We start from the raw sequence: 72,089 nt of genomic DNA, 5'->3' as shown, positions 1-72,089 counted from the left end.
ATTAAAAATATGAGATATTTTGGGAATAATGATTTTATTATGACACATATGTAAGGAAGGGGAGTCCCTTAAATGCTCACATAAGATGAAGAGTTGAAAATGTACAAGGCTTATTAGTAAAAAACTATGAGCAATATTAAAATGATTCCATTATGATACATATGTAAGGAAGGGGAATTCTTTAAAGGAGGTGCATATTTCACATGCTTGAATGAGTTTTAAACTCATTAAAAATTAAGATATTTCATCTCTCCTCTCTCCTCATTCAAGTCTAGCTCCAAAAAGTTAGCTTAATTGACCTAAAAATGGTCAAAAAGTGACCAAACTGACTTAGAAAATTCTAGAATCAGTTTGTTTGGTTAGGAGCTCAAATTTTCCTATTAATAGAAGCCTCCCCTTGTTGAAAAAGATATAGAGTCTTATGCTTTGTTACTCTACTCCACCTAAACTAGTTTTTGACACTTCTCTCTTTCTTCAATCCCCATTGGTGGCTCCATCAACATACTAAACCAATTGATTGGTTGGGGGCCTCTACCGTGAATAAAGAATCAAGCAAATTATAAGGTAAGTATATTGAATTTTGATCTTTTCTATAATTACTCAATGATTCTCTCTTCTCAACCCCTCTCAAGCTTGAGAAGTTTAATTGGTATGGTTTTTTAAATGCTATTGAAGTTAATTGGTGAATAGTAGTGAAGAGTTACATAATTTAATAAATGCTATAGAAGTTAATTTTCATTTATATTTAAATTCTAATGATTTTTATGTAATTTCTCTCTCTCACTCAAGAAATGGTCATACTCATGACCCATTCTCAATCCAAATGAAGCTTTTCATAAAGCTTTTCCTTAATCCAAGATTAAGCTATACTTGAGGCCAAATTAATGGCTTTTTGCTATGCTTTTAGTTTATGCACATTGATGATTCAATCCATTATGGATTGATGACCCAATTAGAGACCATTCTAATTATTTCCTTAATGATAAGCTTTATCCCTTAGAAAAAAAATTGAGATTTATCAGTCATAGTAGCGGAGCTATGGCAAAATTTTTATAGAAATTACGCATAAAATAAATTCATTCAAAGCATAAAAAGAGGACTTCCTACCATATTCTAGGAACTATCATCCTAGATTAATTAAAAGAATATTATTATGCATGGAGATATGGATGTTTGCATGTAGATGTAGAGGTATGGATGTGAGTGTGAATGTGGAGGTGGATGTATGCATGTAGGTGTAGATGTATAGATGTAGATGTGGATGTGGAGGTGGGTGGATGCATGTAGATGTAGATGTATAGGTGTAGGTGAGAATGGAGATGTGGATGTATACATGTAGATGTAGATGTATAGATGTAGATGTGAATAGAGATGTGGATGTATACATGTAGATGTAGATGTATAGATGTAGATGTGGATGTGGAGGTGGGTGGATGCATGAAGATGTAGATGTATAGATGTAGATGAGAATGGAGATGTGGATGTATATATGTAGATGTAGATGTATAGATGTAGATGTGAATAGAGATGTGGATGTATACATGTAGATGTAGATGTATAGATGTAGATGGGAATGGAGATGTGGATGTATACATGTAGATGTAGATGTATAGATGTAGATGTGAATGGAGATGTGGATGTATAGATGTAGATGTATAGATGTAGATGTGAATGGAGATGTGGATGTATGCATGTAGATGTAGGTGTATAGACGTAGATGTGGATGTAGAGGTGGATGTATGCATGTAGATGTAGAAGTATAGATGTGGATGTGAATGTGAATGTGGATGTATGCATGTAGATGTAGAAGTATAGATGTGGATGTGAATGTGGATGTATGCATGTAGATGTAGATGTATGGAGGTGAATGTGAATGTGGATGTGGATGTATGCATAGGGATGTAGATGTATGCATGTAGATGTGAATGTACGCATATAGTTGTGGATGTATGGATGTAGATGTATGCATGTAGATGTGAATGTACGCATATAGTTGTGGATGTATGGATGTGAATATACGATTGTGATGTGAGGGAATCTGAAGTGATGAGATGGAAATGATGTGATGGGATGAGTACACATATAAATGGAATATGGAATAAGTAATGTAGATTGAGGAGGGATAATGTGGAAAAATGAAAGTTAAAATAGAAATTGTATTGTAAACTGTTTGTAAATGCTGTTTGTAAATGATTGTTTTATGTCAAGAATGCTGGGGGGAGCATTTTGACCGTCTTGTGATTAAGGTCGTGATGAGAAAGTTGCAACTGCTGCTGACGGAGAGTCAATGAAGGACGTCTCGCGTAGCAAGGTCGGCCGAGGTCTTGACCAGCCTCGGTACGATTAAAATGGTGAGCTTCCGGTACGGTGGATGAGGGGCCAAGGAAGCGGCCTATGTGTGAAGCACTAGGTTACCTGCGAAGGATCCTAGAGGGTGCTGACCATACGGTGCTCGGGCTCTGGGTCGCCTAGGATACCCACGCGTGCGTCGAGGAAGATATTGGAACAGAGTTGGAGTTGTTTTCTGAAATCGAGCATGGATCTGGTTGATTGACCTTGCTGGTTCTTCAATGGATGAGTCCATGGCTCCTTATATGGATCTGTTGGTTGATCTTGCTGATCTTCAACGAGAGTCCATCTTGTTAAGTGATTATATTGCCAAGTATTATGGGCTAGGAACTATCGAAACGGCTCCTGAGCGTTCTAGTTGCCAATGATGCCATAGATACTCTGATGAAGGAATGATGGGAAATTAAGAATCAATTGGATAAATTGGAAGATGGTGATCAATGATACTATGGTTTTATTAAAGGATTGTTTTAATCTGATTGAATCTGGTTGAAAAAGGCAATTTCATATTGGGTGTGTGAGTGGTGTGACTAGTTTTATTTTGCATGAACATCCGGCTAGGGGGCCTTGGAACTCTTTTCCTTGGTACCCGGGACAAAACCTAACCAAATTTTTAATTGGATCCCATCACTACAGTGGTTGGGCGGTTGGCTAACCCATGGGATTGGATGGGGTTAGGCTGGACTGATGGATCCGTAAATCGAGACTCAAACTTTTGTTTTTACGATAGAAAAAAATAAATCCCGGACAGTAACTGTTCTATGGATAGGAATCAACGGCTGTGCCTCTTGAATGGGGAAAAAAGCGTTGATCCCAATGATCCAAGTGCAAGTTTCTTTCTTGAACTGACTAAGTATCTTATAGATGTAATTGGATCATCTCGATCAGAAATGATCTTGACTACGTTAGAGTAAAAAGTTATCCTGGTGGAATCGCCCGTGCTTTCCGGTAAAGGAAGTTTTTCCGGGTTCGGTTTTGGAACAACCGACGGATTAGTCGCTTATCCGGATATCCGTGGGCGAGGCCCCGAGTGTGGGACCCGTGTCCCGCGCGAGAAGCGCTACTTCCGCTGCCAGTACCCCGAATCCGTTGCTCGGTGGGAACAGGGATCTTACAGATGGCAAGAAAGTGGCAAACTCCCTTGACACTGAAAATAGCGAAGACTCTGACCAATGCGACTCTGAGTCTGAATCTCAAGAAGAAACTGACTCTGAGCCTGATAGGGGGTATGAATTGAATAATCACCCAAGTGTGGAAGCCACGTGCTCAAGGCCTAGGACAGTAACCTCTTGTAGTTCATCCGAGAGTGAGGGGGGCACAAGTGAAGATCCATCAACTGAGTCTGAATCTGATATAAACAAAAATCAGAAACTAGGTAAGAAGAAGACGAGACATAAGTGACAACGCTATCGAGCTAATGTACGAGCTAGAATAAACAAAGAGAGATCCATTACAGAATGGCTTAGTTATGTATGACGCTCATCAGAAGTTAGTGGATAATTGGGGAGAATACCTCCAAAGTGTCATGTGGTGTAGTCCACAACCTCATGACATCGCAAAAGACCCTGGCAAGTGCTCCAATCTTGCAAATGCCTAACTGGGATTTAATCTTCCATATGCATATTGATGCATCAAACTTTGCCATTGGGTGTGTACTAACTCAACCTGGAGAACATAAACTAGACTACCCCATTAGCTTTGCCAATCGTTCCGCCAGTTGAACGATGCTGAAATGAACTACACCACTACGGAGCGAGAAGGATTTGGCAATGATATATGCAATAAAGAAATTTCGTTATTACCTTCTTGCCACCAAGTTTATTTTCTATGTGGATCATTAAGCATTGTTGTATATGGTGAACAAACCATGCTCCACAAGAAGAATCCCACGATGGTTGTTGATTCTTCTTGAGTTTGATTTCAATGTTGTTGTGAGACCTAGCAAAAAACATGTCATGGCTGATCATTTGTCTCGCATACCTAATGGTGAAGCTCCTACGAGAGTTGATAATGACTTACCTGACACTTCCTTGTTCATGGTGGAGACAATGCCTGAATGGAGTGAGAAGATTGTTAACTTCTTGGTTAATGGTTTTCCACCCAAAGAGCTTCGTAAAGATCTAGCTCGAAAGATGATCAAGGAATGCAAACCCTATTGCCTAATGGCTGGGACTCTTTATAAAAGAGGAAAGGATGACGTTCTTAGGTGTTGTGCCCGAGAGGATAAGTATCTATATATTTTGCAAGAGGCACATATGGGTGCAGCCGGTGGTCACTTTTCAGGAGACTTAACTGCGCGAAAGATATTGCAATCAGGGTATTGGTGGCCCACTATGTTCCAAGATGCATCACTTTTTGTGAAGGGTTGTGATGAATGCCAACGCTACAAGAAACCCCAGCAGAAAGATCAAATGCCCCTACATCCAATTAAAGTAAACCAACCGTTTGAAAAGTGGGGTTTAGACTTTGTAGGTCCAATTAGCCCAGCGGCTCGTAACACACAATCTCACTATATTATTGTGGCCACTGACTATGTGACCAAAATGGGCTGAAGCGAAAGCGACATGTAAGGCAGATGCGAGGACAACAGCCAAGTTCCTCTTTGAAGATATAATCACACGCTTCGGTTATCCTTTTGAACTTGTGAGCGACAATGGTACACATTTTATAAATGAAGTGATTAAGGAGCTCACAACAAATTTCATGATATCCCATTATAAATCTACTCCTTATTATCCGCAAGCGAATGGCCAAGCCGAGAGTACCAACAAGACCTTAATCTCTATTCTGACAAAGATAGTTGAGGCTCATCGCACAGATTGGGATTTAAAGCTTACGTCAACTTTATGGGCCTATCGTACGTACTGCGTACAAAGTGGCTATTAATTGCACACCATTCAAGATGGTATATGGCCAAGAAGCAGTCATGCCGTGGGAATTTGTCATTCCTAGTCTTCGTGTTGCTACTCAAGAGGGCTGGGATGGTAATCCCTTAGTAGAGCGTTTGTATATCCTTGAGCAGTTAGACGAAGAAAGATAATTGGCGGTGTAGAATGCCCTTGTAGAGAAGGATAGAAGGAAGAAATGGTTTGATCACCACCTGAAAAACAAGGACATCAAAGTTGGGGATAAAGTCCTGATGTATGAAGTGCGTAAATAAATGAAGAAGCTAAAATATGCTGGGGGTAAGGGACCGTACAGAGTATGTGAAATTACCCCGCAAGGTACCATCTGAGTGGAGACTCTCGATGGAGTTGAAACCGTTGGATTCCTCAATGGGAGTAAATTCAAAAGATACTATGACCCCCTAAACCAAGAGGAATTACATGCAATCCATCAGAAGAAGGCAGCTAAAGAACAGGCTGAGCTTAAGAAGATACAAGGGAGAGTTGAAGCTAAAGAACGTCAGCAGCGTGTTAGGCGCCAAGAGAGGCCAACTTGGGGATTACGCAAGCATTTTTCGAGCTTAAGAAGATACAAGGGAGAGTTGAAGCTAAAGAACGTCAGCAGCGTGTTAGGCGCCAAGAGAGGCCAACTTGGGGATTACGCAAGCATTTTTCGAGGAGGCAGAGGAGGATTCACTAGAATCTGACCCGCCTCTACGATACCCAATTGAGCTACAGAGTCCTTACGGGAAGGTGCTATGTAACGCCTCCGCTACGCCTGCGTCTTCCTCAAGCCGCCATAGCCTAGGCGTGGAGAAGAAGAGAGGGTGGAAGTCGGTTCACCTCCCAACCATATAATGACGAGTTAGGGTTTCTCGTTGGGTTTTATACCAAAACCCTGGCCTGTGTCCACACCTCCTAGCCCGGTGGCCCATCTTACTTAAGAGCCATGCTAACTTAGATGTGTACACACATCGACCAAACCCTAATGCCCATTAACCCCTGAACCCCGCTAGCACTAATAATACTCTCGAGACTCCGAAAGCTATTAACTTATGCTAGGGTTTGACTTCCGTAGGACCATAGTCCTGACATTACTCCCCCCTTCGAAAAGAGTTTTCGTCCTCGAAAACAAAAGTGGGGAAACGTTTCCTCATCACACTAATGTTTTCCCAAGTGGAGCCTTCCTCGGGACGGTCCTTCCACTTGATAAGAGCTTGTTTCCGAACTTGGTGGCGAGTACGTAACATGTGGTAATCCAATACTCTTTCTGGTTCATGAGGCAGTATTGGAGGTTCCACATATTCTACCAAGAAAGAATCATCCACCGGGCTTTCATGACCCATAAGGCGTTTCCTCAAACGGCTTACGTGAAAGATGGGATGAACCTTGGAATGTGCTGGTAACTCAAGTTTATAGGCTACTGGGCCCACCTTCTTGAGTATCTTAAACGGTCCACAAAATCGGGGCGACAATTTTGGTACGGGACCCGTTTTTAAACTGGTGGAATTTTCTGGTACCTTCAGAAACACCCAATCACCTTCTTGAAAGTGAAGTGGCCTACGTTTCTGGTCCACAAACTTCTTGTAACGATCTTGCGCTTGACGAACATTTAATCGTGCAAGGAATCGTGCAAGGCGCAACATATCCATATGGTCTTGGATAAAATCCTTAACCTGACTGATTTTCTCATTCGCCAGTCCCACCGACACTGGTGAACGTGGCTGAAAACCATACATCAACATGAAAGGGCTAAAGCCTGTCGAGACATGCTTTGCACTATTGTAAGCAAACTCAAGAATAGGCAAATAAGACTCCCAATCAGATTGTTTTTTGCTGACATATGCCCTAAGCATATCTTCCAGCACTTGATTAACCCGTTCAGTCTGACCATCTGTCTGCGGATGATCAGCTGTACTAAGGTTCAACATAGTACCCAGCTTACTGAATACTGCTCGCCAAAAATGGCTATTAAACTTGCGATCGCGATCACACTGACAATATTGGACGGTAAGCCATAAAGTCGGTAAACATTCTCCACGAAAAGGCATCCCAATTCTGGAGTTGTAACTGTTTTCTTAGTAGGCACAAACCAACAAAGCTTGGTTAATCGATCCACGATTACCCAAATCGCATCATGTCCACGATTCGTTGTGGGCAAGCCCGTTATAAAATCCATAGAGATACTTTCCCACTTTCCGTCGGGAATCTCTAATGGATGCAGTAACCCGCCAGCTTGTTCTGCTTTGTTCACTTGACACTTCTGACACTGCAGAACATAGTCAGTAACATCCTTGTGAAGTCCAGGCCAATAGAAATGCTTTCTTACGAGAGCATACGTTTTGCGAATGCCCGCATGACCTGCACTTGGACTATCATGACACTCAAAAAGAATTTGGCGCCTAGTGTCTAAGTCCAATGGAACACAAACTCTCCCCTTGTGGAGTAAGTATCCATCATCGATGGAAAAGTTTTTCCATCGCTGTAGTTCATCTTGTGATAAAGAAGAACCATGTGTGGAAGAACTGGGAACACTACCGTTTGAGTGAGAGGGACCCCTCATTTGAACATGATTCCACACCTTTGAGTATGTTGAATCCTGCTTGCATTTGCCTCGTAAAGATTCTAACAATTCGCTTTTCAACTCTGTGAATAACAGCGAATTAATCTGTGGCATACGACTCAAGGCATCAGCTACAATATTGTAACGTCCTTTGCGATAGCGTAGCTTGCAATCATACTCCTGAAGGATCTCAGCCCATCTGGCCTTTCGACCCTGCAAATCTGTTTGGTTCATAAACCACTTTATGCTTTCGTGATCAAAACAATCTCGAATTGCGCACCATATAAGTAATGTCGCCATTTTCGTAAGGCATATATGATGGCAAAGAGCTCACGCTCATAAGCTGAGTAGTTTTGTTGAGCACGATTGAGCTTCTTGCTCTCATAGGCAACAGGATGACCATCTTGAATGAGAACCGCACCCACTGCCTTAGCACTGGCATGCGTTTCAATCACAAATGGTCTTTGAGGATCCACAATTGCCAAGATGGGAGCCGTAGCCAAAGCAACTTTAAGCTTATCAAAGCTACGTTGTTGCTCCTCACACCATTGAAAGGTAATTGCCACACCTTTCAATTGATCAGTCATGGGAGCGGCAAACTTTGCATAACCGTTCACATATTTGCGATAAAATCCTGCCATTCCCAAGAAGATTTGAAGTTCTTCCTTACTTCGAGGTGTTGGCCATCGCATAATAGCATCAACCTTACTAGCATCCATAGCAATTCCGTCTGCAGAAATTACATGACCTAGGTATTGTATGCTATCCTTGAGAAATTCGCACTTACTTTCTTTTGCGTAAAGTGCATTCTCGCGTAGTAACTGAAAAACTTTTCGTAAGTGTTCCAAATGCTCTTCTAAAGTCGAACTATAGACCAAAATGTCATCAAGAAAGACAATGACAAATTTGCCTAAGTACGGCCTTAGTACGCTATCCATAAGCGTCATAAACATTGCCGGGGCATTAGTAAGCCCAAACGGCATAACCAAAAACTCATAGTGTCCAAAGCGAGTCCGGAACGTAGTCTTGGTTATATCATCAGCGTTAATACGCACTTGATGATATCCTGAACGTAAATCAATTTTAGAAAAATACTTCGCACCTTTGAGTTGATCAAACAACTCATCTATCTTAGGTAGCGGGTATTTGTTCTTAATGGTTACCGCATTCAAGGAGCGATAATCCACACACATGCGCATGGATCCATCCTTTTTCTTCACCAAAAGAATGGGCGATGCCCATGGTGAAGCACTATGGCGAATGAAGCCCTTACTAAGGTAATCAGCAAGCTGACGTTCCACCTCAGCTGCTTCAGTCGCACTAAGCCTATACGACGGCTTACTAATTGGTTTGGTGCCCGGAACGACATCAATGCGATGAGGCAAAGCTCGTTCGGGTGGCAAACCCTCTGGTAAATCATTAGGAAAAATATCTTTAAATTCTTGTAACAGTTGTTGCAAAGACAAAGCATTAACTGGTTGCTGAAGATTATTTAAAGAGATTTTAGAAGAAGGTAAAGAGAAAGAAGGCATCGCTGAGGAAGATTCATTTGAAGAAGAAACATCATGCACATCAAACCCACTAGTTTGAGACACACAATAACAAAAATAGACTTCTTCTATTTGATTACTATGCTCCAAAAAAGAGAGTTCGGCATTACATATGAGTGGTGTTGGGGGTACATCACGTTCCCCAATAAGTAAAACATGCTTACCATTGGCCCCAAACGTAAACGTATTATGTTCATAACTCCTTTTGAGTGATGACCCTAACCCATACAACCACTCCCGTCCTAAGATGACATCCGCACGAGACATATTCATCACTTGGAAGTCAAGAACCATAGTGTGTTCTTGAACAAACACAGGCACTTGCCGTACTAGAGTATCCCACACATCGTGATCATCCCCCTGAATGGTGGACACCACATAACGATGAGAACTCTTTGTCTCCGACAACTTTAATTTCTTAACTAATGCATAGTTCAAGAAATTGTGCGTGGCACCATCATCAATGAGAATACGTACTCGATGACCATAAATGGAGCCATGCATACGGACCAAATCGTGTGGTCCAACTGTCTCTTGCCACATAGATGCAGTGAGATTACACTCATGCAACTCGGCAGTGTGCGAAACCTCTACCGCAGAATACTTAGGATCAGCATCCAAGGGAAGCGTTTGCACCATGTGTACAGCCTTCTCCTTGACCTTATCCTTATTCTTGCGAGGCAACTATGGACAATTTTTCTTCTCATGATCACTACCTAAGCAATGATAACATAGTTTCTCCTTCTTGGCCCGTTCATAGTCTTGTGGAGACAACGGACCACTTGACCCTTTAGACTTCTTTATGTTTTCAGTAGAATTGCTGGCAAGTTTACGCTTATTAGCATTAAATTGCGAGCCATTGAATTTGGCCGGTCTATCCATGCCCTTCTTATCCATGGTGTCATCAAAGATAAGGGCACTTTGGATAGCCGCTTCCAAAGTTTTAGGATACTGGGTTTTAACCTTTGCCTGATATTCTTTATCAAGGCCTCTAACAAACCCACGAACCTTTTGAAATTCGTCCACTATCGGAATAGGCCCTCCACTTGCCGCCGATCCACTTGCAAAACGTGCAATAAATTCAGTAAAAAGCGTGCTCATGTTTGTGAGATTGGTATTGACATTTGTTATAGTGCGCTCAAGTGCAACTACCCTTGAAGTGAGACGCCCAAACTCTACCGTGTCTACCAAACCATAATCATCTATTGGACTCGCACCCCCTTCGGCATCGGTCATGTTGTCATCCCGATCAGGCGCAACGGCCTGTTCGCGAATCACCCACACCACCACCCAAAGGGTGTGCCTCACTAACATCATGCATATCATTCTCAAAATCAAAGTGAACATGAGACGGTTCCGCTGAGGCCATGGTATGCACGTGCTTATAAATAGAGAACGGATTACCTTCAAAAGCGAACTCCAATTGAAGCGTCGTAGAAGAATTCCTCTTACATGTACGAAAATCGAGAAGAAATCACCACTTGAGTCGTCAATCAACACATGCATGCAAAAAAGTGTGTTGCATGTAGCATGTCGTTGAAGATCCGTCCACCAAAAACTTCCAAACTTGGAGCATAGAAAACTCCTCTCACAAATTGAAAGAAGGAAAGTTGAAGGTGAAAAGGTCACTTTCCTTGTAGTTTGTGTCCTCCCTTTTGAAAGAATAAGTAGAGCTCTTTTGAAGAGAAGAACAACACAAGTGAAAAGGTGAAGTGGCTAGCACACTTGCCTTGGAGCTTGAGGTTGTGGGTTCAAAACCCCACTCCTTGGATGGTGAAGCCTCCCCCTTGTGCCACTCAAGTAAGGGAGAATTCTCGCGCGCTCGCCAACGGCATGCCAACGATCGCTCACCGATCGCCTTCTAGGACTGCCGGTCTGCCTTGGTCGCCGCCTTGGGCATCCGCTGTGGGGGCCGTACGGACGACGGGTAGGCGGCGGGGGGGCGTTGTGGGCTGGTCACGCAGGCGCGCGTAGGCTGCGGCGGCTGCACTCGTGGAGGTCACCGTACGGGCGGCTGCGCTCGTTTCTTTTGCTGCGGCGTCGAGCTCTTTCTCGTGCAGGTCACGCTGCCGGCCGCACTGGCTCTGATACCAGTGTAACGCCTCCGCTACGCCTGCGTCTTCCTCAAGCTGCCATAGCCTAGGCGTGGAGAAGAAGAGAGGGTGGAAGTCGGTTCACCTCCCAACCATATAATGACGAGTTAGGGTTTCTCGTTGGGTTTTATACCAAAACCCTGGCCTGTGTCCACACCTCCTAGCCCGGCCGCCCATCTTACTTAAGAGCCGTGCTAGCTTAGATGTGTACACACATCGACCAAACCCTAACGCCCATTAACCCTTGAACCTCGCTAGCACTAATAATACTCTCGAGACTTCGAAAGCTATTAACTTATGCTAGGGTTCGACTTCCGTAGGACCATAGTCCTGACATGCTATATAATGCATTATTGGATACGGGAGCTCAACACAATTTGCTTTCGTATGGAGTGTGGTGTCAACTTGGAAAACCACCCTTATCCAAGAGTACCATCCAAGTTAAGGGTATCAATAAGAAGAAAACCACTGTCTCGGGAATTCTGCACACTCCTGTTGCCTACGACAAGGGGATTGTGGTTCAAAGATTTTTGGTTATTCCCCTGCTGGTACCATGGAGGGAACTGTAAACTTAGGGCGCAAACGGATGTTGGCCACCAAGTGCAATATTGATTAGGCAACCAGGCGAGTTACACCGCAAGAACCAGCTCTCAGCCTGACCACTTGGGGTCCCGCACCTAAGCCATCAACTCTGGACAAAACGCTAGATAAGGAAAAATCACAAAGTCAAGTGACCACACCATCTTTGATTGTTTGCCACCCCTCTAATGCTTCAACGCCAAGAGTGGAGACATGCAGTGTGGTCCCCAATGCTCCGCTTACTTTACCAAACAGTACATATAAATGGGTCCCAAAAGCTTCATTAACGCCTACCTCTACTGCTCAATCTCGTTCAGACAAGAAGCCTCGTAGTAGGAGAGAAGTACCCGCCCTAGAAAAGGCAAGGTAACATCACGTTGGATTCCTAAAATATTATTAGCAGCCCAAGAGTACTACGAAGGGAATGACCAGATTTGGGTCCCTAAACATAAGCTGAATTCCTCTGCATCCGCCTGTAAAATATTGTAAGCCAAATGTTGCCACCCCAAAAATGAAAATTCAAGACCGTGGTAAGGAAAAGGTAACAGAGTACTCCACACCACTTCTTCCACAGCTAGTTTGGATTCCCAAACGATATCGATCGATACCACCTAGCTCAAGAAGGGGGGAGTCACAAGAAGCTTCTAGCTCCTCATGCCATTCACACGTTGATATAGAAGTTTCTGCATGCCCTACACCTATCCTTGTCAATACTCACCAAGAAACCAATGAGTCTATGTCTCCCCTTGTAAATGTATCGTCGGAAGCCATATCCTCCGTTCGTTCATGGGAGCGCTACCATCTCTACAACTTGATGTGGCCACAAGGGTCATAAAAAGCTATCTGTCCACATCACCACCTATAACCCACTAGACAAATTGGTTCCAAGGGGCTACAACATCATTGCAAAAAAAATGATCTACCCAAGAAAGGGGGGAGCATGTACTCACGTTCGACATTCTATTGCTTCCTCCCTAACCTTCTCCCCTGACCATGTAACTTCCAAATTCGAGGGAATGTATATATATAGCTTCATACACAAAAAAGAAAAGAAAAGAAAAAGTAAAAAGAGTAAGAGCACATTAAGAGGAGAGTTATCCGCACACAATTAGAAACGAGATTGACCTGCCTTCATGAACCTACTGATGCTATATCTGTGTTTGCAAATATGGCAAATGCCCGAGCATCACACACTTCATCCACTCCCACCTTTGGTGAGAGGTATCATCTGTACCTTTCTCAGATATTTCACATGTGCTATCCTGTAATTAAAACCGAATTGGGTCATATAAATGTACTAGCCAGCGAGGGAAATGGTGAGGAATTAGAATGGCTCATTCGCCTATTTACCACAACTAACCCCTACTCCGTATAGGACGTATCCCCGATAGCCCAAGTCTTTACTTTTCCACAGAGGGACTATCCTCGCATAGTTACATTCTTGAGTGACGAGTCTATGTGGATGGGAGGACGAAGAAGATATATCTGACGATGAATGGACGGATGAGACTCATGGCACTACCAAGGCTGATTTTAGTTATTTTGATGATGCGGATAGAGTCTTAGCCTTAGGGCTACAGCCAGGACTCTACAACATCCTCTTACCTTGATCCTCAGTAGTGTGGTGACTGGTAGGTAGGTTAGTGTTTTCAAGTTGTTTCTAGTTTTGTGTCCTTAAACGAGTCCTTATTTTTTCCCATTGATGTGCCTCTCGAGGTATAGTGCTTGTTAGTTAATTGTACAGGTTTAAAAGTTTGAGGTGGGTTCGCTTTCATAGTCCTGGGACTGCCACAATGTTCATACATGGATATCTACATCAAATTGCGGGCATTTCTCATCGAATCAAGGAGATCTCCAAAATACAGCTATAATTCTTCCATGCCCACTCTCTTTCATTTTTATTGTTCAATTAATTGCATGAACTATAGTTTGAGGTGGGTTCGCTTTCATAGTCCTGGGACTGCCGCAATGTTCATACATGGATATCTATAATCAAATTGCGGGCATTTCTCATCGAATCAAGGAGATCTCCAAAATACAAGTGTAATTCTTCCATGCCCACTCTCTTTCATTTTTACTGTTCAATTAATTGCATGAACTATAATGCATGACCACATGGAATTTGTCAAGCACTACTTAGTTTTTGAAGTTGCCTAAGTGTTAGTGTAAATCATTAATTGAGTTTAACCTTATTTTAGAAATTCTTGGGAATGCATGATGTCTTTAGTTAACCTTGGAATATGGTTGTCTTAGGTCTAGGGTTAAAACCATCTTAATGCTTGAACAACATGGCCGTGGGTGTTGACCTCTAAGACATAGCTTCTACCCCTTTGTCGAAAGGATGTAAGAACGCATGATAATTTGGGAGCAAAAATCCAAAGAGATAAATAAAAAATAAAAAGAAAGGCCTATAAAAATGGCAATGTATGTCTATTATGTGCTTTCATGTCGGCCTATCGCCCTATTGACACTTGGTAGGAGAGGAGTATTCCACTCGAGAGACCGATGCCCTGGGTTGGTAGGGGGTAGCCTTGCCTAAGGTGAGCTAGTAGATTCCTAGAGAAGACCTTGTGGGGTAAACATGGCACTAGGGTCGCTGCTAGTTTTGCTTTAGGGAGGTCGCCATTGTTTGTAAAATTTATCACAGCATAAAAGAAATAAAGGCAAAAGACTCCTATGACTCTGATATTTCTTGTGTTCTTAGGCTCTTGGGATTAGCTTGTTCTTAGAATAGACACATTGTGGTCATCTGTTTATTTATTAAGCTTGGTAATTTTCCTTGACTTAGGCCAATTGTAGACCTTGATTAACCTTCGACACCTTGCTAACTCTTGAATTACTTTCAATAATTTTAAACTCCTATTAATTTGCTACGCTAGCTCCTTAATGTGACTTCTTAAACTAGGTTCTCATGGCATACTTCCATTGTGGTCTAACATGCTTGATTTTATTTTTGATACACTGTAATATCTTTTGAATACCAAGCATGCTTTCACTCTACTTCCCTGTTTTTTTGCAGATACAGTGTACCACAACAAACCCTGTCGAGCTTACCATACCATAGCGTCCGAGCACGGAATCTACATCAGGAAGGGGGGCATGCTATCCTATGGCAGACATTGAGACGTATTACTTTTTACGTCATATAATTATTTTACGTATTCTGAGTCATGGCTCGAGCTTGTCGGCACCACATGTAAAGGGTAAGGGGATTGGGTGACCGTCGATGAGAGGCACACCTCGAATTTCATCAATCAGGATAAGGGTTAGGATCGCCCGGCCATGTGTGGGCGCCCATGTGTGAATGGCCAGGTCACATATAAAAGTCAAATGTAACCTAAAACCTCTCATTCTGTAAGTGTTGAATACAAGGAGTGCTCTTGCTTCATCTTCTCCATCTCCTTCTCCAGCGTGTGTGTGTGTGTGTGAGAGAGAGAGAGAGTGTGTGTGTGTGTGTAGCGATCGAGCATTGCATGGCGGCACAGCTGTGGCGAGGTGGCAGAGCGCGACAGCGACGGCTCCTTCTTCATCGCGGCACGAGAATCCTTCACGACGGCAGTCTAAGCAGTGAGTGACACACCATTGCTCCCTGTTTTGAGCTTGCTGGTTTCCTGGTTGTGTGCTTGCAGCCATTCGTGGCTCGCACACGGTGCTTGGCAAGTCCCTAGCTCCGACACGTGCGACAAGAGCGCACATAAATCAAGCTACCCACTATCTTCCTGTATGTAGTGGAGTTCTCTAGAATCTCACCCACAACTGCACTCAACTTGCCATTTGAATCTAATGGCATAGAAATTGGCTTACAACCAGCCATACCATATTTGGATAGCATGTGCAATGCATACAGTATGCCTCTATGACACAACCATATTCCCTTGGCCATCCTGATAACCTCAATGCCAAGAAAGTATCTCAACTCACCTAAATCCTTAATGTCAAATCTCTGCTTAAGGAGACATTTCACACTCTCAACTTCCTCTCCACTTTCACCCCCAACAATCAAGCCATCCACATAGATTGTGAGACCACAAGGCCCCTATTACTCTTGCGCACATAGAGTGAATGATTGAGCATCTACCACATGAAAGCCAATGGTGATAAAATATTGTGCTATCTTATCATGCCATGCTCTCGGTGCCTATTTCAAGCCATATAAGGCTTTACACAACTTGCATAATACAAATCAAGGTGACCCACATCTTCATAACATGGTGGCTAATCCATATACACTTCTTCTTGCAAATCACCATGCAAGGACGCATTCTTAACATTCATTTGCTGTAAATCCCATCCTTTTGATGCAACCACTGCAATAATAACTCTCATGGTTGTCATCCTTGAAGGGACTAAACGTCTCCTCATGATCAATGCCATAAGTTTGAGTATAACCTTTGGCAACCAATCTCACTTTATACATTCTAATACTTCCGTTTGAGTTGTGCTTTATTTGTTGGTACACCCACTTGCATCCAATAGCCTTCTTTTCCTTAGGCAATGGCACCAAGTCCCAAGTCTCATTTGCATCCAATTCAACCATTCCTTTATCCATGGCTTTCTCCCAATCTACATTCCCAACATCTTCTTCAATACATGTGGGTTCAACATCTTACACAACTTTAGCCATATATGCATAATGGTGAGCCACATAACCATCATATGTCAACCACAGGTTTTCTAAATCTCCATGACCTGCATTGTCCATGATTAATACCTGGCATTTTTGTAGCTCCTCTTGACTTTCTTACACCAGGTGTTCTAATAGCTGGAATCCCAAGCTCATCATTAAGTCTTTGCTCTGAGCCACTAGACTCTCCATCAACATAAGAATGCCTTGCAAAAATGTCGGGCATACCAAGAGGCTCACCAATCTTCTCTTTGCCTTTTCATGATGTACCAACTGCATTTTTAGGACTGGTATTTTGAAGCAACTTGCCACTCCATGGTCTATCAACAGACCCAACACAAGAGGACTCTCCAGGCCCACTCAATGACTGTGATTGCTGACTTGCATTTTGTGCAATCACATTTCTAGGTATATCAACCCCAACGGCATCTTTTCCAGCAACATACCAACTACTCATTTCATCAAACACAACATATCTGCTTACCCTCAACTCACGTGTACTAGGTTTATAGCTTCTATATCCCTTTTGCTCAAGGGAATATCCAATTGATACATATTTTTCCACCTTTGGATCTAGCTTCGTATGCAACTCATCTCGCACATGCACATAAGCTATGCATCAGAAAACTCTCAAGTGAGACAAATCAAGTTTCTTGCCCACTGAATTTCTCCCTTGGTGTTACATCATGTATGGTTGCACTAGGAGTCCTGTTCATGATATAAACTGTTGTAGAAACAACTTTAGCCTAATAGCTATGTGCGGCATATTCTTCTCTATCACATAAATGCTCGTGTTATCTCTACAATGTGCTTGTTTTTTCACTCAGCAACTCCATTTTTTTGCGGAGTGTATCTACATGTAAACTGTCTTTGAATGCCATTCTTCCGTAAATAATCAGAGAACTCATTGGAGAAGTACTCTCTCCCTCCATCTAACCTTAGGCACTTCACATGCTTCCGTGTTCTACTTTTTAGCCACATCACTCTGAAATTATAAAAATGAGTGAAAATGTCACTCTTCTCCATGAAATACACCCACACTTTCCTCATGTGGTCATTAATGAATGCTACATAATACTTGCAGCCACCCATAGATGTGGTTTTTGAAGGGACCCATACATCTGAATGCGTAACATCTAGTACATTCCTACTCACATTTCTATCATGTAGAAATACATGCTTTGTTTGCTTTCCAAATTGGCATGCTTCACATAATTTCTACATACCATCAACCTTAAACTTAGGCAGCCCTGTCACAATTTCTTTAGTCTACATAGACTTGATTCTTTCAACGTTTAAATGTCTGTATCTACAACAATTCATGGTCCCTATGCAATCATTGTAGCTTCACTTCAGGCATATTTACATCTAGTGTAAACATTCTACCCACTCTACTGCATGTTGTAACCAACCTGAACTTATCTTTAAAGTCTTAAACATAATAACCACCATCAAGGTTTAAGCGCACTTGCAAACCCTGCTCAATCATCTAGCCAACAGAAACCAAATTCTTTGTAAGATTTGGAACGTGAAGTATATCTACAAGGTACTTCACCTTACCGTCTTGCATAAACAATGGCACATTTCCAACATGGACGATTGGATGAGTAGTATCATCCCCCCCTGTTTCAACAAAACCTGGCTTTTCAAGATTTTTCATATCCTTGAACTACTCGCCCACGACTGGTCATGTGGTTCGAATCACTTGAATCCACATACCATACATCATCACTGCATGTGGATACATCATTTTTCGACACGGTATTAAGCACATGCCACATCATCACTTGAATCCACATACCATACATCATCACTACATGTGGATACATCATTTTTCGACACAGTATTAAGCACATGCCACATAACAAACAACCTTTCATTGTCCTCATTATTTCAACTAGAGGACACACAATTATTTTACTGCACTTTTTCACTTCTCATGTCATTTTGCTTCTTATAGCAATCCGCCTGCACATACCCAGGTTTGCCACAATAAAAATAGCCTCGTGTATTATTTTGTTGCCTTTGCCAATTTCCATGACCTCTTTGACTCCCCTACCTCTGAATTGGCCTCTTTCACCTATGTGTTGTTGTTATGATCCATGGGACTGTTGTTGTTGTTACTGACCATAATTTTGATTACCTATTTGGCCACCACGGCCTCGTCCTCTACCTCATCCTCTACCTGCACTTGTGTAAAAATCCTGTTACTCTGAAGAACTGCCTTTGTTTTGTGAAGATTTGTCATCACCCAAACTATTTTCTTCAATGATCATCATTCTATAAAGTTGGAAATGTTCTCCCAAGTCTGAATAGATGTCTTGAATGTCTTGTATTGTGGCCCAAGGCGACGTAGACATACTTCCATCTTATCATATCATTAACAGAAATACCAATAGATGCAAGGGATTCCACAATGCCCTTGATCTTTAAGGCATAATTATTCATAGACATGTTTTTCTTCTCCATAGTATGAAGCTCATTTTTAAACTAAAACTTTCGTGCCTTGGTGTTAGTTTCGCACAGCTTCACTAAGGTGTCCATGTCTCTTGGGTGACTTGGCATCTTGTATATGCCCAATCATGGTGTCATGTTGTATACTAATAGAAAGCCAATACATGACTTTCCTCGATCTTTGATTCCAATCCTTATATTCTTTTACATTTGCAGCAGTTGGATTAATCTCAGGTATCTCTGGTGCCTCCTCATGTTCACCTTCAATGTAGTCCAAGTAGCCTTTTTCCATCAAAAAATTTGTTAATCTAAACCTCTAAGCATTGAAGTTGTTCTTATCAAGCGTCTCTGCAACAATATGGTTAATTCCATCATTTGACATCTTAGCTACAACACACTCACCAAAAATAGCACTCTTGTTTGACCTGCACAAACTGTTATATTCTCTGCAGAAGTGGTACTATACTGCACCCAAACTGTCAAAAATAGTAACCTTAATTTGCATACATACACCTAATAGCACTTGTAAGGCCTCTTTGCAATACACACAGTGTACAACCAAATGCCCTTCTTGCAGTTCAAAAATAGAATTCTGCAGAGAATTGAAACTTACCCGCACTGCACACGAACGCTTGCAAACTGAAAAACGAAGGTCAAGATGCAACCGAAATGTGTTTTTGGTCCAAAAAATTCTATCTAATATAGTTGTAGAAAAGTATAGTTTTCATGCAACTCTGCTCCTGCAAAAGATAGCTCTATAATAGGAGTTCGTTGTTGCCAGTGCCTCCCCGAAGAGCTCCCGACGACAAGGGTGTAGTAACCAACACAAAGGGAGAAGAATAAGCGAAGCTCTTACCCTCATAACGGTTCTTGTGCTTCTCTTGCTTGTGCCCAACTTCCTAGCATGAACCAGGCTCTAATACTATGAAAAGATGCAGGGAGGAAGAACGCTTGAGCTCTTGCAAGCACTCACACAAACCCTAGAAGAGAACACACAAGATGAGAGGCTAAAAATGTTTTGTTCTTCTTCTTCATAACAACAAGGTTCTACCAAAGAGATAAGGGAAATACAGCCTCAATAAAACATAAGTACTAATGCGGTCCATTATGTGAACACGCTAAGTGAGTGAGCTAGCAAGATAAGTATGCCACTAGCTAGTGTAGTCTAGCTGTAGAATCGTTTCATGTCAGCATCCCTACCAAACACGCAAATGATGTAAGTGGTAGAAACGGTCACCCAGGCATATCATAATAAGTGTCAGGTCGTCTTGAGCTTGACATCTCAACAATGTACACACTAATAGTGAGATTTACACCGCTTGCAATGCATGGGACACATGGGCATTGTGTGGAAAAATCAATGGCAGCATACTATTGCACATCATCGCTTATAATAATAAGTGTGAATGGGTAACATTCATGGGTGACAATTGTAGGCCAAAGACCCAGTGATGTGTATCACGGGGGTACTAGGCGGAGACACAAGGGGCACGTGAATATGGTGTGTGGCTGGTAAGGTACACATTGGACGCCCGAGGTCTCTCGTATATATAATGGTTGGGTGGTTAAACATGGTATGCCAAGCTAGGTTTGTTTGAGCTATTTTGAGTTCTTCTTCTCTCTCACGTTTCTTGCATGAGGCAAGATTCAGAGAGCTAGATTCCCTTGCATGGATTGCTTAACATTTGATATCGGAGCCACATTGTCTGTATTTAACTATGGGGAAAGCTTTGCTACACTATTGAGCTTGCAAAGGCATGGAGGAAAGTTCATCCGCTCAACCATACGTCTGTTTTTTCCCGTCTGTCAACATCGGATTTCTGTACGCACTACAAGACAATGCTGCCATACACGTGTTTCATACACGCGATAAATTACAAACGCATGTATGGTCGCGCTTGTATTTGAATAAAATCGGGCGCGTGTATTTTTGCATTTAAGTTCGCGTGTATATTTGCATTTATCAACGCGTGTATAAATGCGTTTATATACACGCAGTAATACACGCATAAATACACGATAATATTTACGGGGTGATACTCGCTATTATACACGGATAAATACACGCCGCTATACACGGATTAATACACGCATGGCAGAGAAAACTGAAAAAAAACTGAATTCCTTAACAAAATTAAAAACTATTTTCCTTAAACCATCTCATAGTACATTACAGTATACATCATTACACAATCCCACTACATGCATTTACAACAATGAAATATATTCAAAAATAAATCATGCATATGAGATGATAGAAATGTCATCAATTTAGAACATACAGTGACGGATTGGTCAGGGTTCGATCTCATCTTCAATAAGATCCATCCTTGTCAAACGATCAACATCAATATCCATTTGATCAATTGGTAAGGCTACGATTAAATTTATTCCACTATCGATATTCTGTACTCCATTGATAATGGTATCGATGTCCTGATCATCCTCATCAACATCACCATCATCCTCAATGGTAGGGTCATTCTCATGATCATGAGAAATGGCATGCTCATCCTCATTATCACGATCATCTCTTATTTCTTGATCATCGATCACAACATCTTCAATGGCATATTGTTCGACGTCATCTTCATTGCGGCTTGTTACATCCTCCATATGCTCCATATCAGTGAATGTATTATACATCACTTTGGAACGTGGTGCAATAGGGATGACGTACCACCATTTGATGTCATGTACCATTGGTAGATAGATAACCTACTCAAATACACACAGTACAGTAATTAATTAGCATATCAAAAGTCAAGGGGTACGCGAGCTTAGATATATATGTACATGAAACACATTAGTAAAAAAATGCATACCTGCTCACATTGTTGTGGCAATACGAGCCTATCTTTCTTTGTTTGCCAGAACTTTGTAGAGTCAATAGTTACATATCCACTTGCATGGCGTTTTATCGTTGCATCAGGCCCTTTTTCCACCACGTTCATTTGCCATTTGACATCCAAAACATACACAAAGAAGCGACGAAAGTCAAGCCTAAATATGTCTTGGATTATGCCACAATAATCATCCATTTTTCCATTAGCTCCCTCAAAGCTACTAATGACACCGCAATCTTGTGTATTTCTCTTTTCATCAATTCTTTGTGTTCGAAAATGCTTGCCTTCACACCATATAGCATTGAACATAGTGCACTGGACCAAAATAGAAGCAATATTTGTGTAAGCAATGTGAATAAATATTAAAAGCAAATCACTTACAACTAATGCAAAACATTAGTTCTATGTACCTTTGACATGCATCCTCGTGCATACTCCCATTCTTCCGCCGTGATATGCAGCCCCTCGTCGCTCTCTGCTCTCTCCATTTCCTCATGCAACCAATCAACATGGATATCATTCGGAAGTGTTGCTAGATGCTTAGGGTACGCCTTCCGAGAGCCATGTTGCCTCCGAAAGAGAGCTCTTTCTGCTTGCCTTTTTGTCTTTGCATCCTCATATCTTGTAACCCATCTGCTCATCACATCACTATTAAGGATACAAGTGAAATTGAGATCATCAATCAATGTTCTGTCAATTACTTTACTCTGTCCTTTTCCTTGAGGCACAATAGAGGTCATCCTCAAGTCCTCTTCATTGCTCCATAGTCGTGGCAAAGAGCTGTCCACCTGACCAAGAAATTCTGAAATATATACAAGAGACTCTTGTATCAACCAACCCTCGGCCATGCTTCCTTCAGGCCTTGCACTTTGCCTCACAAAGTCTTTTAAGGTCTTCATGAAGCGCTCTAGGAAGAACATCCAACGTGCATGCACAGTACCACATAAAGCAATTTCGTCCACTAAATGCACAATGAGATGTAGTTGACTTGTGAGAATGGTTCGCGGAAAAGTCTCCTCTACCAAACAAACCACCTCCACTGCCATAACACGCGCATCATCCAACGTGGCTGGATCAATTGCTTTGGAACTAACATATCTGAAAAATAAATAAATAGTACGTTATACCTCATGCACGTTCATTTTGCAAGGTATAATGAAGGGTGATCTGAGCATGGGTTTTACATACCTCACAAGCTCGCCCATCTTATAAATACATTTTTTCAAACTCTTATTCGCACAATGGTCGATGCTAGTAGGTAGTATGAACTGCGCACATAAGAGCACATTTATGGTTTATGGCATTACAAAATTTAATTTCAACGTACGTACAAGACTTGGAAAACACTTACTTGAAGCATCTTGTGCCAATCGTGGGACTTCAACCCATATAGTTGCTCAACGCCTCTTTTCTTAGTGGTTGTAAAGGCTCCCTTCAATGATCTCATGCATCCAGTGGGAGTACGCAAAGTGGTGATGGCCTGCTTTACCTGCTTCTCCTCTTTCTTTGATATCATCCATGGTGCAGGCGGAAGACGAACGTGCCCACCCACCTCTCGTGGCCAAGCTTGACGCATACGTCCTGCGACCCGCAAGTCCTCACGTACGCTAACATTGTCTCGTTTACCAGTAATATGTTCCCAAATACCAGATCCCACATTCTTGAAGATGTGCATGGGATCAAGAAGATGGTTGATCTTAAGATGGGTCCAATATGGCAGCCGGAAAAAAATAGAGTACCTGCACAAGGGATTGCTCTATGTGACCTTTAATCCAATTAGAGACTACACAAAACAAGATTGAAAAAACATCACTATATGTGACCTTTAATCCAATTAGAGACTACACAAAACAAGATTGCTCTATGTGACCTTTAATCCAATTAGAGACTACACAAAACAAGATTGAAAAAACATCACTATACCTGTTCATGCCATCTGGAGGAAGAATAGTTGTAGACTCCCAAATACGCTTCCAATCTTTTGCACGAAGTGTTTGTGGAGGAATGTTACTCTTACTAGCAACATATTTAGGATGATCTGAGGGGAGAAATCGATGATGATTATCGAATATAGTCTTACACAAACCATCAGCATACTCATGTACTAACGAAGGGCCACAAACAGGACATGCATGTTTACCCGATGTTTTCAAACCTGTTAAAATATAAATAAAAGTTAGAATAATAAAGTCAAACCGTCTAATGAATATATATAGCCAATAGTAATAGAGTAGGGAGGTAATTAGAATTCTTACCAGAACAATCGCTGTATCCTGGAAAGTCATGCATTGTCCACATCAACACTGCTTTTAAGTCGAAGTGTCGAGAGGAGGGAGGCCTACTAATGTCCACCACCGCAACACCTCTCCATAGTTCCTCCAACTCATCAATCAGTGGTTCAAGATAAACATCCATATGCTTGACTTTATGTTTCCCTGGAATTAGAAGGGATAACATAAGATGTCCCTTCTTGATCGCCATTGATGGTGGAAGGTTGTAATTCACCAGAACAACTGGCCACACGCTGTATGCGGTGCTTTTGAAACCAAATGGATTCACTCCATCCATACCCAGGCCAAGTCTCAAGTTTCTGGGCTCTGTTTTAAAGCTGGGCCACTCATCTTCAATATGCTTCCAAGCAGGAGTGTCTGCGGGAATTCTCCACATGCCATCATCCGATCGATGTGAGGAATGCCATGACATGAGCTCTGCTATGGATTTGCACTTGAACATGTGTTTGATGCGAGGAATTATAGGAAAGTGTCGCAAGACTTTACGAGGTACATCAAAACTCTTCATATCTGTTCTGTACCTTGCTTCACCACAAGTGGGACATGTCAGACCTCCTTATGCGTCCCACGAAAGAGAATGCAATCATTGACGCATGCATGTATTTTATCATAATCCAGTCCTCCAAGAGATGTCACATAGCGCCTCGCTATGTCTCTTGAGGTGGGTAGTCTATTTTCCTTTGGAAGCATGTTTGACAATAGCCTGCATCCAATATCATCAATTATAATTAGTCTTGAATCCTAAACCTTAAACCACTAATTCAAATTTATAAGTTAGAATGCTTACTTCAACAATGCGTCAAGACTTGCATTGCTCCATCCATAAACTGTTTGTATATTAAGTAGTTCAAGTGAAGCACGTAAAACTGAGAATGTGCACCCTTCAAACACCGGTGTCGATGAAGCTTTATAAAGATGCTCTTGTTCCATATCATCGTCGTCCATACCTTTGGGATCATCCTTAAAAAGATTCCGTACCATATCATCAAGCACCTCCTCTTCCACAACTTCGTGGGGTGCAGGGCTATTGTCGTCCCTTTCCCACTCATCTCTGACAATAGATCCCGAAGCTCCAGCATCATCTCGTCGACGCTTTACGTGCTCTCGTCGCGCGTAGGGTACCATGTTAGGGTGTGGTACTGCATCCTGCTTCAATTTATCAAATTATATGTTACAACTCTATTAATTTAATTTGGATACCATGAGTCATTTGAATACCATCAATTTACATCTACTCACCTCTAAACCTGTTTGATTCCATTCTCCATACATGGAGATGTGATTCAAGGTAATTCGACGTGCTCGTACAATGCATCCTTGACATCGATTACACATACATTTGATCCGTTGTCCCAACCACACATCGCGATTACGATGACGCATTGTCTCATCTTCTTCAGAACTGCTTGAAGAGGTTGATGACATCCTGTGTACAAATCAGAAAACACAAACTCATTACATATTTTTAATGAAAGCACAAAATCGCGTGTATTCACGCGGCTATCTCCTAAAATTTCCGTGTATTAACGCGGCTACTTCCTCAAAAACGCGTGTATTCACGCAGCTAATTTCTGCAAAACGCGTGTATCAACGCAGCTAAAAGTATATACACGCGCATATACCTGCGTTCATAAACGCGAACATAAACGCGGCGGCATATTTAAACTAAAAATAGCCCGCCTTCTCCAAATATAGATTTTGAACTTAGAAATCAACAGTACATGCGTTTTCGCCTGTTTTCGCCTCTTCCAACAGCAAGGAGGGAGCAAAGAAAGGAGCACACACACGGGAGAAGGAGGGAGCACAGAAGGAGCAGAGAGGACTCACTTTTTCAGAGGTGAGTCACTTTGTCCTGTGCCTTGTCTCTTTTTGTCAGATTTGTTTACTTTGCTCTTTGCTCTTTGGGTTTGTCTTTTTGCACACGATTGGGTTGCTGCATCCTGACAGGGGCGACAATGGCTGGTCCTTTTATCAGGACATTATGTCTTTGTCGGGGGGTCGGTCTTTTCGAGAAAATTTTTTCGCAGGTCGCGTGTACAAACGCGTGTAGAAGCGCGTGTAACCTGTCTGCAGAGTTTTTTCACGCGCATATACACGCGTTTTTGGCCGGGTGTATACACGCGTCTTTTGACGGGTGTATACACGCGTTTCTGCAGACAAAAAACTACGGCGTTTCAGATTTCATGGTTTGCAGGCAATTGACTTGTGTAATGACAATGTGTGAGTCAAGAGACAGCCCATGATGTACATGATGATGTTTGCAGGTTCTTTATGGATATTCCAGGTTCTTCATCCGATCCATTTGCGTACAGCAATTGGTTGATGGAGATGATGAATCACTTTGGGCACCAACCTGGTCCGGTTGAGCTTACAGAGTATATGTATGCCCATCCCCCTCCTTCCCTGCCTGGTGTCTATACCCCTACCGCGAGTATCCAGGGCACTCCAGTGCCGTCTATTCCTCCGAGTCCGACGAGACGGCATGCAGCTTCTCCTCTTCCACGTCCACCGAGGAGACATACCTCGTCCCAGACACACTCACGTACACCCTCACAGCCACCATCACGTGCTCCCTCAGAGCCACCGTCACGTCAGGGCTCACAGCCACCGTCACGTAGACAATCCCCCAGTCGTGACTCCACCCGCAGCAGTAGGAAGAGTGGGAGTGGAGAATGCGGCGGGTGCTTTGGTGGGGGAGGTGGGGGAGGTGGGGGAGGTAGTAGGGCACGGGGTGAGAGAGGAGATAGAGGGAGAAGAGTTAGAGGAGACAGTTCGGAAGAGGAGGAGATGAGAGAGATGGAGAGAGTGGTTTGCTATGATGTGACGGATAGGGGCGGGATAGTGATGGATGCGAGGGGGAGGGAGGTAATGGAGTACATGCGTGGGGTAGTATCAAACTCATATAGAAATTGTTTTATTAAATTTAAAGATCAAAATAGCCGATTAGTTGGGGAGGTGATAGAGGCTGTACATAGTCGGTACCCCAATCCCCCACATGCTACATTCTCGGATGTATGGGGAAGGACGCGAATAAGGGAGATCTTAAGTAATAAAAGATCTCACCTTAAAAAACTCGCGTATGATGACCGGCTAAATGTAGCTGCGGGTGGCTATCCTGCCGAGAAACCTGCCACTGCGCACAAACACGAGTGGAAGGAGGCAAAGAAACGAGCAGAGGGTGGCGTGAAGAGCAGGCAGCATGTGGAGGCACGACGGATCCAGATGGAGACCGTTGGATCTTCGCATTTCGGATCTGGCGGCGTCGAGTCATGGGAGGCAGAGTTCGTAAGTATCCTGCCACTTTATTTGATTGTTTACTTAATTCATTGATTCTATGAATTGTTTTAATCTTACCAATTTGACGCATTATGATACAGCGAGACGGGTTACGGGGAGGAAGCCCACAACCCACGATACTGCGTATGCTCGCCGGCATAGCAGACGTGACACGTGGGCCATCTTCAGAGCCGAGGGACGTATTACGGACGCGCAGTTTGAGTTGGCCATGAGACCATACGGTCGACAGGTACTTGAAAATTCGTAACGAATGGTTTTGGTTTATTGAATTGCATATATATATACTTATATACTATATATTACTTGAACAGGCACAAGCTGCTGATGATCCACCGGCTGCAGAGGGTGGACGTGAGCACTACTCCTCGGACATTCCGACCGATGCGAGCTCATCTGAGCATGGGGGGAGCACCGAGTCATCATCTGGGTCTGAGTAGTACTCAGACTTGTAGTATCACATTCCATATTTAGGATGTGATTGTATATATTTTTTTGTAAACTCAAGCCATGGGCTACTTCGAGATATGGACTCCCTTGTATACATGTATGAAATTTTGATAGTAATATTGAATTGATTGATCGATAGTATTACATTCATGGCTGTCTTGAATCGTGTAATGACAATGTATGCATTCATGTCGTTCTTGTCTTAATCTCCCTCGTGCATATGTTCTTCGTGGATGGTCTAATGGGATGGTCTAATGCACCAAAAACCCTAAACCAGAGAGTGCTAATGGGTGCTGGAATGCTGGAACAGTATTCAGGCACCAAATAGCTAATGGGTGTATACACGCGTCAACACTGCTAAAACTCGCGTGTATCTACGCGGATACGTTGGAAATTACGCGTGTATTAACGCGTATAAACTGGCAGTAACGCGTGTATAAGCGCATCTAAATTAAAGAAACGCGTGTATAGACGCAAGTAAAAAAGCGTCTGGGACATGGGAACTGAGCAGGATGCGGCTATACACCCGTGTATAAGCGCGTCTAATATAATAAGAAGCGTGTATAGGGGCGTGTATTAACGCGTCTGTGGAAAAAAACGCGGCTATATACCCGTGTATATGCGCGTCTGAGAGGTACTGTACACGCGGTTTTACACGCATGTCTCTGGCCGCGATTATACACGCGCTGATACACGGGCCCGCTACTTTTTTCCACAAGTCATTTTTAGCGGCTAGGAGCGCGGGTATGAGCCCAATCCCTTGTAGTGACGCCGCTGGGTTTCCGTTGTCATTCTTCTGCCATTGTTAACGTGCTTGCTAACAGTGTCTCCTACAGGTGTTGTGGTTAAGCAACAAGCACCTTTGTGTGGTGCTTGTGCTTCTTACAGCGAGGCTGCCACTCCTTCTCTCCCTTGACCCTGCAATGCACAGGCCACCAGCGATTGTCAAGAGAAAAAAAAAAGCGCACATTTTCAATTACAAAAAAAAAAAGCCTAGGTTCTTTACTCCAAGGTTCTAAGGGGTAGTTCCATGCATAGTACATCTCAGCAAAAATCTCTCCTTCCGATGGTCTGTTACTTGTAGCACCTCGCCCGTTCCACAAAGCTATAGCTCTACACAGCTTCAGCCTACATCGACTTCGACATCCTTATGACCAGGGGGCTCGCTTATCCCTTCTCTTTTTATTTTTTGTCGTTTTCTTGCATTTTATTGGTTAGAAATGGAATCTAATCACTCTACCCCACAATCATCAAAGTCTATCCCTCTTCGCCAACAAATGCATAATTCGCGAGAGAAAATGAATTTATTTATGAATGATATCTCCAATACGTTAATAGTTGCAGTATCTCAGCCTTGACTTCGGATACCCATCACACTTGGGTAGTCATGAGGGTACACGGGAAGAGGGATTAAAACCAAAACTTTCATTAAAGGATTTGAAACCACCAAAGTACACTATCACTTTACCCTCTTACACGGATGACATAGTAGGTCAATGGCTTTCTAAGTGTGGGACCAATGCTTTACTTTATATGATATCATAGATGAGCAATTAGAATCCAACATGCTACATATAATTTATAGGACGTGGCTCATCGTTGGTGAAGGAAAATCCAAAAAGGACAAGGCAATCCCGCATACTTGGGGGATGAGTTTTAAGGATATGTTATTCTGAATTTTGTGCCACCAAATAAGCAAAGAAGAGCCCTTGATACTTGGTTCTTTATCTCTCAAAAGAATCTTACAATTCAGGAGTACGCTCACAAGTATCGAGAGGAGATCTATCCAAAGCTATAGAAATGGCTTTAGTTTATGAAGATGGTTGAAAGGGCCAAAATCAAGCAGTGGGTCAAGTTTCCAAGTCTCATTTTATGCGACCTACTTATGAAGCTTCGAGGTACACTAGTGGGTGAAAGGGAAAGGCATCTATGTCTAGTGTACATTCCTTGACAAAGACTCTTGCAAGTTAAGAGAAATGTGTCAATGAAGAATGACCGCAGATCTTCTCTGACTCTAGAACATTTTGAGAAAGCAAAGAGTGAAGGCTTGTGCTATGCTTATATGTGCAAGCATCAAATGTGTGATTGTCCATTGAAGAAGCAACGCATAGCTGCAAATCTGACCACTAAGCCTATAGATTCAATCACGGGGATGAACTAGAGGAAGACTTATTGGATGATACTCCAAAGCAGACACCCCACCATTCTACTATAGGTTACTCTCAGTGTGTCAATCGAGAAACGGATACCCTATAGATACAGTCTTACCTTCAGAGGCTAGTCGCGTTACCAGTTTCTGGTTGCAGAACTTATTGTCATGAAGGGTTCGATTGAAGGAAAACCAGTGAAGGTACTCTTCGATAACGGGCTCTAGCCATAATGTGGTTAGTTCTAAACTTGTCAAGAAATTAAAGTTGAAAACTCAACCATTGCCATATCAATACACAGCAGAGCCAGCAAATGGCAAAGGAACAAAGGTTTTAGACCAACAAGTTGTAGGCCTTGGTCTCACCATTCAATCCTACTTTGAGGAGCTCAACTTTGATATTACTTGGCTAGCACATTTTGATGTTATGCTAGGGAAAGAATGGCATGCATGAAACTAGATCTACCCATGAATGCATTAATTACTACTACACAAATACTTAAAATACCTTGTAAATCTCTCTTTTTAGGTTGGGTTCAAAAAGTTCCAAGTACTGTAGACACCACACATGAAAGTGGAACTCCAACTTGTAATGCCGTAAAATCTTTGCAAGAGAAAATTCTAATGTAATTTTTTGATGTTTTCAAATTTGGTCTACCCTCTTCTTAGCCTCCACAGAGAAATGTGGAGCATCAAATGCCCACACATGAGCTTGAATTGTATGCAGTTATACATGCACTCAAGGTGTGGAAGCATTACTTATATGGAGCTGAGTTTAAGGTATACATGGATCATGGTACACTGAAGTATTTTTGTAACCAATTAAGAGGCCATCAAGCAAGATGGGCCGAATTGATGCAAGAGTTTCACATGGAAATCTTGTATCGACGACAAAAAGAGAATGTTGTTGCCGATACATTCTCATATAATGTACCAAATGAGTTTCAGTATAGTTGAGAATGAGATCATTCATAGAATATGTGAAGCTCAAAAGACGGGTTCATATATTTAATCGTTATGGAATAAGGCTAGCCAAGTAAATGAGGAATCAACCCCATCATATTTATTGTCTAGTAAACGTCGATTTACCATTGAGAATGGAACTTTCAAGAGGAACGACAAGATATGCGTTTCAGACTCAGATAATTTGAGGGTATTAGTGACACAAGAATGTTACGATAGTTGTGCTGGACACCCAAGAATTAAGAAAATAATTGAGCTCATTAAATGTTTCTACCAGTGGCCACAATTAAAGAAACATATTAATCATTATGTGACACATTGTTTACAATGTCAGGTTACTTAATTCGAGCGTGTGAAGTCGCCAGGATTGGCGTATTCTTTGGGAGTTCCTTGTAAAATGGAAAGAACATCCCTTGACAGATGCAACTTGGAAAAACAGAGTTTCAATTTCGTAAGCATTATATCCAATTTGTCATCGACGATGATGATTCCTAAAAGGGGAAAGAATGTTTTGATCCTTACACATGGCAACACGTGGGACGCATACACATTGATACGCGAGATTTACATGCTAGTAATGCATGGGACACGGCCATTGCCTAGGAAAACCAATGGCAACATGCTATTGCACATCATCGCTTATAATAATAAGTGTGAACATGTAATATTCGTTGGTAACGGTTGCAAGCCAAAGACCCAGTGATGTGTAGCATGGGGATACCAACGGGGACACAAGGGACGCGTGAGTATGGTGTGTGGTCGGTAAGGTACACACTGGATGCCCAAGGTTACTGGTATATATAGTGGTTGGGTGGTAAAACATGGTATGCTAAGCCAAGTTTGTTTGAGCTATTTTTGAGTTCTTTTTTTTCTCTTACATTTTTTGCATGAGGCAAGATTCACAAAGCTAGGTTTCCTTGCATGGAGGCTTAACACAACCATGCCAACCAATAGAGTAGTTAATAGATGGTAATTATATAAAAAGTACTTGATCAAATCTATATCATCGTACGATTAGGTGAGATTTTTGAATTTTTTTGAAAATATAAGGAGAGATTATAAGATAGATTTCTATTGTTGTGGATAGTGGCTAAAAGGCCTTATATGTTGTTGGATGATAGTTTGAAGCAAGAGTTATCTTGATCATTGGATTTCTTGGAAGGTAGTTTGAAATGCTTATTTATCAAAAAGTAGTCCCATAGAAATGGATGAGTTGTTGAAATAATTCTTTTTATGTCTAATTATTCAATTTGAGACCCACATTATTAGTCTTCATAAATCCAATTAGCTAATAATTGGATTATGTGCTCTAATTATTCAATTTGAGACCCAAATTAGCTAATAATTGGATTATGTACTCTAATTATTCAATTTGAGACCCAAATTATTGGTTCACCTTCACAAGATGGCTTAGATGTACACGCCAACCGAGAATTAAAGTATCCAAACATACGCTCAACCATGAAAAGAACCATAGACGGTTGGAAAGTAACACAAATTAAAGGCCTGCAACCAGCCCAAAAGCGAACGCATTCAAGACTTTTGAGTTTCTCTTGATCACATCAATGAAAGCTTCCACAGTACTACAAGGATCCAAGACTCTCACGGTAATGCATCTGTGATTAAGAACTCCTGTGTGATAGACATGGTAAAATAGGAGGCTGTTGGGACGCTGTGAACAACCATAACTAAGCTAGCAGCATGCAGCAGGCCTCGGTTCGCATATAGCGGATTGGCAGGTGATCTTGATAACCCAAAAATTTCAGAGAACCATGAATATAAGGGCATGTTGATGATGCTCAGTGCTAGCCTGCCAATGCAGTGCAGCTGTTACTAACCGGCAGGCTAATTACCATTGCAATATGCATTGAAAATAGGCTTTGGAGATCTCACTTGCATTAAGAATGAAGCTGCATTTAGGTGATTAGCATGCTGCAACTTTTGAGGTATAACAACCCACTTCACTTGATGGAGCTTTTCTCCACCAGCTCGATGGCTTCATCGTTTTCTTGGTCATTAAATTCGTCCATGAGCTGCAGGGGGATGACCTGCGCAGAGGGGTCGGTGTCAGGCACCAAGAACAGCACCCCGAGCGGCAGCAATCTCATCAGGGTTCGGATGAGGGTGGCGAGCCACAGGTTCGAGTAGTTGTCGCGGGTGACGCCCAGCCTGTGCTGCAGGAGCGCCCCACTCCATGTTGAAGTGAGAAGTCCCACATTATCCACAGCCATGAGAAGGGCAAAGAAGGTCCCTTCAATGCCTGCAGGGCATAGCTTGGCGCATAGCACCAGCTGCGGTATCCACTTGAGCCGGCCCACGGATTGTATCAGGATCTCATCAAACAGGAAAAACAGTGAATCTGGCACATGCAGCTTCACGTTCCATCTCAACACGAGAAACAAGTCTACTGCTCCACCGATAAACACTAGAATTTGAGCCCAGAACAGGATCTTTCTGAAAGAGCAGTTTTTTAACACATTCTGATAGAGCAGTGTTCCCAAGAAGGCTCCCACGGACCCTATGGCAAAAGACATCCCCACAAACTCCTGCAGACAAACGGAACAAAGGAAAGAAGCTTAGCTCGCTCTCTGTTTATCACTGCTGATCTGCAGATGAGTAAGGCTGGTTTTCTAATGTTTGTATATATTTTAAGCATGGTTAATTAATGATAGGAGTAAGGCTGGTTTTCTAATGTTTGCATATATTTTAAGCATGATTGATGATAGGATTGTCACCTGGGAGAACCCTAAGCCATGCTTTTGGTCGGTGTACCAGTAGAACTTCCCTTCTGCAACTGAAGGTGAAGAAGCCCATGAGATGTACATGTACAGTGTGGGTTTCCACACTTGGGGACAGCTTATTGTCTTCCATATATTCTTGCAAGTTCTCTCAACCTTCTTACCAACCTATAGAAAAAATTTTAATTAGTTGCCCGGACGCCTTCCACTAAACTCTAAATTATCCATATTAAACGATACAAGGTTAAACGTTGCCATTAATTACATCGTTTCTTTTATTATTTATTATATACTGGGTTTGTATCATAATTAAAGATTAATAGGAATTATTGTGAGCATACCTGAGTGTAATGAAATGGCGGCGTGGAGAGTCGTGTTTCATGCAATATGAAGCCAAGCAGAAGAAAGAGCGCCCCACTCACGGAGAGCAAACCCAATGCATTCTACGAAAACAATACACCATAAACAAGAATGATAATCAACCATTTTACGAAAATAATACACCATAAACAAGAACGATAATCAGCAATTTTACGAAAATAATACACCATACACCAGAATGATAATCAGCAATTTGATTTGTATTTGTGAGTCAATAATTTGATTTGTATTGGTTTTAACAAACTTGGTTAAAATGTTTAAAAATCCCTGTTTGAATTAGGATCGAATTTCGTACATTTTTGTTATAATCTTGGCATTTGTCTAGTTTTTAATGGTAGCATCACCGAAGACCTTTATTTATTTATTTATTTATTTGAAATGACGCTTCATATTACAAAAAGATAGAAGACAAGACGGACTTTTGTATTTCTTTCTTGTCTCCCAAGACCTTTATTTATATAATTCTTGGAGGTTCGTTTCTTATATTTACTCCCTGTTGTGAACACCACCTTTATTTGTTGGGATGTCTAAATTCAACAATCTTTTTTTTTTTACATTAAAAGGGAAAGAAAATAATAATCTTTTTTTAGTGTATTCTTCAAGGCTCAAATTGAGAAAACTTTTTTAAAAAATGAAAGTCACATTCCATAAGAGAGAGATCAGGTTTAACAAAGGCCTATTGTAATTTTTCTTAGCCTTGAATTTAAAGATTCAAATTTTTAAAATTCTAGCTATAACCGTAACTATGAATTAATCTAAAATATTCGAATATAAAAATTTGGATGGCATTAATATATTACATGAAAGACATGTCACATTTTTGAGAGATTCTTCTACACAAAAGTGCCCTTGTTAGGTTGAAGAGGATGAGTGTTATCTTAGAGGTCCTAGGTTACGTACCATTGTTCAAAAGTGTGTGTGAGTTGTATACACAAGCTAGGTGTTTTCCTGTTAATTTTAAGCCTTCTCAAAAAAGAAAAGAAAATTTTAGTTGTAACTAGGAGAAGCTAGAAACAAAGGATGGAGGAGCTCACTCGTTATTCACAACCACAAACGAGCTCGGAGAACTTTGTCTACTGGCATTTAATATCCCCAAAGTGGCCCTCAATGAGAATGATTTCCAAAATGGGGTGGGCCAAATGTTAAGAGGGTACACACTCAAATGCACGAACACAAAAAATAGCTCACGTTCAAGGTTGTATATAATATTTTTGACTTGCCATGTGTTCACTGTTGGAAGCATCTAAATTGTGTTTTTAGTAGAGAGGATATAGATTTTGAAGGTAGAATATTTATTAACTACAGAGTGGATAGAATCTCTTATTTTTAAAAACGTTGGCAAAAAGATTCCTTCCTCTTCCTTAAAACTTTAAAAAGGTTCCTCAAAAGAGGGGCTCTCTGTCTCCCTAGAGCACATGGTTATAATGTTTTTAAACTTCAAAAAGGTTCCTTAAAAAATAAGGCACTCTCTCCTTAAAGGACATGGTTATAATGTTCTTGAAAGATTTCAAATAGATGTTAAGTGGTAAGAGAGGTAAGTTTCTTTGTTTTTCTTTGTTACACTTTTTCCCCTCAAAAGTAATCCACCAAGAAGTTAAATACATATATTGCACTTTTAAAAAAAAAACCAAGAGGGTGAAGAGGTATGAATTTTCTTTTTCTTTCTTTATTGCACTTTTTCCCATCAAACAAATGAACATAAAATAATTAAAAAAATACACATATTTTTGTATATAAGGCAAAAAAAAAGTCATTAAGATAAAGAGGTAGAATGGATGTTTACCTTAGGCCCCAGAAAGTGCACAATAAACCCACTTGTAGAGAAGCCAACAAATCCGCCCACTGCTGCACTCATGGAGCATAGGCTCTGTATGTCGGTCGCGAGAGTTGGTTTGTCACGACTACGTTTGGCAATTTCAGCATCGATTGTCACATCGGCTATCGTGACTCCTAGCGTGTATAGCAAAAATAATAGAACTGCAGTGGCGTCGTGCACTTTAGCTTCTCCTAGCAATACTGCTAGAGAGATAAAGGATAACAGCCCTGTACGCATCATATTTGTTAGGTGTTACCAAAAAATTTTTAAAAAAAAATTTACAACACTTTTCAATACCCGACAATTTATAAGGATAGGTCCATCCATATGTTTAATTTATTTATTTCCGAAGTATCCATAACCTTTTTTTAAGTCGCATGGATCCATTTAAAATGAGGGTTCCTTATAATTGAGGACTTGGTGGACTTCTTTCATTAACGATCACAAAAAAAAAAATGTTTTCTTTCTTGAATGTATTCCTTCTAATAAATAAATAAATAAGGAAATCTCTCACAAGCTCATAAGTGATCATCATTTTTTTTCCATCCTTGCTTTGAAAAGCTTAATAGTTGAACTTTCTCAAATATTCGAGTCTTAATTTTTTCTATCTATTAGTAGATGTGTTTTTTTTTCTTCTTCTAAGGAACAAACAAGCACCTTAATTACACTTGCTTCCCATCTTAGAAACTCCATTGCCAAGTTTCAAGAGTTTATAAAAACCTCTATTATAAGATCCCTATCTTGGTCAAGGATCATTCTTTTCAACAAGCCCACTTGCAATCATTCACACTTAAGCCCTCAAGTGAGAGTTTAGTTGTGAAAGGGATACCATACTACTAGCTACTATTGATCCAAAGCTTCTTAAAAATGTGGCAAATTGGAGGAGGAAACCAAAAGCCAATGTTACTTGAACATCTATAAAAGTTGTTCATGGGAGGCGAACCATGTTGATAAATCAAGGCAAGCAAGCAAGCAAGCCCAAAAAAAAACAAAAAAAAAACTTGAACGGGTTAGAAAAACTAAATTTTATAACAAGTATTTAGTATTCTCACCACCCCCTAAATTGCCACTCCTTAGGCAAAAAGGCATATGCCCATGGTGTGACACAGGGGACTTGAAGGTAGGCAACAAGGCAAGTAGTGGATATGCACTTGATTATTAGTGTAATCACAATTATGGAAGGATGAGAGAGAGAGAGAGAGAGAGAGAGAGAGAGATTTGTTTACAATATCAAGGTCCCAACTAGCTTAAGCAATGGAGATTTAGGAAGTGGGGGAAATGACTACAAAATATAAGAGAGAGAGAGAGAGAGAGAGAGAGAGAAGCTTTTTTAACGTCATAGGAACAATCCCAAGAGACCAAATATGATATCCAACCAAAGCGAGATTCGAACAAGGGACATGTTGAATAACAAAATATCAAAGAGAGAGAGAGAGAGAGAGAGAGAGTATTTTGCAATCATAAGGTCAAGTTCTCAATTAGCCTAAGGACTGGCAATTTAGGGGGTGGTGAGAATACTAAATACTTGTTATAAAATTTAGGATAGTTATCGAACAAGTTGAACTCTACACTTGTGGAGCGTACTTATAGATGGTAGATCATTTTTGAAGCAACCCTTTCTAACACAAATCTACAACTTGAAATTAATATTTTAAAATGGTTTGCAAGCCATCAAGGCATTTGGGTGATATGAAGAGGGAAATAATGGTTGCAATCATCCACACTTGGTCCCTTTTGTGTGTTATGTGAAGAAATAGTCATGCACTTGTTTGAGGGTGTCAGTGCACCACAGATTTTAATGGATACATGGCTATTGTCTTCCTTTTTGCAATGTGGAATTTAGATGACAAACATTCTTGCAATGTGAAGAGAGAATGTATATATACGGGGTCTTAACACCACCCTTGCATGTTCCATAGTATGGTATATTAAGAAGAAGATTTTTATAAGGAGAAAGAGGTTCATACACGTCGTACTTAAGTTTTTCTTTTCTCGTGAGGAATTCAAGCAAGAAAACAAACTTTAGGACTAGGGAAAAAATTATGCCTAATAATTTGTTCTAATGTTCTAATGCAAAAGCCCAATGTTATAATAGTCTTATATGTTGTTTGTGTCCTAGGCAAAGTATGCTCACATTTTTCATCATGTTGGTGTCACCTATTTCCTCTAAATGGAAGATCCAAAGTACACAAGTACTAGATTCTCATATTATGCATGCTTTTAGTTGGGGAGATATTTGAAGTACAAGAAGCAATAAATAAGATCTCATCAACCTCTAGGGTGATAACTACACACATGAATGCTAAGAGACAAAGTCCATACAAAGGAGTAGTAGTGTTGCTACCACCTCCCAAGTAGTGCTCAATCAAAACACTTTTCAACCAATCAAAATAAAAATAACCCCTCAATGTACCCGCTTTTAGTTCCCAAAATGTATAATACATGACTAAAATATATAATAAATGAATCCTTAAAATAAGAGCAATGAAAAATCTTAGGCATTTTTTCATAATTCTAGTCGATAAAAATACACTAAGTTGCCATTTTTTTCGAGCACTGCTCTCAAGTTCCCAACTTCGCGATACAGTATGCATTTACTTGTGGGTCTGGTTAAGAAAAGGGGCCATGCACCCCAAATTCAGCGGGGCGTTTGAGGTTGAGGGCTTTCAAGCCTTGGGAGCTCCACGTTGAGAAAACTAGTGGCTCCAAGTTGACGAAACTGGCAACCACATATCGGCCATGGTGCCTCCTAAGACGACGATGAAGAGAAAACCTAGGGGGTATGCCCAACTCCCAAGACTTCCAAAACTCCTTGCTGGGGGGCTTAAAGATGTCGAACCATGCAGACACGAGGGAAGTGCTCAAAAAACGGAGTTTGCATCAAAAATTTCCCAATTCAAATTGGAAAATTCCGGTTATGGGATAGACATGGCTTACAAAACATGGAATAACCTTCATTTCAAATGTAAGTATCCTTGAAAAGGATTCATTATTAAATTTTATACTATTGTATTACACAATACTACCATGAGGTCTAGAGGTGTAACTATAGTTTCCTAGTAGATTAATCATTATAGATATACAATAAAAGTATATAACTAAGATTTTGGGCTCGGCTCGTGGCAAGGATGGTGTAGGAGTGGGAAGATTCGTTGGGGGTAGTGCTCAAAAAAAAACGGCAAACTAGTGTATCTGTACCAGCCAAAGTCAAGAAAAACTGGCTGAGATATTAAGTAGCCCTGATTTTCAGGAATGATTTTTCATATATTTTAGTTATAAAACCGGCATATAGTAGAGATTTCACAAACAAAAACCGGATAGATTTAAGAGTTGCCCTTATTTTGATTGGTTGAAGAATATGTTTTTTCCCGAGCACTAGTCAAATTGGGGGGCTGGCAGCTACTACGACTTATTGAAGGGACACAACCTTTTTTATTATTCCTTTAAAGGGTGTACACTGTGAGGACAAATGCATGTAAGCACTACCAACAAGAAGTGAAGCAAGTATATATGTACATGTAAGGAGGACTTCCAATTAATTGAAGTGATTTTAAAAAGAGAGAGAGAGAAAACAGAATCAATGCTGATAAACATGATTTAGCAGCAACAACAAAAAATGACCACATTATCACCAATGACTGATAGAAGGGCATGGTTGTTATTCCAGTTGCTAGAAAGGTCCATACCTGAGAGGATGAAATAGGGGCGTCTGTGATAACCAGCCACAGGCAAGAGGTCGGTGAAGAGCCCCCAGACAGGCTTCCAATCCCAAACGCTGCCAATGATGCCATTGTACATTTGGGCAACCGATGGCTGCACCCCTTGCTCATCTTTCCAATAATAATTCCCTGCAATTTTGTATAACGCCCCTCCAAACCCCTGGCTTACTCCATAGGTTACCATAACCCCCAGCACAAAGCTTGCATTCACCTCCCTTGACAGCATCCCCATCCACCTGATGGGCCTCAAAGGTAGCTCTGCCCATCTTGTCTCCTCTCTGCTTTCCTCTTCAAACTCTGCCTTCACAAGCTGCTGTCTCTCACTGTCCGGTTCTGTTGCAGCGCTGTGTGTTGCATTGGAGTACTCGTGAGTTGCTTGGCTGGAAGCATTCACTGGTTTGACTCTTTCTGTATCTAGATCTGAATCAGAAGGGCTGTTGAGTTTGCCCATTTGATCAAACGTAACGGTGGGAGGACTGATTTGGCTAAGAGCATTCCCAAGGAAGTCATAGAAGGGCAATAGAAGGCAAGTTAAGGTAAGGTGAAGTTAGGGTTTAGCGTTATTAGGATGAGATAAATCATAATTTGGGGTAAGCACTGAGATAGCTGAAGGAGGATGACAGGAGATCAAGCAAAGACTCTCTCTCTCTCTCTGTGACCCAACAGTCCTCTCCCTTTCTGAGATGTGGAGGTCGCGCCGTGACCTTCTATAAAAGGGTCGCTCGCGCAGGAGTTGTAGCCTGTGCGACCTGGCGCCCTATTACTCTCCCATTAATCTCCTTATTTAAAGATTAATTCGGATCTACACAGCACAGTCAATCATGTTTTTTCAAAGCAGTAACTAGTAAGTAGTGGTCTGATCGTGGGCAGTCAGGCGTAATCCACGTGGTCTTTGCCCTTGATATGCGAAATCTATGGTTTTAATAAACGCATTTCGATATAAACTCTCTTTCTTAATTCCATTGCTCTCCCAACGACTTTGCCTCACCTTAAAACAGCCTAATTACTCACTCCATATATCATTGTGCAAGAGCCTCTTCACACACCAAACAAATTTGCCGGTGTGGCTAAATGAAAAGAGTAACCGACAAGAGACAAGAGCTAAAAAAATAGTCCAGAGATGAGCAATAGACATGGAAGAGAGCACAACGCGACACTCCAACTTCATCAATGGTGATATTTGAATTGCATTGTGAAAGGGGTGGTCACAATCCCACCACCACCACATAGCCTTTAGTTGGTCATGTTTTCAACTCAGTGTGAGAACAAGCTCTAAAAGAGGACCTCTCATCATCACCTCTATGAATGCACGTCCACTCACATGCACATCTGTCAATTTTGATGCGCCCCCCGCCCCCGCCCCTTTCCCCATCTCTCCTCCCTGACCCGCCCCCACCCCCATGGCCTCCCTCCCTCCTCAACGAAACCCAAAAAAAAAGGGACTACAAAGTCTTTTAACTAAAAAGAGCAATACCTATTGCATCTAGCAACTTGTTTTGTTGGCTTCCCTTCACCTTGATATTTCTAACTTTATCTTAGGCCAATTTTAGTGTGGCTAAATGAAAAGAGTTACTAATAAAAAACGAGAGCTGAAAGTAGTCTAGAGATGAGCTATAAAAGATTGCTCATATGTGGAAGAGAGCATAATGGGACACATCAACTTCATTGTGATGGTAATATTTGAACTGCATTATGAAAGGGGTGGTCAACGATCCCACCACTACATAGCCTTTAGTTGGCCCTATTTTTAACTCTATGTGAGAACAAGCTCTAAAAGAGGTGTAAGGCATTACCTCTCGTCATCACCTCTATTAGGCCAGTTGTAGTTCTTTTTGTAAATAAATGAATGCCTATACTATCATCATATTCAAAGACATTGGCATGTGATCCTTCATTTTTTTAAAGAAGACCAAGTCCCTTCTCCAACTTAGAGAAAACACCAAAACTACTAGTTTTGAATGACTTACATAGATAAATTTGCCAAAAATACACTATTATAAGAGCATTTAAGATAGAGAAATTAAAATATTTGCTCAATGTTTCTTGACTTTTAGGTTTATATAGATAAATTTGCCAAAAATACACTATTATAAGAGCATTTAAGATAGAGAAATTAAAATATTCGCTCAATGTTTCTTGACTTTTAGGTTTATATAGAAAAATCATTCACCAAAGTCTCTATACTTATACCATGATAGTGGCATCTATTTTTATATTGTGGGGCCTTGGATAGGCTACTCCAGCACACTTTTCATCAAGGTCAAGAATCCTGACAACATGATTGAAAGTTTCTCCAACAACCTTCATTTAACGCAACAAAGTCTAACGTAATGTATGTCATGTGTATGGTATGTAAGCATAATGTGATGTCATAGAAGTAAGCATGATTAACAAATAATTTTATCCAACAATGTTATACTAACACAATAAAGTATAAGGTAATGTATGTCATATGTATATGGTAGCGTAATGTGATGCCATGTGTAAATGATTAGTCTCCTTAAGCTCTACCAAGATCCCATACTTAAATGGCTAATGGGGTTGAGTTCCTTCTTTAACAATGGTTTTGTTAATCAAGGAGGAGGTTTTCCTTACCCGTGATTCAATGCCACAGATTATTACATAACATATATGCATAGAAGATTTTTATAAGAAGAAGCCTAGAAATAAGACTAGTTAAAAAAGCGAGCGTTTTCGTCCTTTAGATTTTATAACTTTACATGCATACATACTCATATATCTACCTTAAGAAAAACATACAAGCTTGCATTTGAGAGACTTTTTGTGAGACCAATATCTTCAAAAAAGGAATCAATCCATTTGATACCAAGCTTGTGGTGCCGGTAATAGAGTGGCCGTTAAGAGATGAATCTTCACCGACTATGTTTATAGTTTCGTGATTTAAGAGTGTCTCTACTATATTATATTTCTGAGCAGTTAGGTGGCCTTTTAAAAGTCAAGAATCATGCACTAAATGGCTAATCACACCTAGTTGGCAAGGAATCTCACTTTTTCAAGTCCTTTCAAGTCTTATAATTAAACACCAAGTCCTTAGTTATGCACCTTACAATAAAGTTTGACCGAAATCTCACTTCTTCAAGTCCTTTCAAGTCTTATAATTAAACACCAAGTCCTTAGTTGTGCACCTTACAATAAAGTTTGACCGAAAAATAGTCATTTCATGATGTACAAATCCATGTCCGAGTTTTGGGATAGGTGAACACATTATGCGCTTAAAATGATTGTAATTTTTTTAAATCACCTTTAATGTCCTTCCCACTTTGTACACCCCAAATTCATATAATGTAGAGATTAAATTAATTTATTAAGCATCTTGAAATTAATTTTCTAATAATAAAATTTATAAGAATTTGATAGTATGAAAAAATATATCTTATTTTGTACAACTCATATCAAGCACCTAAATTGCTAATTTCAAAGGAGGGTAGGGGGTACTCAATATAATGTGGTCCTAAGGTTAAATTTAAGTTTTAACTATTGGATTTCTCAAGATCTTCATCTAGTTTTTCCTTTAAAGTGGAAGAAGAGTGGTAGAAAATAATTTGGAAATTTCTATTTGAAATAATTAAGTTTTTTTAAGATAAAAGAGTTATCAACTATGAATTTATGAAGAAGAAAAAAGAGGGTTGATTTTGAGCAAGGGAAGGTCTAATTTCACAAATGGAAAAGGAAAAAATGGTCTATATTACAGTCTCCACTCATTCTCTTCTAACCTAAAACCAAGCCTAATTAGCCTTGGTGTTTGTTGGTGCACCATGCTTAGAGGTATGCTCTTGGGTGGTGGCCATGGATGGTGATGATGCTTAGAGCTGGTATGCTCTTGGGTGGTAGCCATGGATGGTGGCCATGTGTGAGCCTATGTAGGTGACACATCATCGACTTATGTTATACCATGTCATCACTAACCTTGTCTAGCACTACAAGACATTGGGGGCATAGCAACGTTTTCTAGCAGTGTTGAGGCAGTAAGAATATCGGAGCTTTTTGTCATTTCTTTGCAACGTCACTGCCCCCACCATCAACAAATTTAACAGCAAAATGTCACTACTAAATAGCGTTTTTATAATAGTATATTATTAAATAAAGCATTATCATGATCAGTAGGTGACTTATTATCTTCTTCAAAGAATAATGTTCCCCATGCTCTTGATCAGTAGTAGGTGACTTATCATCTTCTTCGGAATGATGTTCGTCATGCTCTTGATCGGCCTCCTCTAGATTATTTTGTTCATTTTAATCATCATCTTCTTCCAATGAGCCGATTTGAGGTAGTACTTGCACATCATCCAGAGATTCGGCCTCAACATCTTGATCTTGAAAGACATGTTTTGAATCAAGGGAAACTTATATAACATACAACCTCTTTGGATCAATTTGATCTGTGTGAAACACAATCTAAAATCACAAAGCAAAGGGGTTATCATTAATCATGCTTACAATCTACACATTATACTATATCATAAATTACTAGTGATTGGTTTGGGTACTAATCTATTGTGAGTGATCAAAGAATATGATTGAGATTCAATGCACGCAAGCAGCGAAGAGAAATGATGTAAAGGTAGTGGGTCAATGAGTCAGAGGTATTAATTTGGTGGAATCAATTTGAAAAACCCATTTGGATGTTTCTTCACGGTTTCTTAAGCACCTCTATATATCACCTTAGACCATTTGACATCAAAGATGAATAGACTAAATGCTCTAAACTCAACCTTAAGAATATCTTGAATAGTTCCACAATACTCAATATTTTCCTCTATAACATTTGTATCATGTCTAGTAGGTCAACTTTCTTGCTCAAAATTTGTTATGAGAATATATTTTTAGTTCTCTTTAAGAATATTATTTTTTCCCTCTTGAGTAATTTGGGGACGCCTAGGTTACTCTTGCGTCATGCCGGCTATGTTAATATCGTGGGTGACACTACTAAAAATATTAATACGTGCAGTATATGACGTATGCTTGGGGCCGTCTATGATTATTTCAGTTAGGCTATATTGGCAGGGTGATCCCGGAAGTACTTACGCCTGGTAGTCATGAGTTGGTTATGGTTTGTGCCTGTTTAATATTTGTGGGATTAATTTAATTATTAATTTGGCTTATATTTTCAGGTCAAGAAGATTACGAGGATTGATAAATAATGTCGAGGAGAATGTTTCTTATGTGCATCACATTTATTTTTATAAGCATAGCTTATAACCTTAGTGTTGAATTTATTAAAGCCCAAAGGCTTTACCCTAGCCCCAATTTTTAGGACACTCTATTTTTATTGTGAAAGAGTGTCGTGCTCTCTAAAAGCACACTTTGTATATTTTTGGGGCTATGGCCTATTTTTGGTGGAAAGAAAGCTAATAAAGAAATACTCTTATATGGGGAAAGGCCACGCACAAGGGAGGGGAAGATTGCACCCAGCATGGTGTTGATGGTGATGTATTTCTTTCTCTTGTCTTATGTTTTGTTATATGTTTTAATTTTCAATTTAATTCAAGTAGTTGTTTTAATATTTGATATATTTTATGAGTTTTTGATTATTCTCTTCAAGAAAATTAAAGGGTCCGGTTGCAGTGGTATCAGAGCTTTGGTATAATTTAATTTTCTTGAAGGCGGTCAAAAGAGGTGAAAAAGACAAAAACAGAGGTGATTTTGGTAATTTTCTTGAATTTAAATGAAAGAAGAACACGTTTAGGGATTTTTGTTTATGTATGGATGAAATAAAGGTTGTTTTTGACCATTGGGTAATCAATCTCCATCAATCTATTGCCCAAAGGGTAAAACTAGGTGGAAAACCATTAGTGGGTTTCTCAAAACCATAAAACCACCTTCCTCTTCACTAATCCTCTTCTTAATCTGTCCGTACGGATTGAAAGAGCAAGCAGAGGAGCATGGAGAGCCATAATCAGAATTGTTAAACCTTCCCTTTGCTCAGTTTCTATAATCAAGGGTGGGAGGTGATGGATTTTTATTAATTTTTCTCTCAATTAGAAAAAGCGCAGTCTTCTCTGTGAAATGAGTAAAAGCTATATATATATATATATATATATATAATTTCCAATCTCTCTCTCTCTCCCTCCTTCGTACCCGAGCGAGAGCTGCTAGTAGCAGCTCCTTCTCTCCATCCGGCGAACGCTGCGAATTCAGGAATTTTCAGATTTGCCTAAAATAGAGGCACTGATTTTTATTATTATTATTAGTCTCTTTTTTTTAATCCTGCACGCTAGGTGCTGGCGTTGTGGGAGAGGTTGAAGATGTAAATTTTATAAAAGCTTTAATAAGCTTAATTAAAGGCTTATTAGTAGGGAGGGGAGTAAAATTTCAGATTTGCACTAATTGCTTATTGAAGTTTTCAGATTTGCGCTAATTGCTTATTGAGCCTAAAAGCTTTGATTATTACAAAGCTTATATTTAAAAGCTTTATAAGCTTCAAATGTTTAATTTTTATTTCTATATTAGATGCACTGAATTTTATTTTATTTTTTCCTCTTGCGCTGAATTTTGTTTTATTTTTTCCTCTTGCGCGCTGCGTGGGTAGTCTCAAGAAGAGAGGATTGGTAGCTTAAATTTATAAAGAACCAAAATAATATATATAAATATATTTTTGTTACTGTAATATAGCTTTAACAAAGCTTTATAATAATTAAAAAATAATTAATTTAAAAAAAAACTTCATATTATTACTATTATTATTTCTCATTTTCCTTCTCTATTCATGCGGTGAGCGTACCCTAGTAGTAGGAAAATTATTTTACTATATATATATCTAAGCTTTTGACTAAGCTTTAAAAGCCTTCAAATAAGCTTAAAGCTTAACATATGAGATTAGTAAAATGTTTTACAAAAGAAAAATATTTTTTGACTATTCCCATCATATTTTATGGAAAAGAATCTCATGTGCATATAGTTAGTTTGGATTTCTTCTACAGATTTTCAGAATTTACCTCAAGAGAAATTTTGAGACTTTAGTCAAATTCTTGTGAATAATGTTGTTTTCTAAACCCTCATGAAGTACGAATAATATAAACAGCTTGTTAGTGAAGATATCATTAAAATGTTGCTTTAACCTATGGCTAGTTTTCTAATTTTAAAGAGTACATGGATTATTTCTTGAAAAATTATGCATTTGTGTATTGAGCTAACTTGGCAGGATTCACATCTAGCTCGACATTCCATATGAGATAAGAAATCCTATCTTTTCTCTTGTTTTTAATTTTTCCTATTCCTTTTAATTGTCAAGAAATAGGTGAATATCCGCACCATCGTACTATTCAGGAACAGCTTGACACCGAAGAAGTTAACGCACTCGACACATTAACCAAAGGTGGAGGTATGTGTTAAAATTTATTTATTGTATATAATTTTATTTTATTTTATTTTTATTGTTTGCTTTTGTATCTGTCTTCTGAATATTCTTTTCTTCTAGACCTAGTTAGAAAACTTTAGCTCCTGAAAAGAATTTTAGATACCGTGACCTAACTACAAAGATCAAGACAAGATTAAGACAAGATTAGCAAAAGTTATCTTCAAGATCTAATTGCCCAAATTCAAGTAAAAATGATTGCTAGATATTTCATAGAAGATTAAGACCAATTTGAAGATTCAAGAACCAAGCAAGTTTCTCCAGTCTTTGATTCAATTGCTTCACCATCGAATTTAGTGATAATGAGAAAACTAAAGAAATAGCTCTCAAGTGACTAGAAACCAAGCTTAAGTTGTATACCAATCACAATTACGAAGTTTATATCAATTCAAGTAAAGTTTTGTTTAAATTTTCAAGTGTTCTAGTTTAAGATCTATCCAAGTACAAGATTCTTTCTAGACCACGAATTGCTCTAAGTCAAAGATATATTCAACCACAAGATTTAAACCCCTTAAGAACAAGATTTATTCAAGAATTGTAATTATGATTTAATTAAAGACTAATCTCTCAATTGTAATTATGATTTAATCAAAGACTAATCTCTCAATTTTCTCTCAATTGTAATTATGATTTAATCAAAGACTAATCTCTCAATTTTCATCCATTCAAGTATTTTTAATCTAAGCCAAGATTCATTACTAGTATATCAAGTTCTTGCTATCAACTAAGGTGCAAGATATCCATCTTTCTTCAAGTTCTGATTTCAAGTTTAAAATCAAGATTAAGATCAAAAACAAATCCCGAGAATTTAGTTAGACAATTACAAGATTAAGATCAAGAACAAATCCCCAGAATTCATCAAGTTATTGACAGTAATGTAAGTGATTATTTTTCAATCTTAAGTTGATAAGAATTTCTATTTCGACCTAATTCATTTTTTTTGGAATAAGACTTGTAGTCTAATTTTGAGGATAGAGAAAAGTTATGTCAGAATGAAAGTTTCAGAGGGAATTAGCTACTCTGTCTCAAACTTCTGTTCTTAAGGTAGTGTCGTGTGGAATTAATCTATGGTATGGGACATTAGATTGGTTTTACATGCCTACCCCAGACGTATCTATGTCTTCTATCTTTCACCAGAGCGAGTGTTTGTATGTGGAAGATACCTCTGTGGTATGGGACACTTAGATCCCTTTTACATGCGTTCACTTGTTTGGTTTTTATTTCAAAAATTGTTTGATACTCATTGATTGCGCAACTGAGGACAGTTGATTCCCAATAGGGGGACTGTTATGATCCATGTTAATTAAATACCTTTTGACATTCAAAAAACCATCCTCAAGAAGATGCAAAATGGATGCCGAGAAATTTTTCCGAGCTTATCCTGAGATCCTCCATTCTTTTCAAACCCAGCAAACCTACAATTGAGGACAATTGCAAACTCAAGCAAGAGGGATGTTATGAGAATATATTTTCAGTTCTCTTTAAGAATATTATTTTTTCCCTCTTGAGTAATTTGGGGACGCCTAGGTTAGTCTTGCGTCATGCCGGCTAGGTTAATATCGTGGGTGACACCACTAAAAATATTAATACGTGCGGTATATGACGTATGCTTGGGGCCGTCTATGATTATTTCAGTTAGGCTGTATTGGCAGGGTGATCCCGGAAGTACTTATGCTTGGTAGTCATGAGTTGGTTATGGTTTGTGCCTGTTTAATATTTGTGGGATTAATTTAATTATTAATTGGGCTTATATTTTCAGGTCAAGAAGATTACGAGGATTGATAAATAATGTCGAGAAGAATGTTTCTTATGTGCATCACATTTATTTTTACAAGCATAGCTTATAACCTTAGTGTTGAATTTATTAAAGCCCAAAGGCTTTACCCTAGCCCCAATTTTTAGGACACTCTATTTTTATTGTGGAAGAGTGTCGTGCTCTCTAAAAGCACACTTTGTATATTTTTAGGGCTATGGCCTATATAAAGAAATACTCTTGTGTGGGGAAAGGCCACGCACAAGGGGGGGGAAGATTGCACCCAACATGGTGTTGATGGTGATGTATTTCTTTCTCTTGTCTTATGTTTTGTTATATGTTTTAATTTTCAATTTAATTCAAGTAGTTGTTTTAATATTTGATATATTTTATGAGTTTTTGATTATTCTCTTCAAGAAAATTAAAGGGTCCGGTTGCAAAATTTGCCTTAACACCACAATCAAATGTTGATTGTGTCTCTTTTAGAATCCACACTCTCCGTGCAAAAGTGCCTTCCCTCTAACCATATTGCACTATATATTTTATACTAACATTAAACAAAATCATGATATTTAGTATAGTGTATTAAATAAGGTATATAACAATCGAAGCATGAGAAAGAGATAAAGGATATAAATACTTGAGGGTCACATTCTCATGCATACTCATGCTCTTCTCTTGTGATTATTTCTCCATTTTTTAATGCCTTTGATATTGCCTTAGGAAGCCATTCTATATTGATCACAGTTGGGAGAGGTTCTAAGCATCTATTTTCTCTTCTAAAAGCTCTTCTCTCATCATTTCGCCTATTGATTGTATCATTGTATCTCCCAATCCTACAACCATATATCACTTCTATTCCTTCCACCTCTTCCACCCATACTCTAGAAGCTCTATTGTGAGTTTTTCTCTTCTTTTCACTCTTCTTTTTCCTCTCTTCAGCCTAGGTATATGCTATTTTATTTATGTTCTATGCTCTCAAGCTTTCTATGAAAGCTTCATCTCCCTCTCTTATGCTCTGAAGCTTTCCATGAAAGCTTCATCTAAGCTCTATTGTGCGTTTTTCTCTTCTTTCCTCTCTCTTGAGGCCTTGCCCTCTATTGTGAGTTTTTCTCTTCTTTGCCCTCTCAACCTTTCCATGAAAGCTTCATCTCCCTCTCCTCCTATGCTCTCAAGTTTCCCATGAAAGCTTCATCTAAGCTCTATTGTGAGTTTTCTCTTCTTTCTCCTCTCTTGATATCTTACTCTAACCCTAGCTTCTACATAGAAATCCCAATATAGAGCTTTGAAGGAGCTCTCCATTAAAGCTCTCTATTAGGATTTCTATTTAGAAGCTAGGGTTAGGGCTGCATAAGCCATAAGCTTTCTATTAGCATTAGGATTAGGGAGACTCACTTTTCTCTTCTCCTCCTCTTCCACTTCTCCTATTCTCCTCTTTCTTTCTCATATAATAAAATGCATAGTATACTTTTTATTTTTTTTGTTTGGGTAACAAAATGGTAATTACTAAATTGATTTATTTTGGTTTGATTTTGTAGGCTCTTCTTCTATATCTTAAAGCCAACACTCACAAGCCTCTTGAAGTAGGAACTCATACCTCTCTTATACTTTTAGGTTATGGTATACCTTTGATTTTTGTATGTTTTTTGCATAGTAGCTCTATGCATAGAGCTTCTAGATGCATAAAATCTCCAATAGAGAACTTTGATGGAAGTCTCTCCTCCCCAATGAAAGCTCTCTATTAGGGTTTCTATTTAGAATCTAGGGTTAAGGTTTTACATAAGCCATAAGCTCTATATTAGAGTTCCTATTTGGAATCTAGGGTTAGGGTTTTGCATAGGCCATAAGATTTTTATTAGGGTTAGGGTTTTGCATTGGCCATAAGATTTCTATTAGGGTTAGGGTTAGAGAGACTTCTCCTCTTAATGTTTTTATACTCATTGTTTTTCATCTTGGTTTGATTTTGTAGAGTCTCTTTCTACATCTTTAAGTTTAGAGTCTCATAAGGTAAGATAGATATCTCTCTCTTTTATCTTGTCTTTTAGACTTGCTAGTCTCATAAGGTAAGAGATCTCTCTATATGCATTAGATTTTTATATGTTTTAGGATTTATTTATGTTTTAGGGATTATGCACAAGGCTCATGTATTAACCTAATGCATATAGCTTATGTTGAAATTAGGGTTAGGGTTGCAACAATGCACACACACACAAGATAGAGAAGCTTGAGAGAACACAAACTCACTAGATTAGAATCAACAAATGTGTGCTAAATACAAAAGATAAGTACACACCCCAAAATGAGTAGATAAGAGGGTGTACATGCGCATGGGGAAAAAACCTCCTAGCGAGGGAAAAAGTGGCCCAACGGTACTAAGTGTGTTCACACACATCACTACCATATAATGCTACAAATCTTCCTCATCAGCTTTAGTTCCCAAAATGGACTCATTTGAGTGAACACCTCGCACACACATCTAGGCCTGGCACAATTGTTTTTGGAAGGCTCTATACCCATAATCATATTCTCTTTTGTTAGGTCATGCCCAACAACCACCCTTTAAAAAAATAATTAAATAAAAGATCAAATTAGATTAAAGAGGAGAGTAAAGTTGAAGACCAAATTAGATTAAATGAAAGAGAAGAGTAAAATATACACTTACAAAGCGTACACTAAAGGAGTATTTTCCTCCCGACCTAAATTGACTAACTCCTCACTTCCTCACAAAGCTCCACGCATGCTTCCAGTCCTCTAGTGAGAGCAAACACTAGGCTTCTCCTTGGCTGCTCTCATAATGTTTGCTTTCCTATTAGAGAGCACATCCTCTTCTTCATCTAGTCATCACAGGAAGCTAAGGCTTAGATGTGGAATTGGAAACTGAGTTCTAAGAACATCAATAATATATTGTTTTGATAACTCATCTTGTGCTTTCCATTTTTTAAAAGAGTTTGTGAACTCTAGGTTCACAAGTAGATGCATCCGGTTCATGACTTGCTTCCCTCTATTGCCCATGATGAGTGACCCATCCACATCTAGCCATATGATGGCAACTTGCTTGGATCATATGGTGGCATCGCTCTCCTTGGGGATGGCTCATAAGTGTGGGATGATGAACCCCCCCTCTCCTATTGTGGAGATGTTTTGTTGTGAAGATAATGCTTTAATCGACTCACATGAAATACTAGATGGACATGATAGTCTTGTGGGGGTAAGTCTAACTTATAAGCCACATCTTTGACTCGTTTCAAAATCATTCGTAGTAGCCCACAATATCTAGGTGACAACTTAGTAGATTTACCCGCACGAAGTGTCTTAGTTCTTTGAGAAACAAGTAGAAACACTTTCTCCCCTTCTTTAAAAGAATGAGCTATCCTCTTAGGATTAGCATACTTAATTGCTTGATCCGTAGCCCAACAGATATAATCTCCAGATCTAGCTAAATTTAACTACATCTGAGACATAAATGCAGTTGCACTAGGTGTCTTCTAAGGTAATCCAATTATACCTAGCATCAATGGATTATACGTATAATCCAATTCAAATGGAGAAAGTTTGTAGACGAATGCTTGTGCGAATCATACGCAAACTCAAATAAAGGCAAATACTTTTCCCAATCATTCTGTCTTTCTCTGACATAAGCTCTCAACATATCCTACAAGACTTGGTTGACTCTCTCGGTATGACATCAGTCTGTGGATGATCACCACTACTCATGTAGAGTTACGTGCCAAGTTCACTAAAAACATGCTGCAAAAAATTACATGTAAACCGGATCTCTATCCGACACAATGGATTCTGGCAACACGTAATCTAAACACATTGGAATTATATGCAAACTCAAATAAATGCAAATACATTTCACTATCAGTGCATCGTTCTTCGACATAAGCTCTCAACATATCCTCCACCAAGACTTGGTTGACTTTCTCGGTCTATGGATGATCACCACTACTCATACAGAGTTGCGTGCGAAGTTTACTAAAAACATGCTGCCAAAGATTAACTATAAACCACAGATCTCTATCCAACATAATGGATTCTGGCAAGCCATGTAATCTAAATACATTGGCAATAAATAATTCGGCTACATGTGGAGCTTCAACCTTGTTCGTAGTAGGAACAAAATGTGCCATTTTAGATGATCTATCCACGATGACAAAGATAGCATTATAACCTTTCCTAGTTTTGGGTAAGATCATAATGAAATCCATGGAAATACTCTGCCATTTTCTCTTTGGCATAGGCAGCGGATGTAACAATCCGGGTGACTTCACGTGCTCGAATTCAGTATCATAACACTGTAAACAATGTGTCACATAATGATTAACATGTTTCTTTAATTGTGGCCACCAGTACTAGAAATGTTGAATGAGCTCAATTGATTTCTTTAATCTCGGGTATCCAGCACATGGATGATCGTGATATTCTCGTATCACTAATACCCTCAAATTATCAGAGTCTGAAATGCATACCTTGCTATTCCTCTTGAGAATTACATTCTCAATGGTAAATCTATGTTTACCAGATAATAAATCAGATAGAGCTATTTATCAAAACTTTTCTATTGAATGTTGGTCTAGACATAAACAATGGTACCTTGCAACAAGTCAGTCAATGGCACTGCTATTTCAGAATAGAAAATAATAAACTTTCTATAAAAACCAGATAGTCCCAAGAAAGATCTGAGTGCAGTAATGTCTTGTGGAACAGGCTATGCCAAGATCACTGCTACTTTCTTCGGATTGTCCCAAATACTTAACTTCCTCTTCACATAGGAAAGACTTTTGTTTATTAGCATATAACACATTTTCCCTGAGCATGCGAAATACTGTAAATAAGTGTGGTTTGTGCTTTAGCAAAGATTTACAATGAACCAAAATGTCATCAATAGAATCCATCACAAATTTAGCCATGAATGGTCTAAAGACACAATTTATTAACATCATAAATGTGACTGGCGTATTATTAAGCCCAAATGGCATTACAAGGTACTCATAATAACCAAAACAAGTAGTCTTAGATACATCTTCGTCTTTAATATAAATTTGATGATATCCACTTTTTAAATCTATCTTACTGAAGACCTTAGCTCCACCTAGAGTGTCTATCAAATCATCGATCCTTGGCATTGGATATGGATGTTTTATAGTAAGCTTATTTAAGGCTTTGTAAATCGACACACATTAGATAAGAACCATCTTTCTTCTTAACTAGCAAAACGGGAGAAGCAAACGGTGAGAAATTGGGGTGAATGAGTCCCTTTTTCTAGGTACTCCTCAATCACCTTCGATACCTCGTTCTTCTTGACCAAACTCATCCGGTATGGAGGTCTTTTGACCGCAATTGGTAGGCATAAGCTCTATTTGATGCTTCACATTTTTGCACGACGGAGGCAAAGAAGAGGATAGGTTAGATTTGAAAACATCGGGAAATTCCATCAGAATTTTCCCTTGCAAAGATTTTGTAGCATTACAAGTTAGAGTTCCACTTTCATGAGTGTCTATAACACTTAGAACTTTTTGAACCCAAACTAAAAAGAAGTAATTAATGCTTGCATGTAAGCCTCATGCATTAGGTTAATGCACACGGCTTATGAAGGCATTAGTCTTATGCATTATGCATAAGCCTCATGCATTAGGTTAATGCACACGGCTTATGAAGGCATTAGGCTTATGAAGGCATTAGTCTTATGCATTATGCATTATGCATAAGCCTCATGCATGCATAGGTCTCATGCCTAATGCATGATGCTTATGTATGAGCATCATACATTAGCCTAAGCCTCATGCATTAGGCATGAGGATCATGAGCCTCATGCATGATGCTAAGCCTATGCATTAGGCTCATGCATGATGCATGATGAATATGTATAATGCATGAGGCTAATGTATGACGCCATATGTATTAGGCTCACATGTAGCTAATGTATGAGGCCATATGCATTAGGCTCATGCATAATGCATGAGACGCATAGTGCGTTAGACTCATGCAAGCATAATCCTCATGCATTAGTCTCATGTATTAGGCATATAATTCATAAGTCTCATGAATGAGGCTTATCACATCAGGTGGCTTATCATAAGGTTAATCCTTGAGGCTTATCATCATGAGGCTCATGCATTAACCTAATGCATAAGGCTCATGCATGAGGCTTATCATAAGGTTAATGTATGAGGCTTATGTCAGAATTAGCCTCATGCATTATGCATAAGCCTAAGCCTCCTGCATAATTCATGAGGCTTATGCATTATGCATAAGTCTCATGCATAGGCCTAAGACTCTTGCATTTGAGGCTAATGCATAATATTAAGCCTCATGCATTAGCCTAAGCCACATGCATTAGGTTAATACATGTATTAACCTAAGCCAGATGAGCCTCATGCATAAGTCCTAAAATATAAATAAATCCTAAAAATATTAAAATATTAAAAGAAAAAAAAACAAGAGGCTAATGCATGAGGCCATAAAAAAGAAACATTAGGCTAATGAATGAGACCATATGCATTAGGCTCATGCATAATGCATGAGTCATATAATGCATAAGCCTGATGCGTTAGGTATGAGGCTTATGCATAATGCATGAGGCTAATGCTTACATAAGCCTCATGTATAAGGTTAATGCATGAGACTTATGCAAGCATTAGCCTCATGCATGCATGAGTCTCATACCTAATGCATAATGCATAAGCCTAAGCCATATAAGCTTAAGCCTCATGCATTAGCCTAAGACACATGGTTTAGACTAAGCTATAGCATTATATGGTGGTAATGTGTGTGAACACACTTCGGACCACCAGGGCACTTTTTCCCTCACTAGGAGGTTTTTTCCCCCGTGCGTATGTACACCCTATTATTTACTCATTTTTGGGGTGTGTACTTATCTTTTGTATCTAGCACACATTTGTTGATTCTAATCTAGTGAGTTTGTGTGCTCTCAAGCTTCTCTATCTTGTGTGTGTGCATTGTTACAACCCTAACCCTAATTCCAACAATTGGTATCAGAGCTAGCTTCCTTGATACTTGATCTAGTAGTGTGCCCCTCCTCATTTCTATCTCTGATTGAGATACACTCTAGGAGAAGAAGGTATATATTGTAGTATACAAAATTTTCAGAGTCCGTGGTGTGATTCAAGCATGTTTTGGGCACCGCAAGGTTTTTGCAGACGTTATGGAGAGGCGTCATTTTGGATTGGTTTTGCTCGATTTTGGGTGTTTGGGCTGTGCAACGACAAAGATTTGGTGTGCAGCAGCATCTACAGTGTCTTCAACAACATTGACCATCATACTTTTGCCAGTAACACTCTATTCTCTACTTTGTGTTTTTTTTCACACTTTATAGGTGATTTAGTCAGTTTGGCAACCATCTGGGGTTGCATTCAGTGAAATTCAGTGAATACTGATGAGTACTTGCAGTGTGTTGAAAGATTTTGCATTTGGTAGACAGTCATGGTTGGTAGTAGTGATGTATTCAACATGTCTACTATGCTGAGAGGATAAACTTGATGGGACTAACTACCCACTGTGGTCCTATATGATGAGGCATGTACTAGTTACTAAAGGTCTTTGGAATGTGGTCATCATCAGTGGTGGTAATGAAACTCGTCCTGTTTCATAACTACCAGTGCAACCAGGTGCTACAGGTACATCTGAAGTAGAATTTGATACAAATGTGACTCCTCCACATGCACCACCAATACCTCCCACTGCTGCTCAAACGAGATGGGATGGAAGAGATGCACACGCACATGCATTGCTTGCACTTTCTGTGAAGCGAAGCATTATTTCTCATATTCGGTCGTGTAAGACTTCAAAACAGGCATGGGATGCACTTGCTGCATTATACCAGGTGCGCAATGAAGCACATGTTGCATATCTGCGGGAGTCTAAGCACATAAATGAGGGAGACTCAATGGATAGCTTCTAAGATTTTAAGGGAACAACTCGCTAGTGTGTATGAGATATATCCTAATAGTACATTGGTGCCCATAGTTCTCAATGCATTACCGTATTCTTATCAGAGTTTTACCTCTACCCTTAGATTTGTGAGATGAAGGAAAATCCAAATGCTCTTACATTTGATGAGCTGGTTTCAGTACTCTTGCAAGAAGAGCAGTCTAGGCCAAACAGATCTATTATGTGAGTTGGTGTCTAACTTTTGTTGCTAGTCAGAAAGGCAAAGGTAAAGCTTCTTCGCATGGTGGCTATAAGCCAAAATCTGAATCCTCAGGTAAGGATGCAGAGAAAGAAGGTGATAAGCCTAAAAAGAAGGGCAAGTGTCACTATTTGTTGCAGGAAACTAGGCCACTACATAAATGAGTGCAAGAAACTAGGGCACTACATAAATGAGTGCAAGAAAAGGCTAGAGAAGGAGAAAAAGAAAGAATCGAGCATGGCTGTGGTGGGCTGATGCATCTGCACCAAGTGCAGAGAAGAAGGAATCTTCAAGTTTTGCTCAAGATGATTGGGCATGGACTGTACATTGCAGTTATGACCCTTCTGTTCATGATCTATGCATGTCAGTGTGGCGGAATCAGATGTTTGGTACTTTGATAGTGGTGCTAGTAAGCACATTACTTCACAAAAAAATTTATTCTCACCTCTGGAATCTATCCCAAGTGTAGGAACTATCACATGTGAAAATGGTTCCTCATATCCTATTAAAAGAGTTGGTAGAGTTGTGCTCACTGCTGCTGCAATGGGGGCGCATTTACTCTCTCTAAAGTTTTATATGTGCCAGGCATTAAGAGAAGAACTTGTTGTCAATTTTAGCCTTAGCCTTGTCAGGCTTGATGGTAAAATTTATGGATGACAAATGTACAGTTCAGGATAGAAATGATGGTTATTCTATCATTACCTTAGGTACCTTGTTTCATGGCCTATACAAGAGGGATGTATTTGAGAAGTTGCAGCATGATGCTTGCTCAGTCTCTACGACTTGTGCTATGAGTGATGTAGAATTATGGCATGCACGATTTGGCCATCTGAATTATGGCAGTTTGTTACGCCTTCAAAGGCATGATATGGTGTCTGAGTTGCCAACTCTTGAGACCCTTGCTAGACATGTATGTGAGGGGTGGATGGATCTGTGAGAGCTATTAAGAATTTGTAGCTTATACATAGTGATGTATGTGGTCCTATGAGGACACCATCTATTAGGGGATATCTCTACTTTGTCACTTTTATTGATGATTACTCTAGATATAGCTGGGTGTATCCATTAAAGAAAAATTCAGAGGTTTTTATGTGCTTTAGGCACTTGTATCCATGGTTGAAAATGCATGTGAATGTAAAGTTGGCATCCTTGGTTTAGATCGAGGGGGGAGTATATGTCCAAGGAATTTCATGCATATATGGCTGAAAAAGGCATAAGGCATCAATGTACAGTGCCATACACACCTCAACAAAATGGTGTGGCTGAGAGGAAGAACAGGTCTCTCATGGAGATGGCACGACGTATGGTGAAAGCCCAAGATTTACCTCATGGTTTTTGGTTAGAGGCAACTATGTGCGCAAACTGTGTTGATGAACAAATGCCCTACTAAGGCCTTGCAGTCTAAAACTCCTTATGAAGCTTGGCATGGCAGGAAGCCTTCTATGGCTCATTTACGTGTTTTTGGTTGTCTTCTTGCTTATGCTCTTGTGCCACATGAGCAACAACACAGTAAGCTTGATAATAAGGCAATTAAATGCATATTTGTGGGATACAATTCAGAAAGCAAGGGATATAGACTCTACTAACCAGCCTCAAAGCAAGGGATATAGACTCTACCAACCAGCCTCAAAGCGGATTTTGGTAAGAAGAGATGTTTTTGTCAAAAACTCAGTTCAGCCCATGCTTTCATGCAAAAAACAGTAGAATGTATGCTCACAGGACATGTTTGATTCGCTCCTACCTTTGTTTAATGGAGGGCAACCATATGTAGAGCAATTGAATGATCAACCAAGTGCTGAAATTCAGCCTGCAAATTAGCCTTTTGATGAGGCAATTATTGAGAATGTAGTGGATGAGGAGAGAGCAGCCATAGAAGAATCTAGGCATATGCCAAAATGTCTTGTGCAGACGTTGAGGGATAGTAAGTTGGCAGCTCCTTTACCTAGCAAAACTCGTGCACAGGTTCTCATCATGCAGATTATTTTCATGTGGATCATGTTCTCATTTCTACTTTATGTAATGAGGAGGAACCTATTTCCTTTGAGGAAGCACATGATGATGATCATTGGATGCATGCTATGCAGGATGAGTATGACTCTATACTCAAGAATGACACACCTGGCATTTGACAGATCTACCTCATGGCAAGAAGGCCATTGGTACTAAGTGGGTTTAAAAGTTAAAATGCAAAGCAAATGGTAGCATTGATTGCTACAAGGCCAGACTTGGTATGCCTAGCAAAAGGGCATTGATTATGATGAGACCTTTGCACCCACATCTCATATGACTACCATTAGGTGTCTCATTGCTCTTTGGCAGCACATCATGGGTGGAATGTACATTAGTTAAGACTACATTTTTAAATGTTGATTTAGATGAGGAGGTGCATGTATCGCAGCCTCCTGGTTTTGCTGTAAAAAATGAGAAGAGTCTAAAGTATGCATGTTGAAAAAGGCTCTTTATGGCCTTAAGCAGGCTCCTAGAGCATGGTATGAGAAGATTCATGCATAGTTGGTTGTAAATAATTTTTACAACAGTCCAACAGAGTGTACCCTCTATGTGAAGAGGACTAAGGACACATCTTTGGTCATCGTTCTATACGTTGATGACATGCTGCTCATCACGAGACCTGATATAGATCAAATTTTAGCCTTTAAGGCTGATTTGCAATCATCGTTTGAGATGTCTGATTTGGGGCCGTTGAAGAGGTTTAATCTTGAAGAGTGTAAACCTGTGGCTACACCTATGGGGACACTTACTCGACTTAGTCTTCAAGATGTAGGAGACTCTTTTGATGCTAGTTTGTATCAGCAAGTTTGTATCAGCAAGCTATTGGATCCCTTCTTTATGTGTGCAACACGAGGCCAGATTACAGGATGTGGTCTCACGGTTGAGCAGATTTATGCATAGACCAGGCACAAAGAATTGGCAGGATTTTAAGAGGGTTTGTCAGGGTACTCTCAATATCTTGGATTATTTTATCTAAAGGGGGGTGAGTCACAATTGCATGCTTTCAATGATTTAGATTGGGCTAGATGTTATGACACACGAGTGTCCACTAGTGGGTTTTGTTTTCGCCTTGCTGATTCATGTATATCATGGCTCAGCAAGAAGCAGCCTACAGTGGCCACTTCCAGCTGTGAAGCTGAGTACAAGGCAGCTTTAACAGCTACAGTTAAGTGTGTGTGGCTCTCAAACATCTTAATATAGCTGATTTGGGTGTTGGATAATCGTCTACGAGTTTCACTGACCGCTAGAGCACATTAGCAGTTTGTGAGGAACCCAGTGTTTCATGCTTGCACTAAGCACATTGAGGTGCATTACCACTATGTTAGGGAAAGACTCTGTGCACGTAGAGATCAGCTTGGTCTATGTGCCTACACATGACAACATGGCAGATTTATTCATGAAGGCTCTTCCTCGTGAAAAGTTAAAATCTTTTTGTAAAGCTTTGGGCTTACTGCCTTTTCAGGAGTGATCGGCCATACCCTGTACATGTTCACATCACTAAGCTCTTTTCTTTTCTATATGTTCTCTTTTAATATTTTATAGTTATCTTAGTCACGTATGCATGTATATAGGATGAAGAAGAAGATAATGATCCACTATACGCAAGAGGAAGGTGAAGTAAAGATGAAGACGAAGATAAAGATGAGCTGGAGGATTTTGATAAGGATGATGAGTAGTCATCCCTTTTTCTTTGTGCTTTATTTTGTATACAGCCATATGGCCAAAGGCCTTACCATTGGTCTTATGTATAAGTATTTTAATATATCGATGAATAAAAACCATTTTGTGTTCACTTATTTCTTTTGTATTTTCAAGTTTTACTATGTTACTATCTCTATATTTTTTAAAAAGCTAGGGCAGACTAGGGAGTCCTATGATGACTCCCCAGTCTATCCCAACTTTTTTTTTAACAGATGCTCTCAGGAAACTATAATAATTGTTTAACGTGATTATAACAAGGCAATATTTCCTTGCTATAATCAATGCTCAACAGCAATCCCATTGCAACAACAAAAATAGCAGTGTTTCCAATGAAATAGCCTTAACATTTCCCAAGACTTGTAGTTATAAAAATGCCCCTATTTTTGATGCTATACTCTCATTCTGTTGTAGTGTATGGGAGTGTCTACATCACCTTGCCACCTCTATACTCCACAACACCATCGGTCAACCCTTTGACTTATTACTAGGTCATCTTTGTACTTAGCACTATTGCCACCTTCACATGCCACCTCATGTTTGGTGACATGGCTTGGCACCTCTCATGGTGCCATGTCATTAGCACCATCCACTAAGGACATGCCACATCATTTAAAGGCATTACCACATAGGTGTGCACATCACCCACCTAATCTAATCATATCAACAACTTGAGTTTCCACGTCATCATATGTGGCAACATGTGGCTTTCTATCATCAAATTAATGCATATATACTTATCACATATATGTAAATAATTAAACTACAAGATATAAACATAAGTATCATATAATAATATAATAACTTTATACACACACACACACATACATATACATATATATATACATACACACACATATATATACGCATACATATATATTTTTAAATTTATATATAATCAAATTTATTTAAAAATATAAAATTTATACATTTATATAATATAATTAAGATATATTATTATCTATTCATATATAATTATCTCAAAAAATAATATGTAACTATTTATATGGTAGTGATATCTGGCCATAGACTAATAATGGGTCATGGCACTTTTTTCCTTCGTATGAGCTTTTTTTCCCAGAGCGTGTGTTCACACTCTTATGAGCATGTGTAAGTGACCTTACAACCCTTCCTGCCCATTGGTTTCATCCTTGAAACAATGACTAAGGCATATATATCATGTAGTGGTCTCAATGTACATGGCTCCAAATCTGTCCATGAGAGCATAATGTCTTGCATACACTAAAACTTGCATGATATGCTATCAAATTAGCTCCCAAATGATTCCCCATAACAATATGTAACTCCCATGAAAGACTTCTTGCATGAGAACTAAAGCCTTCCACTTATGGTTGGGGCCTCCAAAATTGTCATGAACAGTAAATTCCACCAAGAAAATAGCTTTCGTTTGGCATCAATGTCACTAATTCTTAGTATATTCACTCAAAACCCTTCAAACACTTTCAACATAGAATTGGGTTGCCATGAAGCTTTGTTAAGAGGTAATCCATCGCATTTGATCAAAAACTCAACCATGATCACTTTTTCTCGCTTGCCCACTATTCTCTCTGTTGTGATGACCTTCCTTCTTCATCCATTGGTGGTAACTCATCAAAAACTTATACCTCGGGTCCCCCCACATAAGCCTTCAAATGAGACACATGAAATACATCATGTATCTTGGTAGTTGGTGGAAGCAATAGTATGTAACCTCTCCAACTCTCCTCAAAACATTACATGGACCATAATAGTGTGATGAGCCACCTTGGTGTTAGTGTTTCCCTTGAGAGAACCATATCTTGATTTAGGGAGACTCAAGAACACATAATCCCCTTGCTTGAACTCCAATGGCCTTCTATGATTATCTTTATATTGCTTCCTCCTTTCTTGTGATCTCTTGATATTATTCTTGCATTGTTGAAGCGGTGTTTAGATATTCTATGCTTCTTCTTTTATATTTGGGTTAACACCCTCTTGCCTAATGACCACCACTTGTACATTGATCTTGTACCCATACAATGCCTCAAAAATGGTGACATACCAATACTCACATCCAGCACAAGAGCAAACCAATCAACTCATGCATGTTGAGTCTCATGGCAATAGCGTCTCCAATAAGTCTCGACCCACTTTTTCACTCTCTCTTTTTGACCATCGATCTTAGAGTGTAAGCAGTCTAGGAGTCAACTTGGTTCCCATGGTCTTAAATAAAGTTCTCCAAAATGAACTCATGAATTTGACATCTTGATCACTAACAATTTGTTGTGGCTGGCATACCATGCAATTTGAACACATACTCCATAAATTTCTTTGCAACCATAGATGCCGATTACTTGACCTTCGTAGAAGGGATGAAATGTGTCACCTTTGTCAATCTATCCATAACTATATATAAGTTGTCCCATCCTCTCTTTGTGTAAAGAAGTCCAACGATGAAATGCATATAGCAATATGACTCCAAAGTTTTGTTGGGAATAGGTGCAAGGGTTGAAGCAAAACCCCTGGCTTATGCGTTGTATCCTTGTTGAGTTGGCATGCATTTACTTTGATAAATATGCATGTATGTCTTTCCACATCCCTTTCCAATAAAATCTTTTTCTTATCTTTTTATAGGTCTTGAAAAGACCCAAATTCCCCAAAATAGGAGACGATTCACTTCCTCCACCATCACCATTTTCTTGTATTCTGACATGGGCACAAGATAGACTCTTTCCTTGTAAGAGACCATTTTGAAGGTTAAAAGAGGGTGATTCCTCATGAGAACCATGCTATAACTTTTTCACCATTTGTGACACTTCCTCATCAGAGACTCCTCTTAAATATCCATGATCCACACCTTATGCACTTTAGAGATGGCCCGATAAAGAGCATGCCCAATCACATTATCTTTACCCTTTGTGTATGTGATCTCAAAATCATAATTTTGTAATGTGGCTAACCACTGCCTTTGCTTATATAAATTTGGTTGAGAAAGGAAATACCGCAACACCCTATGATCACTTCTGCAATGTGACCACAATTTTGCAATGTGGCCAACCCACCACCTTTTCGTAGGAGGTAAATTTGGTTGAGAAAGGAAATACCATATGTAACACCCTGTGATCACTTCTCCTATAAAAGTGACTCTCACCAAGGTAATGATGCCACTTCTTGATAGCATGTAAGATAGTAAACCAACTCTTAACCAGACACATGCATTTACATTTCCTTCTCATTTAACTTACAGCCCTCATAAGTAATCACACCATGATCTTATAAAACTTCCCCAGTTCCTCTTCTACATGCATCGGACCTCATGGTGAATGGCTTAGAGAAGTCCAAAAAAACCAAAATAAAGGTTAAACTGAGCATTGTTTTGAGATCCTCAAAGCTCTTGTTTTCTATTGCATCCCAAAAAAAAGGCTTTCTTCTTAAGCTTATCGATAAGAGGGGCTGTAATTTTTGCATACCCCTCATCAATGGACCTCCTATAGAAAGATAAACTCGAAATTGGCCTTAGTTGAGTCACATTACTGGGTATATGCCACTTCTTCACACATTACTGGGTATATGCCACTTCTTCACACATTAAACCTTCTTCACACATTACTGGGTATATGCCACTTCTTCACACATTAAACCTTCTTGGGATCCACGTTGATTCCTTCTTTGCTCACAATGTGACCAAGATTCTCCACTTATTGAGCCATAAAAGTAAATTTTCTCTCCTTTGCATACAAGTGGTTGTTGTTACCATATTATAGTAGTGATGTGTGTGAACACACTTAGGACCGCCGGGGCACTTTTTCCCTCACTAGGAGGTTTTTTCCCCCGTGCATTGTATATACGCCCATTATCTTCTAGGGCTTGTTATCTTTCATTTTTGGCACTCATAATACACTACTGTGTTGTGCTCAAGCTTCCTTATCTTCTTGAAGTTGTGTGTGCATTCCTGCAACCCTAATTCCAACAATTGGTATCAGAGCAGGCTTCCTCCTCCCGGGCAGCATCACCGGCACCTGCCGCTTCATCTCCTCCGATTGCGACGAGGTTTCACGAGCGTCTGCAGGTTAGTATATGCCGTGGGACAGCCCGTAGGGCTAGTTCGTTTCAGAATTTTGATCTGAAGTCATTTCGCCCTCCGTTTTTGCATTCCAAGTACTGCGCAGGCAAAATCGTCCTACTGTGCAGATTTTCTGTCAAGATTAAAATCTGCAGGACAGGTGCCCATTCGTCTGTTTTGGGCTGTGCTACATAGCACAGGTCGATTTTATACAGGTTTACCTCTTACAGACAGCATTTACATCTAGTAGTACAGTCATTGGCCATGGCTGACAACAATGATGTATTCCGCATGTTGGCTGCTGAGGATAAGTTGGATGGCACCAACTATCCATTGTGGGCATATATGATGCGACATGTATTGGTAGCAAAGGGGTTATGGAACATTGTGCAGGGTATTGATGCACGTCCTATTGTGGCTGGGAATGCTGCAAATACATCAGAAACAGGTACTGTTGATGATGGTGCAGGCACAAGTGCTGTAGCAGCTGTTCGAGAACCACCACTTTCAGCAGAGCAGATTCGTTGGGATGGTAGAGATGCGCAGGCTCATGCCTTGATTACGCTGTCTGTCAAACGTACCATTATCCCACATATTCGCTCCTGCAGGACTTCTAAGGATGCTTGGGATGTACTTGCCACATTGTATCAGGCAAGAAATGAGGCTCGTGTTGCTTATCTCCGAAAACAGTTGGAGAGTGAGCATATGAACGAAGGTGATTCTATGGATAGCTTTTTGACAAAGATCAAGGATTTCAAAGAGCAGCTCATTTCTGCAGATGAAATCCTGTCAGACAGTTCACTTGTGCAGACTGTTTTGAATGGTCTACCAGATTCTTATCAGGGTTTTGCTTCCACTCTTCGCTTGATGATGAAAGGCAATCCCAATGCCTTATCATTTGAGGAGTTAGTTTCTGTTTTGCTGCAAGAAGACCAGTCAAGGCAAAACAGGAATATTATGCGTGTCGCAGATCAAGCTTTCGTTGCTAGTCAGAGAAGCGGGAAAGGTAAAGCTGGCTTTTCTTCTAGTAAGCAGAAATCTGCAAATGCTGCGCAACCAAAGAAGGAAGACAAAGATGAGAAGAAGGGTGACAAACAGAAGACATTTTGCAAGTACTGTAAGGGAAATGATCATGTCATCAAAGCGTGTCCTAAGCTGGCTGCGAAAGAGGCTAAGAAGAAAGAGGCTGGTATGGCTGTTGCAGATGCCTCTCCTTCTAACAATGAATCTGCTAATGTTGTGCTAGATACAGAATGGGCATTCAATGCGCAGTGCAGTTATGACCCATCTTTGCATGACACATGTATGTCTGCAGTAGATTCAGATGTATGGTACTTTGACAGTGGTGCCACTAAGCATATCACCTCGCAGCGCAGTTTATTCACTTTCCTTGAGTCTGCTCCCACAGGGAATACTGTCACTTGTGCCAATAACTCCTCTTATCCCGTTGAAGGAGTTGGACAGATTGTGCTGAATGTTGCAAATGGAAACACCTTTACACTTTTTGATGCATTGTATGTGCCAGGGATCAAAAAGAATCTGCTGTCAGTCTCCGCATTTGCCAAAACAGGTTTGGTTGTAAAATTTGTGGATGACAGATGTACTGTTCATGATCTCTCTTGTGGTGACATCATTGTAGCATCTGGTTCACTATGTCGAGGGCTGTATAAGCTCAATATGGATGGCAAATGTGTAGAGGATTCAGCATGTGCTATTATGGATACGCAGGCTATTTCAGATGCAAAACTGTGGCATGCACGTTTTGGTCATCTGAATTTTGCAAGTTTGCTGCGCCTGCAGAAATCTGAAATGGTGTCTTCTTTGCCTAAGCTTGAGGCACCTGTCAAGCATGTTTGTGAGGGCTGCATATTGGGTAAAATGCAGCGTGCTTCCTTTCCCAAAGATGGATCAGTGAGAGCTGAACGCAGATTGCAGCTTGTTCACAGTGATGTTTGTGGTCCCATGCAAACTCCATCATTTGGAAACTACCTTTACTTCGTGACTTTCATTGATGATTTTACCAGGCATGCATGGGTATATCCTTTGAAGGCAAAGTCCGAAGTGTTTTTGTGCTTCAAACAGTTTTTGGTTATGGCTGAAAATGCGTCAGAAAGTAAGATGGGCACCCTCCGTTCAGATCGAGGGGGGGAGTATATGTCTTCAGAATTTAATGCATTTCTGGCTGAGCGTGGGATAAAACACCAATGTACAGTGCCGTATACACCACAGCAAAATGGTGTGGCTGAGAGAAAAAACAGGTCTCTCATGGAAATGGCAAGATGTATGGTTAAGAGTCAAAGTCTACCACATGGTTTTTGGCTTGAGGCTGTCATGTGTGCCACTTATGTACTAAACAGGTGTCCCACCAAAGCATTACAGGTTGTCACTCCATATGAGGCTTGGCATAGCCGCAAGCCATCTGTTGGCCATTTACGTGTTTTTGGTTGCCTGGCATATGCATTAGTGCCTGTGCAACATCGCAGAAAATTGGATGACAAAGCTGTCAAATGTATTTTTGTTGGATATAGTGCTGAGAGCAAAGGCTATCGTTTGTATCATCCACAGACAAAGCGCATTTTGGTTAGCCGTGATGTTGTATTTGTGGAAGATGCAGTTCAGCCCTTGGTTTCATGTACTAAGGAGACAAATATCAGCTCACGTGATGTCTATGATACATTGTTGCCTCTTTTCAGTGGTGCACAGTCAAGTGCAATACCTCATGAGGCAGTTTTTCAGCCTATGCAGGTTTTAAATGATGGCACAGATCAGCCTATATCTGATGCAGATGTGCATGATGCACTTGAGGATGAGAGACAAGAGATTGAGGGCTCTAGGAATATGCCTAGATGGCTGGTGCAGACTTTGCGTGACAGCAAGTTGGATGCCCCTTTGTCTAGTCGCACTCGTTCTGGCTCTCATGGTGCCTCTTATGCGTCAGATTGTTATGCATTGGCTGTTTCTAGTATGTGCGATGAAAGTGAGCCTGTTTCATTTGATGAGGCACAAAGTTCAGAAAATTGGATGGCTGCTATGCAAGCAGAATACGATGCTATTATGAAGAATGGTACATGGTCTTTATGTGACTTGCCCCCTGGCAAGAAGGCCATTGGCACTAAGTGGGTTTACAAATTGAAGCGTAAGCCTGATGGCACAGTGGATCGCCATAAGGCTAGGCTTGTTGCAAAAGGTTATGCTCAAGAGAAGGGCATTGATTTTGATGAGACTTTTGCTCCCACATGTCGTATGACCACTGTTCGTAACATCTATGCATTAGCAGCTCATAATGGTTGGAATGTACATCAGCTGGACATAAAGACTGCGTTCTTAAATGGAGATTTGCATGAGGAGGTGTATGTATCGCAGCCTCGTGGTTTTGTTCAAAGAGGGCAGGAAAACAAAGTGTGCAGGTTAAAAAGGGCTTTATATGGTTTAAAGCAAGCTCCACGAGCTTGGTATGAAAAAATACATGCATATTTGACTGCACATGGGTTTCAGAATAGTCCAACAGAAAGCACTTTGTATGTTAAACGTGTGGATGGTGTACATCTAATCATTGCTCTCTATGTCGATGACATGCTGCTCACAGGACCAAATGAGAGTCATATTGCTGATTTTAAGGCTGATTTGAATGCCTCTTTTGAGATGTCAGATTTGGGGCATTTGCATCATTATTTGGGGATACAATTTAAGCAGTGTGATGGAGGTATTGCTTTGTGTCAGACAAAGTATATTGAAACATTGTTGCGGAGATTTGGCCTTGAAGACTGCAAGCCTATTGCTACTCCAATGGAGACAGGTTTGAAGTTGAGTCTTCATGATGCTGGAGATCACTTTGATGTCACACTCTATCAGACAGCTGTTGGTTGCCTCATTTATGTATGCATTACGAGGCCAGACATTCAGTTTGCAGTCTCACAGGTGAGCAGATTTATGCATAGCCCAGGCATTAAGCATTGGCAGGCAGTGAAGCGTATCTTTCGCTATTTGAGTGGTACTCGGCATCTTGGGTTGTTTTATCCCAAGGGGGGATCATTGCCGCCAGATTTACATGCTTTTTCAGATTCTGACTGGGCTGGTTGTTATGACACACGCGTGTCCACGAGTGGTTTTTGCTTCATGCTTGGAAGCTCATGCATATCATGGTTGAGCAAGAAGCAGCCTACTGTGGCCACTTCTAGTTGTGAAGCTGAGTACAGGGCAGCTTTCACAGCTACGGTTGAGTGTGTGTGGCTCAGACGCCTTATGGCTGATTTGGGTGTTGGGCAGCCATCTGCCACCACCATCTTCACTGACAGTCAGAGCGCATTGGCAGTTGCGCGGAACCCAGTGTTCCATGCTCGTACGAAGCACATTGAGGTGCACTACCATTATGTCAGGGAGAGACTCTCTGCAGGAGAGATCAGTTTGGCTTATGTGCCAACACAGGATAACCTTGCAGACCTTTTCACAAAGGCTCTGCCTCGTGAGAAGTTCGAAGCTTTTCGCAAAGCTTTGGGCTTACTCCCTTTTGTGGATTCGTCCACATAGCTAGACACTTCCCTATACATGAGTGCTAGCTCTTGTTCACCGCATCACTCCAGGGGGGATTTGTTACCATATTATAGTAGTGATGTGTGTGAACACACTTAGGACCGCCGGGGCACTTTTTCCCTCACTAGGAGGTTTTTTCCCCCGTGCATTGTATATACGCCCATTATCTTCTAGGGCTTGTTATCTTTCATTTTTTGCACTCATAATACACTACTATGTTGTGCTCAAGCTTCCTTATCTTCTTGAAGTTGTGTGTGCATTCCTGCAACCCTAATTCCAACAGTTGTCCCTCAACACCTTAAGCACTTCTCTAACATGCATCCTCATTCTTGCTATAAATGAGGATATCATCAAAGAACACCAATACAAATTTGAAGAGGAAGGGCTGAGGCAAGAAGATCATTAACATTGAATTGGTAAAGTGATTAGTTTCATGATTAAGCTCATAGTTGTCTTTTATAGTAGAGCTCCATCACACACTACATCGCCCTTGTGGCATTAGTTGAAATTTAACATTTCTAGGGAGGCTCATAGCAAGCAATAAACTTCATGTGATTAAATAATAAGAAACTCACTCAAATAAAGATTAACTAAAGCATAATCAAGACACTAATCACATTATGATTGATTAAATAATAAGAGACTCACTCAAATAAAGATTAACTAATTAAGCATAATCAAGACACTAATCACATTAAATAATAAGAAACTCACTCAAGTAAAGATTAACTAAAGCATTATCAAGACACTAATCACATTATGATCACATTAATCAAGCTCCTCAAATGAGCTAAGGATTACATGTTTTAATGAGCTAAGGATTACATGTTTTTATAACTCTCGAGGAGTCCTCATCCACAAGCTACATGCACCCTTGTGCCATCCATGTGTCAATAAATGCTCACACTCCTTCACGTGCCACCTTGTACTTTCCATGTGCTATCTTTTTGACCATTGGCCACCTTTTATATGTAACCATACAAATGAACCATTGAGTTAGGACCCTTAGTCTTTCTTCTTTCTTTATAATGTGTATGCTCTCCCCCTTGCTCTACACTTGTACTCTTACACATTGCTATGTCAACACTCCCCCTTAATGTGATGAGGATCTATCACACCTAACATGCTTCATTGGACCTACACTCCTAGTCATATGCTGGAGTGGTCCATCTCAGCTTGCCCTACAGGCTATAATGTAAGCTTACACAAGGGAGGATGGGGTCATAAAAACAAGGGTGAGAACCCATGCCCTTTTTCTCTTTACTACCTTTAGCAGCCTTCAATTACTATGTGTATTAGCTTGATCATCGCTTTAGACTTAGAGGCTTTGAGCTTGGTCTTCTTATTTGCAATTGACTCATTGGTGGCGATGCCTAATCACATGATGTCCATGCCAATGAGGATCCCACTTTTGATGAAGCCCATGAAGTACCATATGCTTTCAAGGCCATGATAAGACCTAATCCCATATGGTAGAATAGAGGCACATTTTTCCCCTTGATATGGAAGGCATGTGAAAAGGCAGTTAATAAAGCTATTTTACACACAAGTTTTTAATGACTTAGGGTTTGTTGTCTTTGTAACGGTTGGGAAAACCTTATCTTCTAAAAATTGAGGAATGCCTATGGATAGAAGCTAAGCTCACTTTTGTGTGCTTTGTCAATGTTACTGTAGTAGCACTGTAGTGTGCTGATGAAGATGCTACTCTGTGAGAAGCTACTCACCCCAGACTGTTGCAAGAGTTCATCAGCTGGTTCATTGATGTTGATAGTCGTGTGTAGAGATGAGACTATTGATGCTGAGATGCCTGCTTTTGGAGCTTTGCGCGCTGGAAGCACTACTACACTTTGTTTCAAGAGCCATTGTTGCGGCAAAGAACTTCAGGTTCTGTTGTCGATTACACGATGAGACAGCTTGATTTTATGGCTTTATGCTTACCGTGTGTTGAGATAGAGGTGGTGTAGAAGAGAGCTCTGAGAGCTAGAGGCTTCTGCTGCAGGGGGCCACATCTTGTAGATATCAGAAGACGGAGATGATGGGATGCTACAGCTACTGTTGGCTGCTATTTGCTTAATTCTTCTTCACGGTCGTGTAGCTCTTCATGCTCGATATAGCTCTTTTCTCTGTACATGATAATGTCACTGCTCTGACAGTTGCGCCTTGAATGTAGTCCCTTCTTCTTCTTGCCCTAATTTATGTTTCCTTTCCCAACCTTTTCTTTTGAGTGTTACTAGGACTACTGGCTAGGCACTTGTAGCTCTCTACTTTGCCTCTTTTGAGTAGCTGCACATTGATGTTGAAAAGCTAGCTCTTATTTGCCACCATTGCTTCATTGCACACGCACAGGTTCTTTGTTCTTCTTATTTAAAAAAAATACCTTAAGGAAGGGTCTGCTTGTGCAATTAGTCTTCTCTTTAGAATTTTTGGTCCACACCACGAAGTGCTATTATTGTACCAAGTTTCACTGTAATCTCAAAACCAAACCCTAATAGAAATATAAAGGCCCTTAATCATTGTATAAACTCTAATGGCTTAAACACAAAACCGAAACAAAAAAACCTTAATCTCAATCTCTTACTAAGAACCAGCCCTAGGAGGCTTTGAGACCAAGTTGAAATTTAGCATTGTTAGGGAGGCTCATACTCCTTAATGACACGCTCATACTACTTAATGACACGCTCATACTACTTAGCATTGTTAGGGAGGCTCATACTACTTAATGACACGCTCCTTGGGTTCACTATCGTTAGTTGGGCTTTGTCAAGTTTCCTAATATTCTTATCTTTCT

At 40.0% G+C, this 72,089-nt stretch overlaps 2 protein-coding genes and 1 pseudogene across 2 annotated transcripts; 1 reads left to right on the top strand and 2 right to left on the bottom strand.

Moving 5' to 3' along the window:
- Nucleotides 1–25,017: 25,017 nt before the first annotated feature.
- LOC147627338 (uncharacterized) lies at nt 25,018–25,659 on the bottom strand. The gene is made up of 2 exons (XM_086815277.1): nt 25,474–25,659; nt 25,018–25,380 (listed from the first exon to the last, which is right to left on the bottom strand). The coding sequence occupies exons 1-2, from the start codon at nt 25,657–25,659 to the stop codon at nt 25,018–25,020; spliced, it is 549 nt and encodes a 182-aa protein (XP_086671403.1).
- A 6,883-nt stretch (nt 25,660–32,542) lies between these two features.
- On the bottom strand, nt 32,543–40,723 carry LOC147627337 (putative folate-biopterin transporter 2). Its single transcript, XM_086815971.1, has 5 exons — nt 39,709–40,723; nt 35,990–36,249; nt 34,167–34,268; nt 33,823–33,993; nt 32,543–33,633 (listed from the first exon to the last, which is right to left on the bottom strand). The coding sequence occupies exons 1-5, from the start codon at nt 40,190–40,192 to the stop codon at nt 33,049–33,051; spliced, it is 1,602 nt and encodes a 533-aa protein (XP_086672097.1). The 5' UTR covers nt 40,193–40,723; the 3' UTR covers nt 32,543–33,048.
- Nucleotides 40,724–70,993: 30,270 nt separating this feature from the next.
- The window catches only part of LOC147627336 (uncharacterized), a 7,730-nt pseudogene continuing 6,634 nt past the window's right edge, over nt 70,994–72,089 (top strand).

Source organism: Cibotium barometz, chromosome 21 (assembly GCF_041138505.1).
Source record: "Cibotium barometz isolate CiBa-2024 chromosome 21, ASM4113850v1, whole genome shotgun sequence".
Lineage (NCBI taxonomy): Eukaryota > Viridiplantae > Streptophyta > Polypodiopsida > Cyatheales > Cibotiaceae > Cibotium > Cibotium barometz.
This window is presented reverse-complemented; position numbering and strand designations above follow the sequence as displayed.

Excerpts from the sequence above, each read along its gene's own strand:
- LOC147627338 (XM_086815277.1), bottom strand. The coding sequence starts at position 25,659 with ATGTCATCAACCTCTTCAAGCAGTTCTGAAGAAGATGAGACAATGCGT. Across the intron at positions 25,381-25,473 it reads GGAATCAAACAGGTTTAGAG|GATGCAGTACCACACCCTAA; the intron begins GTGAGTAGATGT and ends AAATTGAAGCAG.
- LOC147627337 (XM_086815971.1), bottom strand. The coding sequence starts at position 40,192 with ATGGGCAAACTCAACAGCCCTTCTGATTCAGATCTAGATACAGAAAGA. Across the intron at positions 36,250-39,708 it reads CCCCTATTTCATCCTCTCAG|GGCTGTTATCCTTTATCTCT; the intron begins GTATGGACCTTT and ends TGATGCGTACAG. Across the intron at positions 34,269-35,989 it reads TGCACTTTCTGGGGCCTAAG|AATGCATTGGGTTTGCTCTC; the intron begins GTAAACATCCAT and ends TTGTTTTCGTAG.